Raw genomic sequence first — 65,041 nt, forward strand, 5'->3', positions numbered from 1 at the left:
AATTGTGTAGTTAGCACAAGACTCATATTTGTTACACATACAGTTTTCAATATACAGTAATGCTTTTTTTTTTCTCTCGTGTTCACTAAGTAGTTTCTGCTGTGCTGTTTTAAAAAATTCAGTGTGTGTGTGGGGGGTGTGTGTGTGTGCGTGTGTATGCATATGTGCACGCACACGCATATGTGCACGTGCGTGTCTGTGAAATTTGATTTGAGCCACTTTCTGTGCTTAGGTGAAATCCATTAACCAATTTTGGGGCAAGGCTAGCCCTTGCACAAATCAACAAGGCTAGCCCTGTAACAAAGAACATGGGTTTAGAAGTCAGACAAATTTATTTTCAAATGGGGCTCTCACTTCCTACCTATAAGAGCTTGGGCAAATTATTAACCTCTCTAAGCCTCAGATTTCTCTTGTGGAATATGGGGCAAGAACAACATCTGCCTTACGAGTTGTTGTGCGGATTCAATGAAATCAGCAGTGGTGGAACCAAGAGATGACTTGTCACTTCTTGGGACTTTAGAGCACCATTTTCACACACTTATAAACACCATCCCAAATAAACTCATAATTTAAGAAAACACAGTGGGTCCGCCATGCGACCACAGTTCAAGCCTCTGAGCCCTGTGGTCCACACAAGTTACATTCTAAAACCTGCCCCATGTAGAAATACTGCAGCCACTTCTGAAGAGTATGCATGTACGTTACTTAGCACAGTGTCTGGTACCTAGTAAGTAAACGTTAGCAACTGTTATTACTAGTATTGTTATGTACTAGTTTATCAAGAGAAATTAGTAAATTGCGGTTTTTCCTCCCCTGTGCACTAACAAATTCATAGAGGAGGGTAAAGGTCATACCTGCCCTTCTACAATGGTTCAAATTCACTGTTTTGTCCAGAAGTTCACTGAATTCCAATAGTGCATTTTAACTTTTAGTACTCGCTAACATCCGTTCATTCATAGACTTCTAATCTGCCTTATTCTAAAAAGGGTTTAAAACGGCTAACCTTTGATGTGCTTTTGCATATGTAGTCACTTGGCCTTCTCACTTATCTTTCTTCAGTTTTTCTTTTCTTTTTTTACTTTTTATATTTCTGATTATCCAAGTAAATATTCCATTGTAGAAAGCTTCCAAACTTTACACTTTTTTCCCATGTATAAAAATTTTCTGTGTATAAAAGCGTTTCTATGTATTAAAATGAACAGAATTGAAATCATATCATATATACAATATTGTCTTGCTATTTTCAACTCATGTCATTACACACTTTTTTTTTTTTTTGACTGTGTTGGGTCTTTGTTGCTGCTTGCAGGCTTTCTCTAGTTGCGGTGAGCGGGGGCTACTCATTGCAGTGGCTTCTCTTGTTGCGGAGCATGGGCTCTAGGCACTCCGGCTTCAGTAGTTGTGGCACACAGGCTTAGTTGCTCCGTGGCATGTGGGGTCTTCCCAGACCAGGGATGGAATCCGTGTCCCCTGCATTGGCAGGTGGATTCTTAACCACTGCGCCACCAGGGAAGTCCCTCTTTATACACTTTTAAACATTTTTAGTTTTCCGGCAAATGGATGTTCTATACATTTTTAATCACTTCCTTGTGTTAGATAAATAAATTGACTAAAATTGTTTTATTTTAACCTAGCATGTAGATAAGGGTGCAGATGATGGTAACAACTAAGGAGAAGAAAGAAAACATGAGCAGTATGCGGATATTTCCTGTGGCTGGTGCTGGGAAAGGTAGACAGCCATAACCAGGTCAATGGATGCCAACAAGAGTGAGTGTCTTCTGAAGTGTTCCAGAACAAGAGTATGCATCTCAGGGCTTTAAAAGATTGGGATAACGATGAACAGTATAATACCTAACATCTTCGAGGGTGAGTCAAAAATCATCTGCACTCCGGTTACATTAAAACTTCTGTTGGCAGCACTTTTTTTTTTTTATTTTTATTGGCTGCATTGGGTCTTCGTTGCTGCGCAGGGGCTTTCTCTAGCTGCGGCCAGCAGGGTCTACTCTTCCTTGCGGTGCTTGGGCTTCTCATTCCTGTGGCTTCTCTTGTTGCGGCATATGGGCTTCATTAGTTGTAGCATATGGGCTCAATAGTTGCAGCACATGGGCTCAATAGTTGCGGCTCATGGACTCTAGAGCACAGGCTCAGTAGTTGTGGTACACAGGCTTAGTTGCTCTGCAGCATGTGGGATCTTCCTGGGCCAGGGATCAAACCCGTGTCCCCTGCATTGGCAGGCGGAATCTTAACCACTGCGCCACCAGGGAAGCCCTGGCCACACTGTCTTATCAGCACTTTCTATTCAAGGCTACCATCTCCCCAGTCACTGCTGTGCAGGAGTGAACATGTTACATCAGTTCATTTGTAACTGCGCTGTGAGCAAAAATGGATGCCCCACTTGTGATTTGCAGGAAAGAAGAGCAGCATGCAGTGATTCATTTTTTGTGGTCTGAGGGTGTACCTGGTGCCATTATTTATCGAAGACTTTGTGCGCAGTATGGAGAAATAAATCCATAATGTAAGAAAATACAGTGGGTCGTGAAGACATGTTTTGTCACAAAGAAGTGTGTGTGAATGGATAGAGAACTTCAAGGAAGGTCACACAAGTGTTAGCCATCAAGAAGGAGCCGGATTCACTTCTGAAGAAGAAGTGAAGACAGCAGAACATTCGTGGCTCGCAGCTCAGCCTAAAACATTTTCTAATGAGGGGATGTGAAAGCTTGTTAACAGATGGACAAAGTGTATTGAAAAGAAAGGAGATTATGTTGAAAAATGATGTATTTGTCTTTTCTAAAAGTTAATTAAATTATACAGCCAGAGTGCAGATAATTTTTGACACCTGCATATGTAGCACTTTTCACTCTGTTTCAAAAAGGTGAACTCAACAACAAAGACAAACACAATTTTAAAATAAGCAAAGGACTTGAATAGTCACTTCTCTAAAGAAGATATACAAATGGCCAATAAGCCATTTTTTTAAATAAATATAGACATTTTTCATACATAGAAAAACATGCGTTTAAAGTTTGACAAGGGACTGGGAGATGTGTAACCCTGCAGGACCCTATCTATAAGGCCTTCCCAGACAGACCCCTTCCCCATATCCTCTGCTTTAGCTCTCCTCTGAAGCACCTAGATACCAGTATCTGATGCACATTTCCTGGGTTGTTTTACAGGTGCTAAAACTCCCACAAAGTGGAAGAAGTTAACTGCTTGATGACTATGAGCACGTAGCCCCCAGACCTAGTGGAGCCTGAAGATTGATAATGTTAACCCCTCTGACATCACCCTGTTACCTCCCCTTCAACCAATCAGAGAATTGTGCATGACCTGATCACGTACCTTGCAACTCCCCTCCCTCACCTGGCCTTTAAAAATGCCTCCCTGAAGCTTATTGAGGAGTTCAGGCTTTGTGAGCATTAGCTGCTCCCGACTCCTTGTGGCACCTTACAATAAATGCCACAATTTCCTTCACGGAGGAGAAGAAGAAGGGGGAGGGGGTGGGGAGGAGGGAGGACGAGGAAGAAGAAGAAGAGGAAGAAGAAGAAGAAAGTTTGGCAAGGGAACTCTACCCAATATTCTATAATAACCTAAGTGGGAAGAGAATCTGAAAAAGAATAGATATATGTATATGTATAACTGAATCACTTTGCTGTATACCCGGAACTAACACAACATTGCAAATCAACTATACTCCAATATAAAACAAAAATTTTTTTTAATTAAAAAAAATAAAAATAAAGTTTGGGAATTTTCTGTAATGAAATGTTTACATGAAAAAGTGCTCAATAGCACTAATTATTAGGGAAATGCAAGTCAAAACCATGAGACATACTTCACACCCATTAGGATGGTACTATAGTAATAAAACCACACATACAGAAAATAACAAGTGTTAAAAAGAATGTGAATAAATTGAAACCCTTGTGCACTGTTAGTGGGAATGTAAAATGGTGCAGCTACTATGGAAAACAGTCTGGTGGGTCCTCAAAAAATTATGATCCAGCAATTCCAATTCTGGTTGTACATCCAAAAGAATTGAAAACAGGGTCTCAAAGAGATACTGGTACATCCACGTTCATAGCAGCATCATTCACAATTGTCAAAAGGTGAAAGCAACCCAAGTGTCCATCAATAGATGAAAGGATAAACAAAACATGGTATATACATACAATGGAATATTACTCAGCCTTAAAAAGGAAGGACACTCTGACATGCTGCAATATGAATGAACCTTGAGGACATTATGCTAAGTGAAAAAAGCCAATCACAAAGAGACAAATACTCTATGATTCCACTTACATGATGTATCTAGAGAAGTTAAATTCATAGAGATAGAAAGTAGAATGGTGGTTGCCAGGGAGTGGGGGAGGGGAGAATGGGGAGGTGATTAATGGGTACAGAGTTTCAGTTTTGTAAATGAAAAGAGTTCTGGAGATTGGTTGAGCAACAATGTGAATGTACTTAACACTATTGAACAGTATACTTAAAAATGGTTAAGATGGTAAATTTTATGCTATGTGTATTTTACCACAATTTAAAATTTTTTAGTTATTTTTAAAAAGGACTTAGGAGGGCATAGTATCTCAAACACTGCAAAATGTGTTCTCATAAATGGGTCCTTAAAATGACCTAGTGAGGGAGAAGTTTGGATGTTATTCCCATTTGAGAATGGAGGAGATCGCCTTGCAGGGATGTCATGGAACTTACACAGCTTTTAGGGGTTGGAGGTGGCTCGGGTCTATTCTGGCACCCTTAGCAATAGGGTGTGATTTGATCTTTCCTGATGCTTATCCTCATGGGATCTTGGCCTGGTGGCCTGTGCCCTCTTCTCTGCTTTGGCATTTCCTATTTCAGCACAGGATGCCTTGCAGGACCCAGTAAGCATCCTCCATCACCCTGTCTCCTAACTTTGGAGACTCACTCAGGGACCCGAGGTTCTCATGGATGCCCTCTCAGGACTCCACACAAAACTCAGAGTTGGATTGTTAGCCTTTTCCAGCAAAATGGATGGAGTTTAAGTGTTACAGCTTGATGAGTCCTGAGAGCTTCCTTTGTTTCTCTTTGCACTTTAGCTATACTTCCCTTTCCCTGGGGCAGCAGAGGCCAAGGTCTAGGTTGTTTTGAGAGATGGTGAAAGAAGCTAACATGTTAAAGAAAGGGACACCCCCCCCCCCCACACACACACACATTTCATATCTCAACCCTCCACTATATCCATTGTTGGTACCTTTTCCAAACTTGTAATTATGGGACTTCTCCAAGCTTCTGACCTCTACCCTCTCGATTTCTTTCTTTTTTTCTTATAAATTTAATTATAATATATTTATTGGCTGCATTTGGGTCTTTGTTGCTGCACGTGGACTTTCTCTAGTTGTGGCAAGTGGGGGCTACTCTTCATTGTGATGTGTGGGCTTCTTATTGCGGTGGCTTCTCGTTGCGGAGTACGGGCTCTAGGCATGTGGTCTTCAGTAGTTGTGGCACGTGGGCTCAGTAGTTGTGGCACATGGGCTTAGTTGCTCTGCAGCATGTGGGATCGTCCCAGACCAGGGATCGAACCCGTGTCCCCTGCATTGGCAGGCAGATTCTTAACCACTGTGCCACCAGGGAAGTCCCTACCCTCTTGATTTCTGCTTATAAAACTCTGACCACTCATTTGTGGTTTAATTAATAAATTCATGGGATAGATAATAAGAGGCTATGCCAGACATTGAGGTGATAATAACATTAAGATGGTCTCCCGCCCTCCAGGAGTTTACAGTTTAGTGGGGAAAACCAACACGCTAATTAATTTATATCCACCCTAAATCTAATCCTCCCGTGTTCTCTTTCTCAGTGACTGGCACTAACAACTACCCGCTTCCAACTCCAGAACCCTCTCTCTTCGTTCACCAACCCCCCCAATACACTGAACCATTCATTCAACCATTTTGCTTCTGAAGTATTTCTCAAATGTATCCCTCCTCCCCATCCTAGTTGCAGTGAGCCTATTTCAGGACACCCTCATTCCTCCTCTGGACCAGGACCTCCCAGCTGACCTTTCAGCCACTGCTGCACCTGTGTAGAGTATTATCCTGTCAGTTCCCTCAGCTGCCATGATCTACAGCAGAGCATCCACAGTTCCTAACAGCACGATCAAGGGCTGCACCGATAAACTGACCCTGCCCATTTCCAGCCTTAGCTCCTGCTACCACAATCTTGTTTCTTCTATTCCAGCAACACCCCCTGCCATGGCTCCCCAACAGGCTCCCCTGCTGTCTCCTGCCTCTAGTCATTATTTAGAAGCCCCACCCCCAACATGCACAAATAAACTGGTAGCTTGTCTCTGCATTTCTATGGCAACCCATGCCCTTCTCTCATTGTGTGTAACAGACTGTCTCTCCCACCAGTCTGAGAGTTCCCTGAAGTCAAGGACCAAGCCTGTTCATCTCTGTGCCCTCAGTGCCTAGTACATAGTAAGAGAGTCACACGTGCCAGCACTGTTTCCAGCACTTCTCAAACATAAGTCATTTAATCCTCATGACACTATGAGGAAGGTATTATTATGGTGTCCATTTCATAGTTGAGGACAGTGAGAGTGAAGAGGAAAGTTAGAAACTTACACTCAGCTAAAAATAACTCCATGCTTGTTTTGCTTTTGTGAAATATGCTTGCTGGGCTGAGAAAAACAGAAAAACAGGATGATCAGCAATCGAATGTAACTTTAAGATGTTTTGCTAAAAAAATGGAATGTTCTGCACCTGCTCTTGGAAGCTTCTGTTTGGAAACTTCCATGCTCTGTAAATATGTGCACTATAAAAGTAAAGCTCACCCTGAGCTTGGGGCCCAGAACTTTGGAGCGTTAGCTCGTCTGGTGCCGCCGGCTTAATAAACCCAAGTTCTCCAACCCTCTGAGTGTGGTGCTTGGTTTCTTGATGGACCGATTTCTGTAACATTTGTGGAGGCCCCAGAGAGATTCCAACCACGCCAGCCCCTTGAGCCTCCGGACTGGTGGCTCTGCTGAGTTGGAGCGGAGGAGCTCCAAGATGAATGAGGAGGCACACCACCCAACGGTATTCCGGGTTCTCTTTCGGACTGGTTCTCCAACTCTCCAGAAGGCCGGGCCCCAACCAGACTCATTGGAGGGATGGAGCAACTCACCAGGAACAGCCACAGGATCAGGTAAGGCCCCGGAGCACTGAACTCAGTCAGGTCCAGTCTCCAGATGGAAGAGGAGCTTGATCACCTTCTATGGTCTTCAGTAAGAAGACCACCAGTTAGCGACCTTCCCAGAGAGGGGAGGCACCCACCAGTTAGGGACCTTCCCAGAGAGGGGGAGGCACCCACCAGTTAGGGACCTTCCCAGAGTGGGGAGGCACTGTGATAAACTCTGGTGTGAATGTGAGTGTGAGTGAGCACCCTGGTTCATCCTCTTTGTTCCAGGGTGATTGTATGGTTCCACAGCCTTCATGGCTATGGAGTCTGAGTGGGCCCTAACCTGTGGTTCCATGGTGACCTCACACGGCTCAGGGAGGTGTCTGTCTCTGGGGGACCCAGTCCCTCCCTGTGAGTCAGATTCAAGTCGGGACTCTATACCACCAGCTGAAGCTAAGAGGCACCTAAGTTCCCCACCATGATGTGGCCAGGCGGGCACCTGAATGGTCTCCCCTCCTGAGGGGGCACCCACCCTTGTTTGTTTTTGTGACACCGACACAGGGCGGGATAGACGGGGGTGGGGGGGAGACAATTGATTACTGATTTGATTTAGCAATTGTGTATCTCCAAATGGCCCTTTTGCCCTAGGGCCCTCCGCCAATATTATTTTCTTAAAATTTTATGGCTCACTCTCCCCTTCTGTCACTTGACTCTGAGCCGGCTTATTGAGAAATTATGTTTTCCCCAAGAGACTTGCCCCATTTGCCAGACAGATCTGTACCTCCCTCCCCCTTGGTCCCCCGGACTGGTCTGTGCAGAGCGGCATACTCTGACATGTTCTTGTCTACTTTCAGATTCTCATTATGAGGCTGCTTTCCTCTGTCACCTTTCCTTCATCATCCCCTGATTCCCCAAGGATTTCATGTTCTTCACTTAGGCAAGGAGTATGCATACTTGCTCCCTCTGCCTGCTCAGCGCCCATAAGAGGGTCAATCACTCCAGACCCCCTCCAGAGCCCCACCTGAAGTTATTCCTCCACAAAACTCCATTACAAAAAATAAACAAAGAAACAAACAAACAAAAAGCCTCCTTTCAGCCCTGTCTCCCTGAGACATTTAACGATCAGGGCCATCTTTAAGGAGGCACATACTCGTGCTGTCTGGGAATACTGGGCTTTCCAGGAGTACTGACATCAGCACTACCTGGGTTATGAGGCCCTAAGACAAGGCCCTTCCCGTGCGTGCCCCTCTCCTCCCTGGTCAAAGAGGTAGATTACACTTGTCAACATGGGGGAAAGTTTCTCTAAGCTGACTGTTTTGGAGTGTATGATGAAAAACTCTAAGAAAGATTTTTCCGGAGACTATGGGGTTAAGATGACCTTGGGAAAGCTCCGCACTCTGTGCGAGTTAGAATGGCCCACCTTCAGGGTGGGATGGCCTGCGGAGGCTACTCTAAACCTCCCTGCGGTTAGAGCTGTGTACCTAGTGGTGACAGGGACCCCTGGGCACCAAGATCAGTTTCCATACATAGATTCCTGGTTGCAAATCTCTGTTCAGCTGCCTCCTTGGGTTCGGTTCTGTGCAAATGGGCAGGACAGTGTAGAATCTTCATGGCCCAACTGGCTCCGAGGACAAGCAAAGAAAAGCCAGCAAAGGGTATCCACCAGGCAGACCCCAAAGAAAAGGCCCCTGTGCCTCTGCTCTATATGCCAGCTGCTCCACCAGTTCCCATTCAGTCTCCTCACCCTTTACCAGACAGCCCTCCACCATCTGTGTCTCCACCGCCTCCAAATCCAGAGCGCCCTCCAAGCCCGGCGACTTTGCTTGGCCAACCAACCAGTTCAAAAGCCCACAGCCCTGCAGATGCCCTTGCGAGAGGCCCAAGGCCCACTCCAGGTCAATGAGGACAGCTCTGTCCAGCCAGGATGCCTGCTCCTTTATTATCAGCCCTTCAGCACCACTGACATTCTCAACTGGAAACACCACACCCCGTCCTATTCGGAGAAGCCACAAGCAATGATTGACCTCCTTGAGTCCATTTTTTACACCCACCAACCTTCCTGGGACAACTGCCGCCATCTTCTCCTGACTCTCCTCAACACCGAGGAACGCTGCCGGACCCTGTCAGAGGCATAGAAATGGTTCCAAGGGCAGGCACCAGCTGGTACAGTAGATCCTGCAGCCTGTGCCCTGAGGGCTGCACTGGACGATCGACCCAACTGGGACTTCAACGCCCCAGATGGGAAGGACTCTCTTGATAAATACCGACAAGCCCTGCTGCAAGGACTGAGGGCAAGAGCCAGAAAACCAGCCAACATGTCCAAGACAACAGAAGTGCACCAAAAGGCAGATGAATCACCCATGGAGTTCTGTGAAAGACTGTGTGAGGCATTCCAGGTGTATACCCCTTTTGACCGTGAAGCACGGGAAAACCAACGCATGGTCAACGCGGTGTTCATGGCCCAGTCTCACGCTGACATCTGCCATAAGCTTCAGAAGCTTGAAGGCTTTGCTGGAATGAATGCCACCCAGCTGTTGGAAGTTGCAAACAAGGTGTTTGTGAACCACGACCAAGAAGCCCAAAAGGTGGCTGACAAGCGCATGAAGCAGAAGGTGCCCCTGCTGGCCGCTGCATTGGGGAACCCACGTCCGGTAAAGCAGACTGCTCCCCCACGGAAAGGGGAAGCCAAGAGGAGACCGCCACTATGTTGCGACCAGTGTGCTTATTGCAAAGAGACCGGACACTGGAAGAATGAACGTCCCCAACATAGAGGGACAGCTGAAGGGTCAAAGAAGTTCAGTCAACCCAGCAGAGGAAGGTACCAGCCTGAGCCAGCAGTCCAAGACCTTATCGGCCTGGCTGGAGTAGGATTGGGATAGGGAGGACCAGGCTCCCTGATCCTGGGCCCTGGGAGCCTACGGTCGCAGTGAAAGTAGGGGGCCAATCAATGACTTTTATGGTGGATACTGGAGCTGAACATTCTGTGGTAACCACACCTGTGGCTCCCCTCACAGGTTGAACAGCAACCATCATTGGGGCCACAGGGGACCGGACTGCCCACTCATTCTGCAAGGCCCGCTCATGTCAGCTAGGGGGCCACCTAGTGCTCATGAATTCCTGTGCTTACCAGAGTGCCCCATTCCTTTGCTGGGCAGAAACTTGCTGACAAGGCTCGGGGCACAGATCACCTTTGTCCCCGGGAAGCCCTCAAGCCTCACCCTGGGGAGCAAACCAGCTCTGATAATGGCTGTGACTGTGCCCAGGGAAGATGAATGCCGTCTCTATTCTTCAGAAAGAGAACAAATGAATCCAGCTAGCCTGCTAGAAGAGTTCCCTGCTGTCTGGGCAGAAAAGGGGCCCCCAGGTTTAGCCAAAACCCATGCACCCATCGTGGTGGACCTGAGGCCAGGGGCCACTCCTGTCAGGCAGAGGCAATATCCAATACTGCAAGAGGCACGTCTGGGAGTTCGGGGCCACATCCAGCGCCTGTGTGACGCCAGAATTCTGATCAAGTGTCAGTCTCCCTGGAACACTCCACTCCTACCAGTCAAGAAGCCTGGAGGGAAAGACTATCACCCTGTCCAGGACCTCCAAACCACCAACAATGCAGTGATCACCATCCATCCAGTGGTCCTGAATCCTGACACCCTCCTGAGCCTCTTACCCGCCCAAGCGAGCTGGTTCACCTGCCAGGATCTCAAGGACGCTTTCTTTTGCCTCCGGCTATCACCAGCCAGCCAGCCTTTGTTTGCCTTTGAATGGGAAGACCCACACACTGGAAGAAAGACACAGCTGACTTGGACTCGACTGCCACAAGGCTTCAAAAACTTGCCTACCTTGTTTGGTGAAGCACTGGCTGCAGATCTTGCTGCCTTCCCCAGAGAAGCCCTACTCCAGTACGTAGATGACCTGTTGCTAGCCAGTCCCACCCAAGAGGACTGCTGGAAAGGCACCAAAGCCCTATTGGCCCTACTCTCCACCACGGGGTACAAGGTGTCATGGAAAAAGGGGTAGATCTGCAGACAGGAGGTCAAGTGCCTTGGATGTGCCCTATTGAGAAGGCATCAGGTGCTCAGACATGAAAGGAAGCAAACCATTTGTTCAATATCTCTGCCAAGCACCAAGAAAGAAGTCTGTGAGTTCCTCGGGGCTGCCGGATTCTGCCGGACCTGGATACCAAGTTTCTCTGAAACTGCCAAGCTGTTGTATGAGGCCATGGCAGGGTCTGGTAAGGACCCCCTAGAGTGGGGGCCTAAACAAGAAAAAGCCTTCAAGGAGATAAAGAGACTCTTAACCAGCGCTCCAGCATTAGGGCTGCCAGATGTGACACGGGACTTTAACCTCTTCATGCATGAGAAAAATCATACTGCACTGGGGGTCCTCACACAAACAGTTGGGCCATGGCAGCGCCCGGTCGCATATCTGTCCAAATGACTGGATCCTGTGGCCTCAGGATGGTTGCCATGTCTCCGGGCATTAGCTGCTACAGTGGTCCTGGTCAGAGAAGCAGACAAGCTTACACTGGGACAGAATATAAATGTGAAAGTCCCCCAGGCTGTTACCACGCTGATGAACAGCCAGGGACATAAATGGCTGACCGACACCAGAATGACTCACTATCAAGGACTGCTCTGCAAAAACCCATGGGTCCGCCTCGAGACTGTGCAGACACTGAATCCTGCCACCTTCTTACTTACGGAGGAGGGAACTCCCGATCACGACTGTGAAGAGGTCCTGGATGAAATCTACTCATGCAGGCCAGACCTGACGGACACTCCCCTCCAGAACCCAGAACTGGAACTGTTCACTGACGGAAGCAGTTTCGTCCAGAAAGGACAACGCAAAGCAGGCCATGCAATAACAACAACAGATGAGATAATAAAGGCTGAGGCCTTGCCACAGGGGTGGTCGGCACAACGGGCTGAGCTGCGGGCACTCATCCAGGCGCTGAGGCACGCCAAAGGGAGGCGAGTCAACATCTACACAGACTCAAGATATGCCTTTGCTACTGTGCACGTTCATGGAGCCATCTATAAAGAGAGGGGACTACTAACAGCAGGGGGAAAAGGGATCAAAAACAGAGAAGAAATCCTTCAGCTGTTAGAGGTAATTTGGAAGCCTTCCCAGGTGGCAGTCATCCATTGCAAAGGCCACCAGAAAGGAACTGATCCAGTCAGCAAAGGAAATTGGTTGGCTGACCAGGCAGCCAAGGAGGCGGTGACACAACCGAGTCCCACATTGGGTCTGCAGCCGATTTCTAAGGTCCTCTTGGCACCAGAATTGCCCCATCCCCGAGGTATACCAAAGAAGAAGATCAATGGGCTTTAGGTGAGGGAGGAACTAAAGGAAAAGAGGGCTGATGGAAGCTTCCAGACCAAAGACTCTTCATCCCCAGTGCTACAGCAGTCCAGCTGGTGAAGCAACACCATGAGACAACTTAGGGAAAACTGCACTAGAAAGTCTACTGAGCTGCTACTATTTCATTCCTAAGCTCCCAACCCTGTGTGCCCAGATCAGTGCTAGGTGCGTGACTTGTGCACAAAACAATGCCAGCCAAAGACCAAGACGCAGCCCAGAGGTGCAGACAGTTGGGACATTGCCCTTTGAAGATTTAGAAGTGGACTTTACTGAAGTCAAGCCTTACCGAGGCTATAAGTATTTGCTTGTGATAGTCTGCACCTACTCGGGATGGGCTGAGGCCTACCCCATGCACACTGAACGGGCATGAGAGGTGGCCAAGGCCCTACTAAGAGACATAATCCCCAGATATGGGCCACCTCTCTCCATAGGGTCTGACAATGGGCCAGACTTTGTGTCTGCGATAGTTCAGATTTTGTCCAAGACACTGGGAGTCAAATGGAAGCTCCACACCGCTTACAGACCACAAAGCTCAGGGAAAGTTGAGCACTTGAATCGGACCCTCAAGACTACATTAGCTAAGCTCTGTCAGGAGACCCAATTAGCTTGGGTCGACATGCTACCCCTTTTCAGTTCCTCATCTCAATATGTTTAGAACCAGAACAGTTTTCTTCCAACAGCTTCTTTTTTTCGCCACACCTGACCTCCTCTCTCCTCTGTGGTCTCAGAGAAGCCTGGAGTCTTTGACTTTCACCTCTCTCCTCCTTAACCCCATTCACTCTCTCATCATGTCTAGTGTTTTGTTTTTTCCTTGGAAACATCTGTCAAGATTTTCTCCTGCCTCTCCATTTACAACTGCTGTCGTCCTAGTCTGGTCCTCACCCCTTCAGGCTAGATGACCACAGCAGCTTCCAGACTAGTTTCCCTGACTTCACTGCCTCACTTCATTGGGGCCTTGGAGTTTCCATGCATTTTTATTTAATCTTCACAACAATCCATGAGATAGATACTATAATTCACGTTTTATAGATGAGGAACCAAATAGTAGAACTCAGGTTCAAACAGGGCTTGTCTGGCTCCAAGGACTCTTCTATCTCCAAAAAGACTGGTACTTTAAGCAAGTCACTTAACCTCCAAGAGTCTCAGATTTCTCATGTGTAAAATACGGATAACAACAGTAACTACCTCACTGTGAGAGCAACCGAGATAACGCTTAGCACAGTGCCTGACACACAGGAAGTGCTCAATGATCACCAGCAGTTACAGTTCACAACCCGCACAGCATATCTAGCATATGAGTTTGAAAACCGTTCTGACCAAAACGCTGTCTGGAATTGCTTTCGAACCACTTAGCTAGGAAGACGTTGCTATACCTGACCCTCTCTTTGTCCCTCAAAAGTTTTCTCTCTTGGGAAACACCATATACTGCATGAAGAAATTACTTTACTGGTCACTTGAAGAATACACAGCAAAAGAAAACACACCCCAGTTTTGTAGAAAGTGCAGATTCTCTGGCACTGCCCCACCCAGCTTGTGTGAGCACAGGAAATCTTGAAACCTCTCTGAACTTCTTTCATCTACTAAATGGGAATGATAATACCTCCCCACTCCCCAGCCCAAGAATGCTGAGACAATGCACATACAGCCCTCAGCGCATTGCTGGATATAGTAAGACCTACATAAAGGAGTTGTGCGACATTATCATATGTCAGATAATGTACACGAGCATGCTTTATTGTAAGTCGAGGAAGAGATGGATTTCTAAATCCACGTTATCAAAAACCTAGTATCAAAAGTAGAAGAAAGGTGAAAGGATTGTGCAAAGCAGTTACTACCGCGTATCTAGGAAACCTGACCGCCTTTCCTGCAAGGGAACAAGCAACTCCTCCCCCTGAATCCTGAGGGGCGAGTCGCGAGACGACGCGCGCTCCCCCACAGCCCCCAGAGCCCCGCCTCCAGGGTCGTGTGACAAGACGCCCAGGCCCCGCCGATGAGGGGCGGGGCCGGATCTGGTCATGTGAGCACGGGTGCGGAAGTGGTGTGGCGGATGGCGTTCGTGATTGGCCGAGGCTGAGAAGCTCGGGGGCGGAGCTAGGCGGCCGGACGGGGCAGGAGGCAGCCGCGGGGGCCGGCGCCAGAGTCAGGGATTTGGTCTGCCGTGCTGACCAAGTGCTGGACCCGCGGCCGGCCGGTGCATCCCAGCCTGCGCACGCAGAAGCTCCGGGTCCCCCAGGCCGAGGCGCCGGCGGCCGCGCGGGGTGGGTGCGGTGGGTCGAGGGAGGTTCGGAGGGCGCGGGCGCCCTGTGCGCGGAGCAGGCGTGAGGCGGCGGGGGGCCGGGACGCCATGTCCATGGAGGACCCCTTCTTTGTGGTGAAAGGGTGAGTATCGCCGAGGGCTCCACTGGAGGAGGTGGCCGTGCTGCCTGCTCGTACCTCCCCGCTCTCCTCGCTGTAGGGGGATGGGAGACAAGTAGAGGCTGGCGAGGGGACAGTGGGGACGGCTTAGCCTTGAGGGCTATGATCAGGCATCCAGAGACACCTCCTCCCCGTTCTACCTGGACTTTGAAACCCGTGCCCCCAATAAAGCCCCCGGGGAAGGGGTCCCTTTTGACCTGTGCGCTGCCTTACAACTTGTTTGGGGGGAGGGGGCGGTTCAGCAGTTCTGCAGGTGGGAAGGGAGACAGGCGTCCCAGACCAAACTGGGGCTGTAGTGGAGCATTGGGCCGTGCTTCGAAGGGGGAAAAACAGCATCTGGGCAGGAAAAGGGAAATGGCCCTCCTGAGCTTTGTAGTTGGCGTGGACGGGGGTGAGCTCCCATTGTCCATTGAGTTCGGAACGCTGGCCCGCAGACTGGTGAGACCACAACATGCCCAGAGGCGTCTGAGCACGTTTGCAGGCCGGGAGGCGGGGGCGCGAGGCTCCGGAAGACAATTCAGTGGGGGAGTTTTTACTGAGTAATGGGAGGGGAGGAAGGCAGCTGGTCAAACTCAGTGATGATGTTGGAAGGAAAACAAAATGAAATCAGCCAAACCAAACTTTCCTTAGCTTTCTTTTAGCACCGGGATTTTCCCACAGTGCTAAAGGAAATGAGTGCTTTCTTTTTAACTCCCTGATTTCATCCAGGCTGTTTGACAGGTTTCCCCCATTTCTTCTGCCTTTCAGACTTGAACAGCCTTAACTTATTTTTCCCTATGAGCTGTTGTGACTCCATCTTTGATTGCTCAATTGTTTGAAGATAGAAACTTTAATTACTTTTCTTATATAGGCTTTGAAGCTATTAAACAAATTCAGGAAAGATCGATTCTTTTGTTCTGTTGTCAGCTTTTGTTTTACATGTCAAACATTAAAGATATGAGAACCACAAAGTTCCCAGAAGATCAATGCTAATAACCATAAAGTGTCCCTTTGCTTTCAACTAGTTGCTATTACCTTCCTATTTCTGTTGGGGTAAAAGCTGACCGGTTGCTTGAGTGTGGGGTTTTGTTTGTTTTAAGGGTTCTTCTAAGAAAATTTAAGTGGTACTTTAGGTGAAATACTCTATTATCAATGATACAGTAAAATGTATATATTTTAATGTTTCCTTAATACTTTCCTTCACCTGACTGATTTAGGTGGGAAAATGTTTAAATTATTAGTAAGATGTGGCCCTCTATCTGGCAAATGTGTTGCTTATTAGAAGGATTGATTTTTAGGAGTTAATTTTTAAATGTTAAAACCGTGTGTTTTTTCCCTTGAATGAACATTCTAAGTGCTTAGGTTGCAAAGGTTATCTCTGGCAGTGGAGGCCATAGATAATCAGAATTTTTTGTTTGATTTTTAATAGAACTTGTGAAAATGCTAGATTGCTCTGCCACCTTGACTTTTTTTTTTTGCTAGTATCCAATACAGTTTGCCAGTGCTTGCTCACTGTTTAGATATCACTGCTTTATTGGAACATTGGCGTGGTAGTCTTGGTTGACTTTTACATCGTTTTAGCTCATGTCCTTAAGATGTCAAAACCTTCTCCTAAGGAAAAGTAAAATTAGCGACATGAGTGTCTCCAGATTATGCAACGGAATATAGGGGAGCCATGTACCTGTTTATTAAAAGTTTCTAAAGTGCACTGTGCAATGTGGAAGTATTAAAGATGCCTAAATTGTGGCCTTTAGTCTAAGAGCTGATAGTGTAATCTGAGAAACAACTCACGCCAGAATTTAGTAGAAGTGACAGGTGGAAATGATTAAGTGCTGAAGTGAATCCTACAGATGATTAAGTCCCCCAGTAGTTAAGAGAAAGGCAACTCATTAGGAATGGTTATGATTGGAAAAGCTTTGAAGGTAGTAGTAGGTCTTGAATTAGGTTTTGAAGATGGCTAGCACTTAGATAATTCAGGCCTGTGTCTCTCTGGACTCATCAAGAAGAGTCTCTAATTGGTCTTCCTGCTTCCAGTCTCTTTCCTCTTGAATCTGCCTTGGTTTTGTTGGATGGATGAGTGCTCTCCAGAATGCAGTGTAAGGCACACATGCCATTTTACATTTCCTAATAGACACAGTAAGAAGTAAAAAACAGGTGAAGTTAATTTTAATGTCATTGTTAACCTAGTATAGTCAAAATATTTCAACATGTGATTAATATAAAGATTATTAATGAAGATTTTACCCTTTTGTGCTGTCTTCAAAATCTCATATGTATTTTACACTGACAGCACATCTCAATTTGGATGCTAAATTTTCATCAGAAATACTTCATTTGTATTTAGAGTTCATTAAACTTACAGTTGAAAAAAATATTCAATAGATTGACATACCCAAATTGTTCTAAATATACCTTAAAAATTTTCGCTAACTGAATTGCTTATCAGTTTTTAAATTTAAATTAATTAAAATTTAGTTCCACAGTCACACTAGCACAGTTAAGCAGTCACATGTGGCTTCCATATTGGGCAGCACAGGTGTAGCTTTTCTAGAATCCAAGCAGGAGTTCCCTACTTAACATCTTTTAGTGGCTGCCTGTTGCCTACAGAATAAAGTCTCAGCACTTCCTGACCCCGGTGATGTAGCCTTCCTCTACCCACCCCCCCACCCCTCACCCTGCTTGCCCTTAGCGCAGAGCTCCAGCTTCACCTGGCTCAGTACAGTGACTGTGACCGCAGGACTGGCTGCTCTTACTCCACAGGCATCCACTCTGCATGATGCACCCACTCAGCTTTCAGGATTCAGTGTTGGCATCTCCCCTGCCTCCAGGAAGTGCTTCTCCTGGCGCCTCTAACACATTATTGCACCTCTTCCTCTGGCTGTCTTTCATTATTTGACGGTGAGCTCTGAGGGTTGGAACTGTTTGTTTTTCGTGTATTTCTAGCCCAGCACCTTGAATATATAGCATAAATGTTGAATAAATTCTCTTTGGTGGTGGTGGTGGTTGAGTGGTGGTTCGTGGATGGAAACACTACGGGCAAAGGCCCTGAGATGGGCATTGTGTGTTTAGAAATCATCAAGGAGAATGTCCCAGGTGGAGTAGGAAGTTTATTTGGAGAAGTAATAATGATAGTTAACATTTAAAGGATGCAACTCCTTTGCCAGGCGTTGTGTGCTAAGTAAGCACTCTATAAGGATTTTTACTTTATAAGAACAGCTCTGTGGTGTGGGTATTAGCCCCACTTTACAGATGAGGAACTGAGGGAGCCCAGAGGGGTTGAGTTACTTCCCCAGGGTCACACAGGTAATAGGTAGTGGACCCAGGATTCAAAATTCAGCTCCCTAATTCTGCTCATACCGTTGACACTTCACAGTACAGGTAGAATAGGATCAAGGAGAATCTCATCTGGAGGCCATTGGAGGTTTTCCAAGCAGGGAAATGACATGAAATTAGGGTTTCAGGAATATTGATTTGGTAGTAGTGTTGGATGCATCATTGTGAAGAAAGATTAAAAAGGAGACCAATTAGAAAGTATTTTAATTTAAATATGTGGTGATTGGCATCTGAGTGTTTGAGGCTACTTTTGTGAGGTTTTGACACTGTCGATGTCGTTTTGTTCAGAGTAGAATCCCAGAACACGGGAGAAAACCACCACAATTGGGCAGCTGGGCTCTTTGGGCAGATGTGGCCCTACCTGGCACAGACATTCACAGTGGTATTTTCACTACCAGAACTCCTAGCTCTACTGAATCAACTCGGGTCTGCTCTTAAGTTGTAGTTTGTCTAGTTGACCCTCTGTTGTATGTTCTCACTGGGTGAGCTTGATTATTCCCATTGTGTCAGGTGGTCCCTATGTATCTGCGCATCCTGCACCCCAGTCACTCTGACCCAGCTCTCCCGAGTGTTTTTCTGTGTTTTCTGCTAATTGTTTGACATCCCCCGTGCTGTGAGGTGAGTATCCCCCCTTTTTTCTTTTCCTTCCCCCTACTTAAAAATGCCTTCCTCCTAGCCCTCCACTCCTGACTCTCCACTGTCCTTCAGTCCCATGTCCACTTGGTCATTGGGTCCTATCAGTGCATCCCCTGGCTATCTCTGGAATCTTCTCTTCCCCCTGGTTTTGGTTCCTCATCCTCTGCCCTAGTTGATGTCCTTGTCCTCTCCCACCTGGACTCTTGAAAGCAGCTTCTTCAGCAAGCTTCATTTGCACAGCTGCCACACGTGACCTCGGAGACAATCAGGTCACAGCGCTATTCGGAATCCTTCATTCTAAAGTACTTACCAAGTGTCTGTTTTCTCTGTGTCAGGGGCTAAGGGTACAGCGGTGAACACACGACATCCCTGTCCTTAAGAAGCTTATATTCTAGGGACAGACAGTAAAAAAATGAACAAATATATGGTATGTCAGGTGGTGATAAATTCTGTCAGAAAAGCAAAGCTGGGTGTAAAGGGAAAGGAAGTGGATATTCTGGGTGTAATTTTTCTTTTTATGTGAGGAGGTGAGGTTTGTTAAAAGAACTGAGCTTTGTTAATCAGTCTGACCCAAGGTTGAAATCTCACTTCTGTCAATTACTTGGTGTAAGTTTGGGCACCTTAATTGTCCTCTCTGAACCTGTTTCTTTATTTACAAAATTGGCTTAACAATGCCTGCATTATCAGTTATGAGGATTAAATGAGTTAATGCATGTAAGTTGCCTCAGCACAGTTTGAGGGCATATATCAAGTGCTCAGGAAACATTCTCTTTAATTGAAATTAATTGATTTTATTTTTGGATGCATTGGGTCTTCATTGTGGTGCGAGGGCTTCTCACTGCAGTGGCTTCTCTTGTTGCAGAGCACGGGCTCTAGTCTCATGAGCTTCAGTAGTTGTGGCTTGAGGGCTCTAGAGCAAAGGCTCAGAAATTGTGGTGCACGGGCTTAGTTGCTCCATGCATGTGGAATCTTCCTGGAGCAGGGATCAAACCTGTGTCCCCTGCATTGGCAGGGAGATTCTTAACCACTGTGCCACCAGGGAAGTCCCAACATTCTCTTTTAAATGTCTGTATGTCTCCATCCAAATGGGCTGCCTTTTTTTTTTTTTTGACTAACATTTAAGGTAATATATGATCATTTTAGAAAACCTAGGAAATAAAAAATATAAAGAAAAGGATTAAAAATTCATTGAAATGCCACCATCCAGAAATAATTAGTTAAAATTTTGGTGTTTTTTTGGTCTGTTTCCCTTAATAGTTTTATGTAATACTATCCATTAGTTTTTTGATCTCTTTTTTTTTTACATGTATATAATAAATGTATCGGTCACTGTCCTGAGAACCTGACAGGGATTGTCTTTTTAATCCTTATGAAGTAGGTATGTACTATTATTATTGTCATCTTTCAAATGAAAACAATGAAACTTGGGAGAAAAAAAAAAAACTTCCAAATTTATAAGCTTGTGATTGGAAAGGCCAGGATTTATATAAGTGGGTATTGTTGTTGTTGTTGTTAATCATGAAGAAATTGGGATCATACTGTCTTACAGGCTTTTCGTCTGTATTTCTTTATCTCCTTAAAATGCCTTTGATGGGGAAGCTTTTTAATGACTGCATTGTATTTTGTCATATAAATGTAATATAATTTATCGCCCAGGATGACGTTTATGATTTCTTAATTTTTCACTATTGCAGTTAATATAGTGGCAAGCCTGCTTGTCGCAGGTCTTCATTGCTGCTCCTGGTTACTCTCGTAGCCTGTATCCCTGCAGCAGGATTGGTCATTCGGAGGACATGCACGTTTTCACAGCTTCTGATGCATTTTACCAAACTGCCCTCCAGGATACACCCCTATCTCACTCTACTCCCCACCCCCCCACCCCCAAAAGCTTGATGAGCCCATTTCCCTAGATCCGTTGCCAGACTGTCTCATTTTAAGTGACTAATTTGCTAGGTGAAGTACACCATATTTGAATCCTGTTGTTTTCATCATTGTGTTCAGTAAAGTCTTACATAGTATTTGATGAGTTGAACCCATTTTGAGTTTTGGGTTCTGTAGTTTTTCCCCCTCTCTTGTTTGCAACTTCTCATTGGAATAAGCCACTAAGAAATTAAGTGGTTAAATATGAGAGTATTTTGGTACCAAGCAAGCAGCTTCTATAGGTAAAAGTCATGAATGTTGTGATTTTTTAATATTTTGCTGATTCAGAGGCTTTGTGTGCCTCAACAGGGATAGTTTTATTTCCAGGTTCTTGGCTGTGGATCAGTGTTGAATAAGGGCTTAAGTAAGCAGATGAGCAAGATAATATATGTTACATTGTATTATTCTCTAACCACCCCTTGTCTAGCCTTAAACACGAGATCATGAGCTCCTTGAAGTCAAGCAGTGTGTGTTTTATTCACAATATTGAGAAAACTATTGGTATAGTCACTGTGAAAAAAGTTATCCTTATTTACAGAGTAATTTTATCCAGTAAAATTGAATATGTCAGGTCTCATTTTCTAGTTTTTAAAAATCAACCAGAATTTTTTTTCTTTTTTTTTTTTTTCTTTTTTTCTTTTTTTGGCTGCACTGTGGCTTGTGGGATCTTAGTTCCCTGACCAGGGATTGAACCCCGGGCCCTTGGCAGTGAGAGTCCTAACCACTTGTACCACCAGAGAATTCCCCAATCAGATGTTTCATTGTAAAAACCACTTTGCAGACATTTGTTACATTGAATTAGGTATTTATTGAATGCCTAATACTCTATTTGGCTCCTGAAATTATAGTGTAGCTTGGAGAACACTACACAGATATATGAAACAGTGTAGGTGACAAGACAGTATGCATTGCACGTAAGATTTTGGAATAGAGCTGAGATGTTGTGGAGATTGAGAAAAAACTTGGAAAGACCTCTGGAGGAGTGTTGGTCAGGGACACTTTAGTGAAGCAAGTAGGGCCTCAATCTGGGCCTTGGAGGAAACGTCTGTTTTTCATTTGCAGAGGTGTAAGGACTCTTCCAGCTGGGGAAGCAGTGAGCTAAAGTCTAGAGCCAGGAATAAGGCCAGGGAGGATGGGAAGAAGACCTGCCAACTGAAACAGATTTTGTTTCAGTGAGAAATCAGGTTGAAGATTAAAGTGGGCCAGTTTGCGGAGGGAGGAGGAGGCGTGGAATACCCAGCTGAGGAGTTTAAATTTAATCTGTTTCCCATTGTAAATTGTTAATCAGGAGGCAGTTTCAACTAGCAGTTACTATGTACTTAACTGTGGTCAGACAGCTTCCGAGGGCTCAAACCCAGGTCTTCTGATTCCACAAAGAACATAGATTTTTTTGGAGGCTTTGCAAAGATGGGATTGAATAGGTCTTGGTACTGGAAGGCGCCTCATGCGCTGGGTCAGAAGAAGCAGAGGCCAGAAGCCAAGAAGTCTGAGCCGCCTGTTCTCTTATTTGTTTAATGAGTGCAGACTAGTTACCATGAAAGTTCTTTCTAAATCTAAAATCTAGTGACGCGGCTTAAGTAGAGGTTGTGCAAGATGCGAAGAGGAAGAGTCAAAGATGATGCTTGTCTAGACAAGTTTCAAATCTTGGGAAATGGTGTCACTATTGACTAAAATGAGGAAGTTAGAGAAGGAAGCAGGGTTTTGTTTTGGTTTTTTCTGCTTTATTTTGTTGTTTGAATACTTGTTTTTTGGTAGGGAGGATATGATTGGTTTGGTTTTAGGCAAATGGAAATCCTATAGGCAGCTAAAAATATAGGAATTAGTCCTGGGTGAGTGGTTAGGGTTGGAAATACAGCTGGGGAGTCATCAAGGGACCTTTTGAACCTGCTACTATTGATGAGCACCTAGAAGCTATAAAATAGTGCTGAGAAATACCGGGACCAGGTGGAGGAAGAGGAAAGAGAGAATTACTAGAAACTAGAAGAGCACGATGTCACTAAAACAAGGAAGTGAGAGTTTCAAGAAAATAGAAAGGCTGTGGTGTCAAGTACACTGGAAATGAGGATGGGTTCAAGTCACCCATGACTTTGACCCGCAGTGTCATTGGTGGCAGTACTGCTATTCCAGAGGAGTTGTGGAAGCAGCAGCAGGTTGAGGTCAAAATAGTATAACTATAGGTAACTAAGGAAAGACGTTTTCCCTCCGGGAGAATTATTGGGAAAGATATTATCACAGTGAAGTTGAATTTGGAAATGGCAGTAAGGTCAAGTGCAGGGTGTTTGTGTGTTTTCCCTTTAAATACAAACAGTGTGAGTGTGGAAGTCAAGCAGTAAAGAGAGCTGCTCACCTAGCCCAAGGAGTTGGAGGTGGAACAGGTTGATGGGATATGGGGTAGGAGGGTGATAGGGTTGCAGAGGCTTGCCCGCCTAGGTTTTGTCGGTTTCATTTGTAGGGTGGAAACCGTCTGCCTTCACTAGGCTCTCAGTGTGCTGATGAAACAGGGACCCCTCTGTACAGAGACATGCAGGATGGGTGCTGCCCCAGATATAGGTGTTGTGGCATATTATGTTTTCCCAAAGCTGGCTGTCCCAATATATATCCTGTCCTATTTGCTTTTCTTAACTTGTGAAGCTGGCATTCTTCTATCAAGCTGGGATCCTCGTTTCTTTTCTTTGAACCCAGGCAGAACTTTGTAACTGCCTCGATTGACAGAATGAGGCAGAAATTGACACTGCTTGACTCCTGAAGCCTGAGTCACAAAAGACAACCAATTCAGCTTCCACCTGTGTCTCTCTGACTTGGGACACGAATCCAGCTATACTGAAGCCACTCTGCTGGAGTACTCACGTGGCGAGGTTAGGCAGACACAGAGATACTACTGAGGAGCACCTGCTCGCGCTGCCCCAGCTGGTGAGTCTTTCAGCTGAGGCCCCAGGCATTGTGGAGCCAGGGACAAGCCAGCTCTTCTGTGTTTGCCACGAATTCCTGACCCACAGACTCCATGCACATAAGAAATGGTCATTTGGTGCCATTAAGTTTTGGGGTAATTGTCATACAACCATGGTAACTGGAATGGATGCCAGTTAAGAGCCTACCAGCATGGTCAGAGGAGAAAGGAGAAACCAAAAGGCTGCTGGAGGCTGCATTATGATCATCCTGCAGTTTCTTGGCACAACTGAATGACAGATTCGGGAAAACAAAAGCTCCCTAATAGCTGAAATGCTTCTTCCTCCCATTACCAACAAACGTAATGAGATCCAGATAAGAAATGATTTTATGGACATCTGGATGTATTGCCTGAAGCCCTAAGAGTTGGTTGGGATGGTGAGCCTTTCACCATGGTGAAACAGACTGAAATGTTATATGGGAGGGACTCAACTAGCAGTGACCAGGGGTTAGTGCTGGGCTGGCTTCAAAAACAAACTGGGGGGGACTTCCCTGGTGGCACCGTAGTTAAGAATCTGCCTGCCAGTGCAGGGGACGTGGCTTCGAGCCCTAGTCCAGGAAGAACCTGCATGCCACAGAACGACTAGGCCCGTGTGCCACAGCAACTGAGCCTGTGCTCTAGAGCCCATGAGCCACAACAGCTGAAGCCCACATACCTAGAGCTTGTGCTCCGCAGCAAGAGAAGCCACCGCAATGAGCAGCCCCCACTTGCCGCAACTAGAGTAAGCCTGTGCGCAGCAATGAAGACCCAACGCAGCCAATAAATAAATTAATTAATTAAAAAAAAACAAACTGGGGGACTTCCGTGGTGGTCCAGTGGTTAAGACTCCACGCTTCCAATGCAGGGTATGCAGGTTCAATCCCTGGGAACTAAGATCCCACGTGCCACATGGCGTAGCCAAAAAAAACCCAAAACTCAGTTGGTTAGTCCTGCCAGTGTCAACTCTTTACTTATAAAAGGATGGAAGAATCCAGTTTTGAAAGCTTGGATGAAAGCTTTATTTTGGCCTAAAAGATACAGTCTTCAACAATGTGGACTGTGTTTTCATTTCTGACAGTTGCTTACTGGGGAAGAAGCTCTGTGTTACAAATGGTCCCACAGGCATTGGCGTGGCTTGCAGTGAAGGACCTTCACTGTGGTTGTCATAGGGAGTTCATATCCCTGAATACGATGGGTCCCCTCATTTTGATGGGCCGTTTGGTGGACAGCAAGGGAAAAGAGGCTCATCCCTAGTATTTCCAACGCTGTGACTCTTGCTACCCATGAAATGTGTAAGACAAAACTGACTTTGGAAGCATCTGCAACAGATGTGGGGACAGGACATCTGCTTGACTGTTGTGGGAGATAGCTATCCCTCTCCTTCAAGGGATTGAAAGATTCCTCGGGGTCAGGAGCTAAACCTGTAATTCCTTGGAAAGCGATTAGCAAGTTTTTGGTGAAATGGTGTCCGACATGATCCCCAGAGCTGTCTGTGAGCAGATTATTTACCAAGAAAATTGCTAGGCTGAGGAGCTCCAAAAATTCAAGGTATACATGGCACCTCATAGAAAGTTCTGAATGTCAGACTTTAATCATTCCCATTACACACTTGGAAGAAAAACCAGAAAATAGCTAAACCAAACTCTATAGGAAAAAGGGGCACTATCTTGTGATTTTGACCTTTCTGGAGACCACAGATGAAAGTGCATCACTGTTGACTAAGGAGTCAGCAGGTGCAGCACACTCCTTGGGCTCACTCTGTGGCCAGCACTAACCGTGGAGCAGATGCTTCTGGGCACGCATGTGTGGGACGTGCCTAACTAGCCAGTTCATGCAGAAACAACTCCCTTACCTTTCCTGAGAAAGTAGGTGAAGAAAATGCAACCAGCTCTTCTGTATTGAAACCCTCACAAATATCAAACAGCTGACATGCTTATATACTCCTCAGTCCTCTTCATCCATTTACTTGGAATGACAGGTGATTCTAAACATTTAGTCCCAAATATTTACAAATAGTTCTGAATTGAGCAGGTTGTCTCACTAGGTAGGATTTTGTACGTTGCTACACGTGTCTTGTGTTTCTTGAAACTGTTCAGAAATCCTAAGTTCTTTTCGATATTCTGGTTACCATTAATATTTGGCTTAAAAATAAGTTTTGTTTGTGACACGTTTTTTTCTCCATTCATACCTTCTTTTTCAGGCTAATGCTAAGCTGAAATGGTATTAGAAGAAGAAAAACTGGGAGATGTTTTAAACTTTGAGGGACCGTGTTAGTTGCTATTAAGATAGGATTCCTTGACACACTGCAGGTTCTGGCTTTTCAAGATGTGAACCATTGCTGGCAGTTCCCACCTTTGTGATCCCTTAAGACATGTCTTAGAAATGTAAAATAAGACAGCTTTGACTTTCTTATATCTGTGCTACTACAGGAAAACTAAAAATGAAACCTCTTTTAAAAAGAGATTGAGAGTGGAATAAGCCAGGTCACTGGCCAGGCCTGTGGGGTTTTGAATGTTATCCTGGGGTTGCTTTGTAGCATTTTTCTAATTCCTCCCATTTCTTTCATTCCTTCTTTAGGACATGCTCAAGTTCTTGCATGCTTAAGGATTCCTTGCTTTCCCTCTCTGCTTCTAGCATTGAATCTGCCCACCTGCCCCTCCTCCCCTGCAAATCTGAGTATCAGTGTCTTTAGAGTTGTGGTTATGAAAGTGTGGCCCTTGGATCCCAAAGGGGTCTCAAAATCCTTTCATAGAAGAGCCCCTCAGCTTAAAATGCTTTTCATGACACTTCTCAAATATTATTTGCTTTTTTTTCATCATGTTGGCATTTGCACTGATGGTACAAAAGCTGTAACAGGTAAGCTGCTGGTGCCTTAGCCAAAGTCGAGGCAGTGGCACCAAACTGTACTAGTAGTAGTCATTGTATTCCTCCCTCACAGTGAAAAAGAAAAAAGAGAATTATATTCCCTTAAGAATGTTCTTCATGAAACAGTAAAAAAATTAATTTTATCAAATCTTGATTCCCAAGAACATTCCCACCCCCCCTTTTTTTTCCCCTTAACAAAGTTGGTATTGTACATGTGGGTTTCTAATCTGCTGTCTGTCTGTTATGTTGTTGTTGTTGTTTTGGCTGCACTGCGCGGCTTGCAGGATCTTAGTTCCCCAACCAGGAATCGATCCTGGGCTCCCAACAGTGGAAACTTGGAGTCCTAACCACTGGACCACCAGGGAATTCCCAACTTTTCCTCATTTTTTAAAAGTTATAATTTACCTACAGTAAAATTGACTCTTTTTAGTATATCCTGTGAAATTTGACAAATGCATATAGTCAGTAACCACCATCTCCACAAATAAGTTGCAGGACATGTCCATCACCCCTAAAAGTTTTTCTGTGTTCCCCTTACCCCATGCCTAGCGCCTGGCAACTACCGATCTGTTTTCTGTCCCTGTATTTCTGCCTTCTCCGGAATGTTACAGAAATGAAATCATACAGGGTGTGACCTGAGCCTAACGTCTCACACTTTGCATAATGCGTTTGAGATTTGTCCATATTGTTGCATGTATTTGTGTTTTTTTCCTTTTTATTGCTGAGTAGTATGTCCATTCCTTAGTTGAAGGACATTGGGTTGTTTTCCATTTTTGACTGTTATGACTAAAGCCACTATAAGAATTTGCAGGTGGTTGTGTGAACCTGTGTGTTTTTGTATCAAAACCTGTGTGTTTTGAACCTGTGGCATTGTTGGGTCATGGTAAGTTTGTGTATGTTTAATTTTAAGAAACAGCCACACTGTTTTCCAGAGTGGCTGTACAGTTTTGTGTTCCTGCCAGTAATGCGCAAGAGTTCCAGTTACTCCACCACCTGGTCAGCACTTGGCATTGTTGGTTGGTTGTGTGAAGCCTTTCTAAGTTTGTAGTGGTATCTCATTGTGGATTTACTTTGCATTTTTCTAATGACTAATGATATTGGGCATCTTTTCATGTGCTTAGTTATCATTTGTGTGTTGTCTTTGGTGAAGTGACTTTTCAGATCTTTTGCCCATTTTTAAACTGGGTTTTCTTATGTTTTGAGAGTTTTTAAAAACATATGTTGTATATACAAGTCATTAATCAGACATCTAATTCACAAATTTCTCCCAGTCTTAGTGCACATTTTAATACTTTGTGTGACAAAATGAAAGAGTGCAGGAAACACATTTGCTGTATTGTAAGCTAAGATGGCTGACTGCAGGGAAAGCACTTTTGTGATCCAATTGTGAGCTGAAAGAGTTTGTTTTTTCCTCCACAGAATCTCATTTTTTCTTCAAAGAATGACCCACAAACTAGCTATTGAGACTTGCAGTGTTCACAAATCTCAAAATTATCTAAAAGAAATTTTGAGATTTTTCTCAAAAATGAATGAGGTGAACCTGTCACTTCTTAGAAAATAACTGACAGTATTTTTGCGAATGATGAAATTAAAGCCTTTTTTAAAAAAATAGAATTTTGGAAAGCTTGTATCAACTACTGTCATCTTACAGAGTCCCAATAGTTTAGTTTTTCTGTTAGGATTGGTGGTGATATTATTATGTGATTTTGGTTATTATATAATGAAATGAGTCAGCATTTGGAAGATCTTTGATGCTCAGTAAACTAATACTTTACAAATGACCAGTATGCGATGCTGTAAAATCATACATGGGTAAGAGGTCCATTCGCAATACCAGATGGAGCAGTGGGTTGTAATGTATGAGAGTACACAACATCTTTGGTACAGTTTCACCTTCCACATTGCAGCTAACCTTTAAGAAACTGCCAGTTGTCGAGTTTTCGTATAGTGTCAAGAAAGAATATCCACAATTATCTGAAAAGACTGTTAAAATACTCCTCCCTTTTCCAACTGCCTATCCGTATGAGGTTGAATTTCCATCATATATTTCAACCAAAACGTCTGTCAACAGACCAAATGTAGAAGCAGATGTGAGAATCTACCTGTCTACTCTTAAACCAGATATTAAAGAGATTTGTAAAAATGTGAATCAGTGGCACTCTTCTCACTAAATACTTTTGTTTTAGAAACTTTTTTGCAAAAACATTAACATAGTAATTTCATTGTTATGTTTGATTAATTGATACATATTTTTAAATATCTGTTTGAATTTCTAATACAGTAAGTGGTAGTCAAGAGCCCACATCAATCTGAGTTCTTTGGGGTCTTCAGTAACTTTGAAAAGTACAAAAGAGCCCTGACACCAAAAATGTTTATGCTGCTTAAGAGGTTAACTCTGACATCCTAGTTGTCTACTGGTGTGGAGAAGGTGGTATGCCCTAGCCTGAGGCTTCAACTTCTCAAAAAGGGATTCAGATTTCCTTTACAGAACTGATAATTTTCATATTCTTTAGAGTGAGATATCATTTTAGATCCCTTTTTAACTCTGTCCTGTATTATCATAGAGGATATTCAACACTTAAAAATAAACTATGGGAAAACGTATACCTCTTTATCAAATCAGCCAGAAACCTCAGTAAAGAGTAAAAATAGTAGATTTACATCTCACTTACTTAGTGCTTCCTCTTTTTGTCTCAAATAGAGTTTCTCTTTAGCACTGAAAGCATAAGGCTGATATGAGAGAGGCACTGAAGGGACTTGTCTAACCCATGAACTGGCTATGAGCATAACCTTGGTAGAGTCGTTGCTGGCCCCATAGCTTTGTGATTTACTCAGCTCAGCCCAATGGCTGTATTCTCTATTCAGTATTCAGCTTTTTAGCTCTCATCAGTATTCACAGTCCAAAATATTGTAAGTCACTTTTCTTCATTTTGTTAGTGCTGTCTCCTCTGGTACTTGAAGTGTCAGAGGGTGTAGGATGCATGTGATTTCTGTTTTAAAGCCATAGACAGCAAACACACTGATTGAACACCCAGAAGAATTGGTTAAGAAATCATAGAAGGATCAAAACAGATCTCTTAGTTTAGGAGCATGAAGGTTATAATCTTTGTACACAGGAGCCCATGATTATAAAGTAACTCCTTTTTGGCTTTTATATGTGGTAATGTTAGATTATAATATTTAAACGCTGGATATTGACCCAAAGGTGAGGGGAAAAGTTTTTAAGACCTTGTAACTGTATCTAAAAGCAAAATAGTCCATAGCACTTAATGGTCTAGTCTCACTCCCTAAACATGAAGCACACTAATCTGCTCTACAGAGTTGCTTAATCCAGGAAAGTAGATATATTTAAAGCTAATAACGTTTGGAAATCTTATAATGAGATTTTGGATTTGAATATGTCTCAGATTAAAATACTTACCTTCTAAAAGACTAGCTGTGTAAGAGTAACCCTTCCTGCTACCCTTTTTTACCCCTTTCCACACCAGCCTCCCCAAGAAAAGGAAAGTGTTTTAGAACCTTTTCTTCTGAATATGAATTACTTCACACCAACTGGCAATATGTGTGATTGTTAACGGCCCTTTAGTTAATTTGTATTATAGCTTCTTAGACTATTAAGTATAGTCCGTTAGAAAAATTGAAGTTTGTCCTTTGCAAACAAACTCGATATTATAGCTGCTTAAGTAATGGCTGTTTTATTTTGAAATCAGCTGACAACATAATACTCAGACTATCATTTTAAAGTTTTGAACTTTGATATTTGTCCATGAAGAGCCTTCTTTAATGGCTTAAAAACCCTTTGGGGAATGGTGGTTGCTGAGGATGGTGTCTGATTGTAAAGGTTAGCCTAAGTCTTGCAGTAACTTGTTCGTGGCATGTGTTCATAGCACTCATTTCTCCCCTTTCCCTTCACTTGGTTACAGAGAGGTACAGAAAGCAGTCAACACTGCACAGGGATTGTTTCAGAGATGGACAGAGCTTCTCCAGGACCCATCCACAGCCACGAGGGAAGAAATCGACTGGACCACCAACGAGCTGAGAAACAACCTCCGCAGCATAGAGTGGGATCTAGAGGACCTTGACGAAACCATCAATATCCTTTTCTGCCGTTTCTGTGCCACGTGAGGCAAACAGACGAACAAGTTTCCATCCAGATGTCTCAAGTACATAGATTAGATATTACCCTTTGTCATCGATTGATGTTGCTCTTATTGGTACCATGATACACTTAAAATTGTTGGCCAGCAGGCTAAGGTAGAGTAGCCAGATTCTGCTCCCAGTGCATGACAGATCCTGCAGCATGGGGGCGGCATAGTGCAGTGGTTTTGAGCGTGGACCCTAGAGTCAGACTGAGTGTTCAAGTCCTGGCTCCACCAGTTACTGACTGTGACTTTGGGCACATTGCTGTTCAGTAGAACATTAGGAGAACAGTTGTACCTAACTCATAGGGTTGTTCAAAGTTTATTAGGTAAAGAGCATGTTATACATTGGTAATTAGAGATCAGAAAATCTTTCTCTGGACTCTTTTCTGTTCAATGCCAGTGAGCATTAGAGAGGCATCTTGTATCATGAAACTGCATTTATTAAAGCAGATCTATTATGCTAAGCATTCTGTTGCTGTTAAGTAAGTCCGCTGATCTGACTGATGAACAGAGAACTGTAAATGCTAGATTATATGGCCTTTTTTTCAACTGGAAAAATCCCATTTAATCAGAACTTCAGATTAAAGATAGGCCATTTGTATGTTCTGAGTTCTGTTTTGTTTTTTCTAAATGTCATAAAACATAAAGGCGACCAGCTTTTGTCAGGATCACTGTAGTCAGCACACCAGCTCATATACAGTTGATGTGCGAAGTGCATAATTTCTATTAATCATAATGACCCCGGGGCATCTTTTAAATTATTCAAAGACAAATGTGTTCTCTAAAAGTAGTGGAACAAGGTATGTGAGGGGGTGGGATCAAAAGCACAGTTACAGGAAAATGTCTTCCCTTGAGATAGGAGAGAAGAGAAAAAGATTGGGGGAGATAGAGAAGTTGTGAGATAAAGAGAACAAAAGTTTTAATAGATACTCGTCATTCAGCAAATAGTTATTGAGTGTGCTATGTGCTGGACGATTTGTTAGTTGCTGAGATTGGATTGATTAGCAAAACTGTACCAACCTTGTAGAATTTATGGTGAGGGGAGAGAGGTTTGGGGATGGCATTAGTCAAATAATAGCACAAGTGTATACTTGTAGATGATGAGAGATAAGTACAGAGAGCCGTGTGAGTGACACAGGGCAGCAGAACCAGGGGGTGAGGAGAGTGACACAGAAGAAGCCTTAATCTCGAAGAAGCAGAGTTAGCTTCTTGATAGAAGTGAAATGGTTTGGAATGGCAAATGAAAACAGCTTGCAAAAGCTGTTCTGGGAAAGGTCATCTGGAGTCAAAGAAGTGCTAGCAGGCATCTGGAAGAGCCCAGCTCAGCAGTCGTCAGACACCCATGGGTTTGTAGTGAACCCAGGCAGGTCATCTCTGCCTTGAGGCACAAGGATCCTCATCTAGCTATAGGCAGAGAAAGTTTGGGAATGATTAGTGTCAAGTTGACTGTGTTGAGAAGCGCTGGGCCAGATTTTATTGCTTGCCTGTGAGAGATTCTCTGGTTTAACACGATACTGGTTCTTAGGTTTTTGATGATGAAATTGCTCTACCTTGACTTTTTGACCCACGCATAGTCGAAGCAAATCCTAGAAAATTTAACCTCGATGCAACCGAATTGAGTATAAGAAAAGCCTTCATCACAAGTACTCGGCAAGTCGTCAGGGTAAGGAATGTGATCGTGTTGTGTTACTTGTGCAAGAAATAGCCAGACTTCTCTGAACTCTTTCCCTTAATTTAAACTAAGCGGTCAGCTCTGAAACCTCTTTTTTAATATGAATTAAATGTCAGTTTTCCACAAGTAATTTCTCTGATTGAAAAGAAATCTGCTCTTAGTATTGTCAGGCTTACTTCTCAGAGCCAAAATGAGAGAGTAGACTGCTGGCTTTGGGAAGGTTACTGTATCCTTGCTGCCCGTACCATTCCTTCCTCCAAATCAGTTATCTTTTTTCCTCTCTATTTTTTGGTATACTGTATTTCTAGACAGAAGGAACTGCTATTGTAGAAACCATTTGGCTTCCTGATTGATTGGTAATCACTTTACATTGTGAAGAGTACTCTTACTGGGTTTGGATGGCGGCCTCTTCCACCATCTGAATTGCTTCTGAAACTCTTGCAACCCAGTTACTGACATTTCCATATACAACTGCTTGACAGCCTTCCGGGAGTTATCCAGAGCAAGCAGGCACCTATCAGCATGTAAAAAAGTCAGTCCAAGTGAACAGATCTTTCATCGCAAATCATTTAGATAATAACCTATTGTTAAAAAACCTGAGAGAAAATAGTGTTTAAGTGAAATCTTGTATCGTTAGGATATGTTTGTATTTTGAAACTATATGGCTAAGCCAGTTGATTAGCATAACTAGATGTAAGAGAACCAGCTGTCTTTAACATATGTACTAGAAAGCAGCTTTCTTGAATAAAAAGACTTGGGATCATACCAGTGCTAACATATGGCTTTTTAAGAGTCATCTTAGGCAGGAACCTTGGTGTGCGTTTGCCAAAGACTCCATGTCATGTGATTCCCTTTTGAAATTATTTCAAATGGTAGGTTATCACTGAACTTTAAATATTCTTGTTCCTTGCTTTACTCATTAGCTGTCTTTCTGTATCCATGTCCCTATTTTGATTAGAAATAAACCCTCGTTTGAATGGGGCAGTAACCTTTTTAGACCCAGGTGCCCTATCTAGACAATGAACATTTGGATCACACACTCCAAGTCTCTAGCCAGTTCAGAGGCTATTCTGAAAAGGAAGTATTGTTGTTAGGTGATGTATTTTTTTGATAAGGTAAATAATTTCCCAATTACTTATTTTATAAATGTAGCGTGTGTTTTTAAAATTTTTTGTGATAGATTTTTCTGAAAATGACTTCTGTAGATGTTGGTATTTAAATGGTGCCTTGCAGTGAAATGTATATTCTTGACTTTAATCATTGTGTTTGTTCTTTCTGTAAGGTAGCACTTGTAAATTCTGCAGATTGAAATTCAGAGGTCAATATAGTAAAAGTTAAGTGAGTTGGTATAATTGAAAGTATAATTCAAAGTTCGTTTTCTAATATTTGAAAAGCTTTTTCAAGTACGTTCTTTGAAAGAAGTATTCTAAATCAAGTCCATACTTTACAGTTTTGCAGTCCTTTTCAGAGCTGATTTCTAAACTTTCCTCAACTGTGTGATCCAACTGAATGTTTTAGAGTTTTTAATAATTCTTCTCATTTATGACTCCTTTCTGGAAGCTGTTGCTATTTGCCAGTGGTGGGTTAATAGTACCTGAGTTTTTGCTTATCATATTTTAATAAATTCTAATCAAGGTTATGTGGGAGAGAAGGAAGTGGTAATTGATGCTAACTTGATTTAAAAAGAAAAGGTGTTGTGTTGATTTAGTATTATTGCACTTAGCTGAATAGTATTTGCATCCAGAACTCTCTGGGTTCCACTTGGCATTGATAGCGCAGGATCAGAGAGTTAATAGTTTTGGGAAGTGAAACACAAAACCAAGCTCAGATTAGGGATTTGTGCATCACAAGTTTCTGTAAGCTCTGTCACTGTTATCAGTGGGTTTTCCTTTAGTTGCTTAAAGGAATGCATTTGGCTCCCAGGTTGATGCCAGTTGTGCTTTCTCCTTCTTAGGGCAGTCAGTGATACATTGTACATTTTTTGTTGCTGTGCTAGCTGAAGAACTAAATCTTTCTCTTGTGTTTCTTCTCCATTGATGTCCACCATTTTTGCTTTTTAATGTCATTTTTGTTTATCATCTCAATATCCACTGTTTTTGCTTTTTAATAAATCATTTTTGTTTAAAGAGGCTTTTCCCAAGCATCTGTTGGGTTTGTGCAGTTTTTATTGTTTTGCTGTCAGTTTTTACTAAAGAAAGCAAAACATTCTTGTTTTTGTGTGTATAGCCTTGGTGTTTTTGAGGTAATCATTTTTACATTTGTGGAGTCACCTATACATCAGAGATTTCTCATGTGAAATGTGTGTGTTATGGAAGTCTATTGCAGAAGTGCCATTGGGTCAATTCAGTAGTGAAAGGTTTTGCAGTGAATGGCAGAACAGTGAGTGAGAGGTGAGGAGACCTGAGTTCTAGGCTCAGCTGAGGTCTTAATAAATTTTCAACGTAGCAAGTGATTTAGCTACTCTGGATATCAGTTTTCTTTATCAATTAAATGATCCTCACGTTCTCTCCAACTTTGTTTGAACTTTCAAAGGCAATCAGAACTATAGCACCACCTCCCCAAAATCCAGCCTCTTCAAACCCAGGAATTGTTTATAGTCGATTATAAGTCAAGATAGAAATGGCTTTGGTTAATCAAAAAGGGTGAGGCATACTCTGTGGGTACAGATGATGCTGGGATGTGAGACTACTGAGTGGCAAGCACTGCAGTTTGTAGTGCGCCATTCGCTCAGCTTGGAAGACGGCATAAAATGGGCACAGGAGCATAAACAACCAGGACATTCGTTGTTCTTTTGGCAGGTGAACCATTTTTATCAGTACTAACTGCTTTCTTGACTGCTTGTTCTAAACTTCTTGTATTAGAAAGATGATGAGGGAGTTTCCTGGCAGTCCACTGTTTAGGACTCTGCACTTTTACTGCCAAGGGTCCAGGTTCCATCCCTGGTTGGGGAGCTAAAATCCCTCTCAAGCTGTGCAGCATGGCCAAAACAACAACAGCAAAAAAAAAATTTTTTTTTTTTTAAATAAAAAAGAGTAATTATGTTTTGGGCATGTCAGGTTGTTACAAAATGCATCAAACTGTTTAGCAACGTAGCTTAAAATTCCAAATCCTACTAAGAAGGTAATCTGTGGTATGGTATCTGGCAACTTTTACACTACATAGAAAAAGTGCCATCCTAAAAGTGAAAGCCATGGTTCTTTACCTTCTGCCATGGCCCCATTGACCATCAGAGCTAACACACACCCACATACACATTTTATGAAACAGAAAATTTAAAAACTAGAACTTTTAAATGTGTATTTCATTAAAGTAATGCGTGCTCATTTTAAAGAAAATCAGAAAAAGTTTACAACAGGAAAAAATAGAAAAAGAAACCTAAACTCAAAATAAGACACATAAACACAAAACTTTGTTGTGTTTTTACATAGTTGTGATCATACTGTTATGCAACATAAGCATTTTTTATTTTAATTTTTAAAATTAAAAGTAATGCATACTTACTATTTTTAAAATGCAGATAATTTTGATCAAGAAAGGTGAAATGCCCCCTCTATTCTATAATTCCACTCCCTAAAAAAAAAAAATCACAGTTTTAAATATTTTTTTCTAGCCATTTTATAGACATTGAAGTACACTTTTAAAAGAAATGATATATTAGGCTGTAATTTTTTTTTATGAAAAAATATTGTGGACATAGTCTTATCTATCAATACAGACAAATCTAGACCAGTGTTCTCCAATAGAAATACTAAAATGCAAGCTATCTTTAATTTTCTAGTAGTCATTTAAAAAGTAAAAAGAAACAGGTGAACTTAATGTATTTTTTGACTTAGTATATACAGAAGATTATTATTTAAGTATATAATCAATATAAAGACAATAGATTTTAAAAATTAAAAAAAAATTTTTTTTTACTAAAACTTCTAAATCTGGCATATATTTTACACTTAAGCACATCTCAATTCAGAACTGAACTTTTCATTGGAGCTGCTTTATCTGTATTTAGAATTTATAATACAGTTGAAAAGTTTGATTTGCATACCCAAGTATTTTCCAGACATATGTAAAAGTTTTCCAGTAGCTGAATTTAAATCTAAATTAATTAAAATTTAATAAAATTAAAAGTTTAATTCCTCAGTTGCACTGACTCCATTTCATGTGCTCAATACGTAACTGTAATTGGCTAACAGCTATTGAATAGAGTAGATTAGATTATCCTTTTTAATGGTTGCATAGTTTATTAATCCCCACAATGACCCTATAAAGTATTATCTTATACAGAAGAAATAAGAACTTAGAAAGACTAATTTGCCCAACTTTGCATGGTTATTAAAAAGCATAACTAAGCTTGAACCCAGGTCTTTGACATGAACCTCTTCTCTAACCTGGTTTTATTATGATTTGTTTGATCATTGACCCTATTGGTAGATATTTAGGTGGTTGTTAATTTTTGGCAATTGCAAACCATACTTCAGGAATGATCTTTGTGAGCATATCCTAGGTATTTAAGTACTGAAAAGTTCAGTGAAAATGCACATTTTAAACATTGGCTACTGTTTTCAGAGTATCCTTAAAAAGACCTTATCAATGATGTTTCTAATAGCAGAGTGTAGATTCCATATTTCTTAATACCTACATCAACACTAAGTAGTCTTCATCTTTTTCATCTTTCCCAATCTAAGTGGGGAAAATATCCCTTAGCTTGTACTTCTTTGATTATTAATAGGTTAGTGCATCTTTTCACGTTTGATCATTTGTGTTTTTCTGTGAATTGTCTGTTCACGGAACTCTCTTCCTAAGTGTAATGTCTAATACATATTACATTGTATGTGTTTACGATAAGTTACTATTCTCTTGTTTGGATATGATGCTTATTTCTACTTTTCTTTCATATTATAAATAGCACTGCAGTGTACATCTTTGCATATCTGTCTTGGTATATATTTTATATTTCCTTAAAGTAAATCCTATTAAAATTACTGGATCAAGGCAGTGGATATTTGTTACAAATATCAAAGTTCTTAATACAAAATGCCAAATTTATTTTCAAAGAATTGGTCCAGTTTACCTTCCAGCCATTGTTCAAGAGCAGTAGTTTTTTTTAAAACATTTTTATTAAATTATAATAGTAAAGAAAAGTACACGCACCCCAAGTATTATACAGCTTGAAGAGTTTATAAACTAATCAGAATCATGGAAGCAGCACCCAGAAGCGTTCCAGAGCATTCCCAGCGCCCCCAGAAGCCCCCATGTGTGATTTACCCTCATCACTTCCCCCCTCACCGTCCTACCTTCTAACAGCAAAAACATTTCTATAATAATGTTCGGAGTTCAGGTGGAACTTCAAAGTCACTTTTTCCATACCTCTGTGCTGATATTTTTATTATGCAAGTAATGTTCATTATTTTTAAAAAGACTATTGTAAAATATAGTAAATGCATTTTTAAAAGCATGTATTATCCCATCAGTGAACAATTCAGATACTTGCTTTGTATTGTTATTAATATATATTAAATAAAGGGGATTGTACTGTTCATATTGTTTGATTGAATATCAGAATGCCATCTTAAACTCTAATTTAACTGATAATTAGAAAAGAAATCTGCAGTCCAGGAGATAATACCATAATGGTCTCCTTTGAAGGCTTCTAGAATTCGTGTGGATCAGAGCTGCTCAAACAACTTCTCACCTGGGAGACTTGTTAAACTGTACCTTAGAATCTGTCTTAGTAGGGCTGGGTGGGGCCCCGGGACCTGCATTTTTAACTACACCTCAGGTGACTGACTCAGGTAAATCTCAAACATTTAAGAAACATACCTTATATCACTAAGTTTCCCTTGTTTTAAATATACTAATATCTGTATTTTTGTGGTGAATACTTTTTTTACTAAGTAAATTTTTCTGTTTCTATTGGTGGCATGCATGTGTGTGTGTGTGTACATATGTATATATACCCTTTTTTTCTTTTGAGGTTTGTGAACAGATGAAATAGGTAAAGAATCCTAGAATTTATGGGTCAGCTGGACCCTAGGTAGAGCACCCTCAGATGCCCCACCTACTTGCCCAGTGGCACTTCCAAAGGCTCACGTACCCTTTCGTTGAAGGCCCCCAACATCAGGGCACGTGTTCCTAGAGGCACCCTTTTGCATCCTGGGCTACACTTTAATGTGTGGCAGTAAAATGATCTCTTTACTTCTGCTTTGCTTAATTGCCAACATTTTCCCCACAGACTAACCAAAGTGATCTTTTAAAACATGAACCAGAATATTCCACAGCCCTGCTCAAAATAGTTTAAGGGCTTTCCATCACCTTAGAGCAGGGGCCTTCAATCTGTGGCCCATGAGATCTAAAAGTGGTTTTACATTTTTTAAATGGTGGCTTAAAAAATGTGACAGAGGCTGAATATTTAATATCTACTCCTTAACAGAAAGAGTTTGCCAACCACTGCCTCAGAATAAAATTGAAGCAGCCTGCAGGCGCTGCATGTTTCAGGCAGCCTTGTCTTACATCCTCCCTCCAGCACCCAGTACATGGTGGCTGCATCAGCCACATGGGCCTTCCGTCTCCACAGCGACCACGCTGAGCCTTTCCTGCCTCCACGCTTTTGTGCTTGCTGTTTCCTCTGCCTGGAACTGTCTTCCTTGCTGCCTCTGTGGTGGGCTCTCCGTCAGCCCTCGGTCTCCAAGTGTCACGCCCAGCTTTCTAAAGCGGCGTTCGCCCACTGGATTTCGCTCTGCCTTCTCCAAGTGGTAGCCCCCTTGTTGAAGTGTGTGTGTGATGGCTGTTTGCCTCCCGTCCACCATGGTGTGAGCTCCGTCGGGCAAGGGCACTGCCATGTGCGGGCACACGCTGGGCATCACTGAGCGAGGGATTGGGTGGTTTGAAGGTTGCAGCAAGCTGGTTATCATTCAGACTTCCCATAGTAGGAATTAGGAAAGATATATCACTTTCTCGTCTACCATTCACTTGTCCTGGGTCTTGGAAGAAGTTTTTAAAAGCCTGATACCTCAACATTTGCATCTCTTAAATATAGCTTACTTGCCGACAGAAAATTATAAAGTATTTTGGGATCCTTTTTTTTTTTTTAAATAAAGCTTGTGTTACAATAATTGTACTCAACTGAAATCATTTTAAGGTATATTGGGTTGTAGTTAAATATGATGCAAATGGCTCATATTTAATAAAGTGTTTTGTTTCAGATTAAGTAATGGGTACATTCATTTTTCTATCCATACAAAATTATTTTTGATACCACTGGAAAATACTGGTGTTAGAAATAGTCTATACTTTGCATGAATCCACCTCAAATAAAATAAGTGACCTGTTTATCACTGTTTGAAAATAGTCTCCGGTGTAATGGTAAATATATTTTATCATAAAGTGTGTGGTTTTTTTACGTGTATTATACTTGAAAATGCTAGCCCTTGAACACAAGCTTTTGTGTGTGTACCTCAGGGCTGCCATGTACTGGCTGTGTGACCTTGAGAAGGTGTCTTAGTCTTTCCAGATATTAGTCTCCTCAACTGTAAAAGGAAAGTAATACCAGCTTCACAGGGTCATTGTGGAAAGTCAGCGATCATATGTGTACACGTGTAACCGTGTTTCCAGACTGTGGTAGGTACCCAGGGAATACTTCTTCTTTCCTCATATTTAAATTTAGTGTCCAGGTTACTTCTTTTTAAGGGCATGTCGTTCTTCTTATTCTCTTTATTTTTGAGACTGAAAATAGAAGTCAGAGAATTCTGTCTTTTTGTTAAAAAAATTAATAAATTATGTATATTTTGCTCGTGTGCAGACTGTTCACCATGATTTTGTTTAAGGATGTTCATTTGTTTTCTGGTCTTCTACTTATCTCATTAGGACATGAAGGATCAGATGTCAGCGTCATCTGTGCAGGCATTAGCTGAAAGGAAAAACAGACAGGTGAGTAAACATCAGCATATTCAGTATCAATCAAAGAAAAAACACATATTTGGAATTTAAAAATTCTGACATCCGTGTATCATGTATTCAAGCAGAAGACCTTGTGTGCTGAGCCCGTGGCGATGCTGGCAGGCAGCCTCCCCTCCCCTCGCACTGCCCCCTCTGAGTACCTGACAGCCCCGCCACAAGTGTGGAGCACATTGCACGTGCCAGGCGCTCTGTTAAGAGCTGTAATTGCTTACTTTCTTGTCTTTTTCTCTGCTGGTCCCCGGCTCCTTTGTGCGTGAGGATGGATTGTGTCATGGTCTTCCTTCTTTCTTTTTTTTTTTTTTTCTTTTTATTTCTAGCTGCTATTACGTTGCCTATGCATAGAACTCACTAGATATTTAATTGAAATTTTATGTAAAGCATTTGAGGAAATTTAAATGTGTTAATTTAATATATGTTAAATCTTTCACCATTTTAAGTATCTTTTTATGTGAAGTCCAGTTTTTATAAGTTATTACAAATAAATTATGAAACCCAGTTTCAGAAACCAAAGCCCAGACGTTGACACATCAAAAATAAAAGCTACAAGAGGCTCAGTCCTTGAATTTAGTAGACTGTTAAATCAGCTCGCCATTTTTAACTAACTAGGAATCAGTAGTTTATGATGGAAATCCTCACTTTAAACCTGTAGGTGTTTCTTAATCCACTTTATTTAGAAAACAAGTATTATAAAAGCTTGAAAAGGGGAGAGGACTCTCTAAATATCACCTAACTTAATTTTCCTGTTTCCTTTCCCTGCATCTCATTTTCCAAGTCATTGTTTTTTCTTCTCATTTGCCCCTCTTGCTCTTCTCAGTGCAGCTAGGAGAAAGCCACTAGCTAGCCATCCCATCTGGCACTAACTTAGAAGCAGCTAGCGAACAGCTGCAGGCTGGCTAAGTTTTGAAGTTCCCTTTTCATTTCCGCGTCAGCTTATAGAAGCTGAGTGACAGTACCTGAAGTATATAGTTGCAGCAGTGATTAGTAACACCTATCCTCTGTTACTCCTATTTGAATTTTTATTCTCTAGATAGTATTTTGAGCTAACATGCATAAAATGTGTGTTTATACACAGCCTTTCCAAGTATGGCTGGGAATTTTGTTTTAGGTGGTGAGATGTCTCGAGTCACAGGTTTTCAGGGGATAGCGGGGCAGAGTTCACCTCGATGCTTCATCCAGCACCAAGTGCTCTGTGCTTAGACTGAGGAAATCTAAACTGCTTTACAGTAAAGCCCAGACGACTCTTAGCAGTATGACACATGTCCACCCGAGAGTAGACCATGGATAAGCTAGAAAAAATAGCCCTGACTGTGACTTCAGGAGCTCCAGTTCTCTGTCCATAGCCTAATGATGCACTATAGCCTTTTTCTGACCTTGAAAAAATTGTCATTAGGCCCCAGTATCCTCCATAGAGTCCTTAGAGTCTTTGCATCAGAACGAGCAGGATCTTTTAAATCTTGACACCCTTGCAACCAGGTTGGGGTGGAGCCATCCCCCAAAAGCCTTGGGTCTGCTTTATACCAGAGTTAGTCACCATCCAGACTCTTGACTGAGGCCCTGGGCTGCTGAAAGCTCTCAGGCCTCCTGATTCTCCTCTCATAACTTCTCAGGACTTAAAATATGTCCTGAACTACCTTGAACCTAGCCTCAAGTGTGGCCATTTGACTGAATTCACATCTGAAAGTCGGGCGAGGCTAGTGTCAACATTGAGGGGCTATTGGAGGGCTTTTCAGACAGAGAACCAAGTAATCAGTTAGGCTTTTAACAGTTCCAGAGCTAAAAAGTACCTGGTAAGAAGATCTGGCAGCTTGGCAAGCAAGAAGAATCCTAGTTGCTAGCTTCTTCTGGTTCTTTGTGCAGGACTGATTTGAGCAGTACTTTGGCCAAGTCAGAAAGGCTCGTGGGGATCCCAGGCAGGGCCAGCTCACATTTCTGGCTGGCCTTTTCAAGGAAGGAAGACATTCCTAAATTTATCCTTTTCTGGCTACAAAATTCCTCAAATTCATACTGGGAAAGCTGGTGGAGAACTGACTTCAGGGCCAACACTTGCCTGGGTCATCAGGGTCGGGCGCCCACTGTGGGCATGCTACCTGGTGAAGCAGCCCCTAGTTCCATCTGGGAAACCAGTAGCCTTTTATTTAACCTGAAGGGCATTGGGATTTATCTGTGGGTTACGCTGAATAGACACTGATGGTTCTTGTGACTTCTGTGTATGAGGGGCTATGACTTACCTTCTTGTCATTTTAGGGGACTCTCTCCTTCCCCTTGAAAAAACCAAAACTTCCCTGGGTCATATTTAAATAAAAAGGACTCTAGATGTCTGGAATCAGACTAAAACCTACAACAGGTCTCTGGTGAACTTCCAGCGGTGCTAGAAAGATCTGGCCCACAGAGACCAAGTGCCTTTGGATCCACAAAGCAGTACACAGATGGGCATTGGTTGATTTTTTTTTTTTTTAATTAATTAATTATTTTGGCTGTGTTGGGTCTTCATTGCTGCATGCAGGCTTTCTCTCTAGTTGTGGTGAGCAGGGGCTACTCTTCGTTGCAGTGTGCAGGCTTCTCAGTGTGGTGGCTTCTCTTGTTGCAGAGCACAGGCTCTAGGCACGTGGGCTTAAGTAGTTGCAGCATGCGAGCTCAGTAGTTGTGGCACATGGGCTTAGTTGCTCCACAACATGTGGGATCTTCCCAGACCAGAGATCGAACCTGTGTCCCCTGCATTGGCAGGTGGATTCTTAACCACTGCGCCACCAGGGAAGTCCCTTGTTGATTTAAAGTTGACATTTATTTGCATTTTAATGAGACAAAGCCCGTTTGTGAGTCCTGTTGGGAGAGCTTGGAGATAGAGTACCCTTCCTGGCATTCCTTAAATTGTACCCAACACCACTTAAATTGTATACCACTACATAAAAGGCTGACCCCCAGGGAAGACAGCTTATGAGCAATGGGAGAACTCTTTACATCATGGTGATGGGGCATTTGTTCAGAGATAGTAATGGTTTGTTTCTCCTGCCCCGCTGCCCCCTGCCCCACTCTTGCAGGCCCTGCTAGGAGACAGTGGCGGACAGAACTGGAGCACTGGAATGACGGATAAATATGGGCGCCTCGACCGGGAGCTCCAGTTGGCCAACTCCCATTTTATCGAGGAGCAGCAGGCACAACAGCAGGTACCTGAGAACCACCAGCCGAGGACAGGGAGGTGGGAGGCTGGGCACCTCCCTCTCCGCTCCTCTCCAGCCAGGGGCTTCATTGCTCATGACAGGCAGGATGGACCAGAGCTCGCCTGCAGCTGCCTGAGTCTACCTGTGTGATGATTGCATATATAAGGGTGTTTAAAACTTCCTTCAGAGCATAACAGTTTCAAGAGAACCAAGCTTGATTAGATCTCTTAGGACAAGCAGACCAGACACCCAGAACTGACAGAGGAGGCCATTGATTTAAAAAACACAGCAGCCTCTTCCCCAGCCTCCGCTTGTATGCTCAGCTTTCTGTTCAACAGAGGCACTTTGAAAAAAGTTGAGTCCTTGTTTTTTCATTGAAATTATTGTTGGTTCCATTGTATATAAAAATCATTACTTTGGTGGAAGTTAAGGGGTAGAAGGAAAGTGACGTTGTTTATACTTGTATTGTTACTTTTGATATGTCGTTGTATTAATAAAAGGAAGCAATAAAGTATCTGTGGATTTGAGAATTGTCTATCCATCAGAACTATTGGTTCTTAAATACTGTTTTATGTATACATGTGGATTATGTATTCTTCTTTTTCTACTGGCACATCTGCTTAAGCATTTGTCTACTTAAATTGCTATTAACCACGCAAGCTTTTTTTTTTTAATAAAAAGTGAGGAGACTATAACACAATTAAAAGTAACTATGGCTCAGATGTTGTCTGCGAGGTAACTTGCTGCCACAGAGCCTCCTCTAGTTTGTCCTTGAGGAGGGAGCAAAGGACTCTGTGTGTGTAGCTTCCCCACATCTGGCGATCTGCCAGGCTTTCTCTTGTAGTTCAGCTGTGGCCGGCTGTTGTGGATTGAGACTTTGACCCTGGCAGCGGGCTTCCTCTTCTCAAGCATCCCCATGTGCCCGTGGTCAAGGCACAGGTGCTTTTGGCCATTGTCTGTCCCTTGTTGGACTTCAGCCAACCAGGGTAAATCTCTCTGGGTGGTTTCAAGCCCCGCTGACTGTTCACAAGTTGGGTCAGCAGGGGAGATCAGTCGCTTGACAACCCAGCCTTTGAGCAGCATGTTCTCCGAGGCGACGGTCTGGTCCTTTGATTTCTGGGCTTTGCTTCTGAATGTGAATTGTCCCGAGTTGGCAAAGAAGCTAGCAGCTGCTAGAGTGCTGGGCTTGGAACCAGGTAAGAAGGATTTTAATTGCTTATTTCCCATTTCTCTGGCACCAGCTGATCGTGGAACAGCAGGATGAGCAGTTGGAGCTGGTCTCTGGCAGCATCGGGGTGCTGAAGAACATGTCCCAGCGCATCGGAGGGGAGCTGGAGGAGCAGGCAGTGTGAGTACCGAGATGCCCCTCTCGCTGCAGAGAAATGGAGGGAAAAGCCGTCTTATGGGACCCCCTAAAGAGCCTGACACTTACAGGGCTGGTAAAACCAAAAGCTGGTTTGTTTATAGCTGCATCTTTATTCTGTTTTGCAGACTGGCCTCTCCAAAAGAATTGAATCTGTCAGATACAGTTTTCAACAGGGTTTAGGCAGTTATTAATATTTTTAAACACCTGCAAAAGCAAGTGCAAATTCCTCTGAACAGATACTTGAAGCATTGTTATGAATGGGAATGTGAAACTAATATGGCTGTGTAAGCCCTGTGGAGATTTTTGTCCCAAAGATGACAGGACATGGGCTAACCTAACAGCCCATGCCTCTCCCGCCACACTCAATGGAACTTATTGCTCTGTATCTCAAATTTTAATTTTATGGGGGGGAAAACTGTAAATTTAATTCCAACTAGTAAAAAAAATTCTTCCCCCACAAAATGAAAAAAACACAAGAAAATATAACTGGATTTGTTTTTCCTTAAGAACAGTCTCTTTTTGCACTCCTGAAGTATGACACCAAAAACAGCATTTTTAAATGCTACCACATAATACCTTTACCATTTCACAAATTTTTTTTCTAAAAAAAAATAATAGTTCCACTAGGATATTTCAGAAGCTCTCCTACCTGGATTTTGTGTTCGGCATTATGGATTCATTCATTACAAATTGAAACTGGGCATCTTGTTCTACTGGAAGGCCCCGGGGTATCCACAGAGGAGCCAAGGGAATAGACAGTGTCTCTGCCCATCAGAGTTTACCAGTGACTGGGTGGAACAGACGTTGCATAAACGGGGCAAGCCATTAAGTGGTGACAGAAGTGGAGGGCTGAACTGCAGACCTGACTCAGTGTAAAGTCCTTGAGAAGAGAAGAGAGGTTTAACTGGGACCAGAAGGATGAGTAGAAGGTAGCCAGCTGGGGTCAGATTGGGGGTGGTAGGAGAGGGGTGAGGGGCAGGGTCTACTGGAAGGAAGAAAGCCCCTGTGACGATTTTGAGGTGGAAAAGTACATGGAACAGAGAGGTTCAGTACGTCTGGAGCATGGGGATTGAGAGGGAAGTTGCAGAAGTCCAGTCAGGGAGGCAGAAACAGATCAGGGAAGGCCCTAGAAGTCATGTTAAGGAGTCAGGACTTTTTATTCAAAGGGCGATGGGATAGACAACCCCAGTGAAGGTCGTGTCAGTAATGCCACGGTCAGGTTCATGTTTTGGGGGACGCCCATCTGTCTGTGGTTTAGATGATGAACCACAGTGGAAAAGACGGGAAGCAGGGAGACCAGATCGGAAGCTGGCAGAACAGAAATCTAGGCATGCAGTTTAATTTGTCTAAAATGCATTCTTACTCTAAAATTTATTGTGGGGATGGGAAGGGACTAATTACTTGAGCAGTTTCCCTGGTTGGGTAGATGGTAGAGCCTGGCAGACTTCCAGTTAAAGATGGCGAACTGAACGCAACCTCTTACCTCTGCTCCTTCTCTAAGGTCCACTAGGACAAAGGGATTTTTTTTTTTTTTTTAATGGCATAAAATCGGTGGGAACATAGAGCTTGGAGTAAGAAACAATGCCCTTAACAATTTTAGATCCTGGAAAATAGAAAGGTGAATGGTTACTGAGTCAACAGACCTGAGAAGGCTGACTCTTCGGCCAGCAGGGGGGCGAGCCAAGGAGCCGTGCGATTCGTGCCCCAGACCCCCACGCTGGGAGTAGCGTTTACTCGCTCGTGACAGCGTAAACCCTGAGTGTTGACCTCATCAAACCGCGACACAATTATATTGGAAGGAAGGAAGCAGGAAGAGAAGTGGGAAGGATGCGGAGGTGGAGAATGGAATGGGAGGAGGGCTAAGCCCTCGCCTTTCATTGTGCAGAGTCAGCAGGATGGGGATACTGAGGTGCCAGTGTGTAGCTTCAAAAACCGGAGAAAACAAGAGAATCGTGCAAGGAGCTTGAAAGCGGTGGCCCTCAGGAACGGGAGACAACGGTGGTTTTTGGTAAGAGGCCTTGTAGGACTCTTTAGCTCTACAAACAGTGTATGTGTATAACTCTAACAAAAATAATAAGTAAATTAAAAGGAAAAAACATAGGTCTTGGACTTAGACCTGTGCTGTCCAGTACAATAGCCACCAGCCACATGTAGCCACTGAGTACATGAAATGCAGCCAGTCTGAATTGAGAAGGGCCCTACATGTAAATGAACACCAGATTCTGAAGACTTAGTATGAAAAAAATGTGAAGTTACATGTTAAAATAACTTTTTAGGTATATTGGGCTAATAAAACAGATTATTAAAATTACCCCCCCCCCTTTTTAATGTGACTACTGAAAAATATTCAGTAGCATATGTGACTCACAATGTATTTCTTTTGGACAGCGCTCAGGTAGAGCTGGGCTAGAAACTTGGTTAGTGGATGGTTAGTGGGTGTCCTTGGGCTGGAGGTTGGATGACTTACCTGTTTTTGTCTTCAGTAAGAAAGGTCCTGCCCAGCACACAGAGGTAACTCTTGTTTATCAGCGTTTGGCCCTGCAGCTGACAGGGCCAAGATGCTACCAGGATCTAAAATGAGCTAAAAATGTTTTCATTTGAAAATTCAGGTAAGGGACAAAGGCTTGTTTATTAGTTGTCACCATGGAGTTTATTTAATGATTGATTTAGCAGTTGGTTGCCGGAATCCTGCAGGGCTGTCAGGTGCCTCGTGTGGGCACAGACCAAGACCAGTCGTTCTACCTGCCCTGATGCTGCCAGAGGAAGAAAGCCCTGTGAATAAGTCCTCCGGTACTAATCTGTGTGTCACATTCTAGCCTCAGGATAATCACATATTAATCCGAAGTTGAAAAGTCTGGAATGCTTAGTAATTTATGAAATAAACACTGTTGGTATAAGTATCTTGGTGTTTTCTTTCCCAGCTGCACCTTGGACAGCAAGCAGTGTGAACCTCAGGGACCTGGTTCTCTGTGTGTAGTTGAGGCACACATGCCATCAAGGACTCAATCCTGAGGCCGCCCAGCTTTACCATAAAGCACAGGGTGCCTTAAAGGAGATGATCATTTGATCAAAATGCGTTTCTTAATTCATGTTGCTGTAAAGCGCGTTGTGTATTACATGGTTCTCACAGGAACCCTGGCAGGGAAGCTGCGCTGATAGGATTGCCCTATTTTACAGATAAGGAAACAGGGTCCCTTGTCCAGGGTAGCAAGTTGCAAAGCCTGGTTGTGACTTCCCACAGCCTTCTTTCTGCTACACTGCACTGCTGCTGCGTTTGTATTATCGTATGGTCAGGTCCCTGTTGGCCTTGTCTGCAATTCTGAAATCTAGAAGTTCTAAAAAATTAAAAATTAGAAAAAATTTTGCTGCAAGCTCACGATACAGAAAAATCTGACCTGAACTCACTACAGCTGTGTCGCCTCGTAGTTTTCTTTGCAGAAATATTTACTTTTGTGTTTGATTATGGGGACTGACCCAGACCCTGCTGGGGATGGTGGCTAACAGACAATGTATGTAAGTTACTACTGTAAGTTTCCAAAATTCTGAAATCAAAACCATATCTTGTCCCTTGGGGCTTCCTGGGTGGTGCAGTGGTTGAGAATCCGCCTGCCAACGCAGGGAACACGGGTTCGATCCCTGCTCCAGGAAGATCCCACATGCTGCGGAGCAACTAAGCCTGTGCGCCACAACTATTGAGCCTGCGCTTTAGAGCCCGTGAGCCACAGCTGTTGAGCCCATGTGCTGCAACTACTGAAGCTCACGCGCCTAGAGCCCGTGCTCTGCAACAAGAGAAGCCACAGCAATGAGGAGCCCGCCCACTGCAACGAAGAGTAGCCCCCACTCACCGCAACTAAAAAGAAAGCCCCGCGCACAGCAAAAAAGACCCAACACGGCCAATAAAATAAATGAATGAATAAAAATTTATTTAAAAAAACAAAACAAAACCATATCTTGTCGCGAGGATAGAAGATTGGGGGCTTGAATCCCGCCATTGCCTGTTTGATGTTTGCTAGCACTGAGGCCCGTACTCACCAGCTCCCTCCTGCGTCTGCTTGTCTTTCTAGGATGTTGGATGACTTCTCTCACGAGTTGGAGAGCACTCAGTCTCGGCTGGACAATGTGATGAAGAAACTTGCAAAAGTATCTCACATGACCAGTGGTATGTATGTGCTTTTAAGCTCCAGAATTCTTACTTAATTCTAGAGAGACAGTCTAGGGGGGGTCTCTCACGGGCGCGCCCATTCAGATCCCTTTCCTCTGGCACATTTTTGTCCTGTTTTGGGATCAGAGAATGGAAGACTAGCATGCACAGGCCTTGTCTTCTGCTTGTGGCCTTTACCTAGGAAGAGTCTCTGTGGTCCCCATCATGCGAGGTTGGTGCTGTCGGGTGATATTTCTTCCAGTGGAGTAACTTTCTTTGCAGTTACAAAATCCTTCATTTTCCTTTTTTTCCTATTTCCTTGCCAAAATAGGGAATTTATTTTAAAACAGTAATTAAGAGCCAGTTACTGTTTCTCCTGGACTGACTTTTAATTGAAAGAAAAACCTCTACCATTTCAGAATAAAATGGCCTTGCAGATCCCATTTAAACCATTTTTATTTAAATCTGTAGTGAACTATTCCAGCAAATTTGTACCAGGCGGGGGATGAAGAAGTAACATTTTTCAAATTAGTTACTGTGTAGGAAGATGTGTTCCAATGACTTTTTTTTTTTTTTTTTTTGGTTACTACAAATCATCTTTCCTAGTATATGAGAAATATTATCTTTTTAACTCAAAGAAAATCCAGTATCTTTTTTTTTTTTTTCTCTTTATTTGGTGGGAGTCTCTGGGTGAAGGGAGGAACTGAGACATTCTTCAAGGTCACATAAGTGTTCTTGAACCAGAGCACCCCCTCCCTCATCAGAACATCCCCTGTTTCTTGACACCTTATTCTTCTGTTGGTTTCCTCTTGTCACATACATGTTACAGAGTCTAATAGTCTAATCTTGCCTTTTGAGGCAAGATTTAAGTATATATGTATATTTGCTTTTCAGCAGTTTAACTCAGTCAAGTTACATAATACTTGTCTTGGGCTCAGTTTCTTGTATGTAAGAAAATAAGTTGATGCCTACCTCTCAAGGTCATTGTGAGGATTAAGTGAAATAATAATTAGTGTAGAAGTGCTTCGTGGTGTCTCTCATGTATTAGTACACCGTAAATGTTTGTTTGAAAAAAGGAAAGGGTAAGATAGGGAGAAGACGGCCCTGGGGGCAAAGGACCTGTTATATTTAAGACAAAGGGAAGCTCCTAGCCAGGCTGGTTTCCTTCATTCTCTCCAGGGGCAGGTATCTTCCTGCTGCCAGCAGGCTCTCCACTGCCTGCAGCAGGCACCAGCTTAGTTCATCTTCCACACACCTCGGGGGAGCTTTGCAAAGTCCTCTTCCTGCTTCTCTCTGTTGTCTCCTCCTCCACACCACCTCTCTTCTTTAAAAATAAAAAATAAAAGGCAGCTTTTTACTGAAGTATTATATAACCATTTCAACCAGATCTCTCACTAGTGTATATATTAGTCGCAAAGTCAAGTAGCTACTTCAGCACCAGTTTTGTTTGGAGAAGAGCAGTAGAACAAAGATGCACTGTGTCCTTGTCCCCAGCATTCTGGGTATGAATAATTTAGAAAAGTACTTGCATTGTGATAAGCGGTTCAGTGTGTAAAAATAGCACTGAGGCCTGCTTATGCCTTCTACTTTCTCCCAAAAGAAAAGCTTGGGGAGTGAAAGTAAGAACTTTAGTTATGTTTGTCTAAGAAAGAGAGCCAGGAAACAGAGCGTTTAGCCTGAAAGGCCTTTGGGTTTGGACAGCTTGCCTGTGGTGTTCATTTTAATCCCTGTTTGCTCCCCAAAGAGAGATTGCTCGAGGCCTCCTACTTGGCCATGTTGACTTCAATTTGACAGTGAGGCAGTTTGTGTTTGTCTCTGCTTCTCCGCCATAAATTTTGGGCAAGTTCACTGCTTTTCAGTCAAGCCCGTACATAAAGAGTATCAAGACACACTGAAGTTTGATTAGGCTGTAACTGAACCCCATGCTCCACTGTCCTGCAGAGGTGAGGACTCCCTGTGGCTGGCTGCTTCCTGGGCAGAAATCAGCCAAGATGCCATACATACATTTTTGAATGACCCAAGAGAGACACTAATCTTGTCATTCTCCTACTCAGAGGAAGAATATTCTTTTAAGTGGATACCAAGCTTTTCCCCCCCTCACTTTCCAGAATTCTGTGGTTCATCTTTTCTTCTTAGGGGAGGAGACTGTATTGGGTTGGGGCAAAAACGTGTGGAGTCCCTCTTGTTCCCCCTGACTCTTTAAGGCAGGTCCTGAGCTTGCAGAAAAGCTGGTTGGGACTATTCACTTGAGGTCACAAAAGCCCTTGTGGTTAGTAGCTGCCCCTTCTGAGGAGAAGGCTGCTAGGGTAACAGCACCCTGGCGTTGCCCAGTTCATGCTTCCTAGGAGCAACTTACCACTTCAAAGGAAAGTGGATTTAAAAGAGCATTCCTGGGTTGTGCTAGCTGGTGTGATGGCTGTCCTCCTTGATGAAAACCCCTGCTTAGTGCAGTTGCAGGAGAGAAGGTGATTGGAGGTACGAGGAGGGTTGGGTAGAGTTTGATGGGAAGCTGATTCAGTATTGGAAATCCAGGTCTGAGATGGCAGGGTGTCTTGTGTTCGGCAGTCAGGAAGCATTTACCTTGACTGTATCATCCTAGAAGAATATAGACCAGTCATTTTCTTTTCATTTTAATGAGAGGGCTTTAAAATTATTGTAAACGTTTTTAAATAGATGAAAGAACGCTAGGTACTTGAATTTTCTGGACCATTGAAGTGATACACAGATTAGTACTATTATCTGAAGTAGGCCAACTCTGCCTCCCCTTGCCCTTTGGACTAGTCCTGTTTCAGGAAAAGAACAGATGGACTTGAGGCCTTGACCCTAATCCCCAGTTACTTAGTGAGTTTCTAACATGTGTGATGGAGAGCAAGGTGAGCCACTGAGGAGGTACTTGCTTTACTTACTGTTGTTTGGTAGCCGTTCTGTTTGCTGTCATGACATTTAAGTCATTTAAGTACATGTTTTGTGGACTTAGGATTGCCTTGTGGAAAGTTCCGCAGTCTATTTTCCCCGATTCAGACCTTTTTATAATGTGATTCTCAATCGCTCTGGTGTGCTTAAAATCTGCAGGCTTTCAAATAAACTTTTGATGAATCGGTAATGTACCTTTATATTTCTACTTAAATGGAACTGCTACTTCTAGCAGTTGAGCTACATTGTTACAGGCTTTATCTCAGCCTGACCCTTTGTGCAAAATGGCGGGGCTCCTCTGTGGGGAGATGGCTTGCTCTTTGTACATCTGCCCAAGTGAAGGCAGCGTCCTGCGCCCTGAGTGTGGGCCCACAGAGTGTGCAAGGGCGTTCGTGTTGTGTAGCTCTCACAGCAGCCCTGAGTGAGGGGGTGCAGTCAGGATTGTGGGCAGGAGCCTGTGTGGGCCCTTCTCCTGTCCCTCCCTTGGGGCCTCCTTGCTCAGGGCTGTTTGAATGGGCTCTGGCCTCTTTGTTTCCTGCACATGTTCTAAATCATGAGTAGGGCAGAAGGCTTCAGAAAAGACATTCCACTTTCATTTACAGATGAGCTGTGTCAGTTACTTTAACACAGTTACTGGTTAAGTGATCTTTCTCGCCTGTGATCACTGCAGCTTGCTTTTTCAGCTGTTTCCCGAAGTGACCAGCAGTAGCTTTCATCTCCTTTCTGTCCTCCCATTGTGCTCATTGAGAAAAAGAATATGATTATTGTTCAGTTAAACGATTTGACTTTGGTGGGAAATTTAAAGTGGACGAGCTTTGATCTGTAATACCAATGCCAACACCTTTTCCAGGGATGCGGTAACTGCCTGCAGAAAGCTGCGATCCATAGATCTTAATTAGAGACTTGAGAAACAAAGCCGGTATTTGTTACAAGGCTGGCTTTCAGGGGACGGGCAGGGTTGTGAATCCACGTGCGGTGCAGGCCAGGAGCAGTGGTAAGAGTACCAGGCCCCCAGGCAGGTTCGGGGCCTCTGCCCGTTCTGTCTGCGTCCAGGTGTTGCCTGAAGTTTCCTGTAACTGCATCTTGGGGGATGTAGAGCCCTGGGAGAGCTGACCTCCTGTCCTGTCTTCTAGATCGGCGCCAGTGGTGTGCCATCGCTGTCCTCTTTGTGGTCCTGCTGGTCGTGCTGATCCTCTTCTTAGTGCTGTGACGGCGGGGCCTTCGGGTCGCTTCCTCCTGCACATGAACCTGAGGGGAGAGGGACAAGCAGCGCGTGGTGCGCCGGCTCTCGCGTCACTGTCCTAGAAGCACAGCCTGCGCAGACTTTTCTCTGTGACCCCGCCATCGAGGCAGCTCCTCCAGCCCGACGCAGGGAGGGCCGGTGGGAGGAGGAAGTCGACGACTGCATACTCCTGGTGCCCCCAGCCCTGTTCCGAGGACAGCTGGCCCTGCTTTGCCCCCCTGGACCTCGTTCTCCCCGGAGGGCCTTCGAGGAATCCAGAAAAATTTGCAGACTCTTTGCAGACATGGCTCGTGTTGGCTGCTGCTCATTCCGTCCGTCTTTGGCAGCTCTTTTCTCCCGCTCAGGCCCATCCCCCATCAGACGGCACAGGCTGGCCGCTTCGGAAGCACCCCCTGCGGGTGCGGGCTCCTGGGTAGGATTCGCGTCCTGTCGCAGCTGCGTCCCTTCGCCCCTGAAAGCTGGTGGTTCGTGGGGACAGAGGGCTCAGAAGTACTTTGCAACAGAAGATGCAGTGATTGGTTTTTCAGGGATAAGCGCTAGGGTGAAAGTGCTTCTCTGGGCACAGTTTTTTTGTGGTAGAAATAACCAATGGAAAAGAATGAAAATCACTGAACTTTGGGGGTGCTGGCAACTTATGGCTTGAATTAAGGGAGGACAGGGCAGCAGAACACAGCTGTGGCGGGTGGGTGAGGTGGCCCAAGCTCAGGCCCTTGCCGGGTGCATGCAGCTGTCCTACAGCCTCCTCCCTAGAGGTGCAACTTGCACTTCCAGAGTGACCCTTCCATGAGCAGCTCGGCGGCTCACGTGAGTGGACTGAGATCCCACGGTCGTGTTGTTGGCAGTTATTTTCTTCCTGCAGCACTCTGCCCTGGGGGCTGGGGGTGGTCAGTACATTGGTTACATTTACTCAGAAACTATAATGTCAAAAAAGGCTAGTTCTGGATCAGATTTTTCTTACCCTGTGAGTGATTGCAAGCATGGGTAGGTGATCTTGGTTCCTTTTTCCCTAAGAGGATTCGATTTTATCATCCATTCAAATAACTGAGCCACTCCAAATTTAAATGACAGATGCTTTAATTGGGTTTTCGTAGCTGAAACTGCTGAGACATTATACACGTCAAGCTTCTGATGACTTTTTAAATGCCTCCAGTGTACACATGTATATAGGATATTTTTATAACCTCCCTGATGAAATCTTAATTTTGAAGTAGCAGCTGAACCCAGAGCCAGCGCTTGGCAGTGGAGGCTGCGGGTCTCTCCTCACCATCCTCTTCTGCGCGTGGAAAGCACAGCAACATCTGGGTAGAGTTCTAGCTTTGACCTGCGTCTCCATCTTTTGGGGTCCATTTCTCCGCATGCTTTTTTTTTCTTGTTTTGTTTGTATCTTGTTTTTTTGTTTGTGTTGGGCTTTTGTTTTCCGTTTGTGTGTGTGATTTGCAAAGATATACTTGCCCAGCTAACCTCTGAATTGCACTTTTTAATAAATATTTGTAACAATTTTTTAAAGAAGGGTATTTTCTCATGTTTAGGATCACAGTAGGTAAGGAAATCTGCCTGTTGATGAAAGCTGAAAGCAGGTTTATGAAACTTAAAGGGTGATTGACATCCACGTTTACACTTAACTCTATTTGATATGTTATTTTCAAATTAGAAAAAAGTGATTATTACAAAGGGCTTCATATGTAGGGTACTAGATTATTTGTTTTACAAAGTTTTGAGACTTGACCGTCTTCTGTAAACTGAGGACAGGGATGGTCCTTAGATTTGCATTAAAATATACATCTTGGTTAAACATCCATGTGGCCCTTGTCTCAGTACTGTAATCCCCACTTCCCACGTTACACGAAGCAACCAGCTTCTTGATGAATTATGGGATTGCCCGGTTTAAATGCTGTGCCATTCTGCAGGTGTTACCAGATTGACTGTGCCCCTTGAAACTGACATGTGTCAGCAGGGCCTGTTGGGACCATGCTGGTCATTAGCCAATAAGATTCTCCCCAGGCTTCAGGGACTGAGTTTTGTGACGCTGAGGCTTAATTACTAAATGTTTGGGAATATTTAGAGTCCACAGGCTTGCTGATTTAAGGTGTTTGCTAAATAGTGGCTATTGTAGAGCAGACTAGGCTAAAGCTGAAAAGGAAGCTATTTAGAAAGAAAAATTACCTAAAATCTTGGCACTACAGCATTCTCGCGGTAGGGCCACTGCTCTTTCCAGCCTTGGAGGAGCTGTTCTCTGATAGGTTGCCTCTTAATGTGTTTGTCAGAGCCACTCGGCCCCAGGCATAACTTCCAGCCCAGATGGCCTGATCTTGGGGTCCGAACCTGTTGTACCAGGACTAAGCAGTCACCTACAGACCAGCGTTCATTTGAAGGCCCCCCAGTCAGACTCCAGACTGTGGCAGAGAGAGCATGCCAGGGGCTTAGGTTTATTTTTAAGGATAAATGTTTCCTCATCAGTGAGCTTAATGCTTATGGACGGGTTCCTTTCAAGTGGTCCGCTGACCCTGAGTGGTAGAATGTGGGGGTGGAGTAGATGCCCACAACACCCCTGCAAGGCTTAGAGGCACTTCCTGTAGCTGGGGGTCTTGTTCCCTCCTTCAGCCTCTGTACCTCATCCTGTACTCCTCATTGCTAAAAAACTGGCAGGATGCGATGGATAACAGAAAGGGCTCGATCTCTCCTTATTGGAAGAAAATATTACTAATCAACTGGTTTGGGGGGGGTGGGTAGTACGGGGGAATGAACTATTGAGAGAATTTGCCAGCGTGGGAATCCAGCTGGAAAACCAAAATACCTTTCGTGTTTAGTCCTGATTTTTGATCTTGTCTTTGTGTGAACTGTGAAAAACCACAGTGCGCTCTGTGTGCCGCTACTGTGTGGCAGTTGGAAGTTGCAGCATGTGTGTTACATGAGGATCGTCACGCCGGAGCCGGGGGAGAAGCTTGGTAACTTGCCCATTATTCTCTGCTTTTAGCCAGAGTTAAACAGACTGATGGGTCTGGTAGCCAGCAACTTGGCAACTTCCACTCCTTCTCACCTCGTGAGATTAAGGGCTGCGAAGAGAAATGTAGCCTTAACTCCAGCAGAAATCTGTCTCTGTTAAGTGTTTTACCTTCTGTAAGTAAAGGTGGCGGAGCCAAGATTTTTCTTTTGGTAATTTCCCTGTCAAGTGAGACCATTACCACCTTTCTAGAGAATTCATAGCATTTGAAGATCTGAAACCAACTGATAAATATGAGTTGCTTTTCCACTCTGGAATTTGGGCCATTTGGCATTACCTTGTATACAAGACAAATTTGTAAACAAAACAAAATTCGGACTGTCTGGAAAGCTAAAGTTCTAACATACAGAGCACACTATACCATCAGTGCTTCCTCTTTGTCTTCCTCTCTCTGGCATTTCTTCCCCTCCCAGGTTTTTTAAGAATTAGTATTATCTTGTCTTAAAGACTGTTCTTTGCCCGTCAAGAGCAGAGGGAAGGTGAAGCCAAGGGGTCCACAGCCCCCGAGTCGGGCGGCACCGTCCTAACCACGGTCAGGGCATGAGAACGGGGCCCAGGGTAGGGCACTACAAGCCACCAGGTGCAGTGCCTCCTCCTCCTCCCAGGCCTCTGTTTCTGTGCAAGGGGCAGCTTCGCCTCTGGGCTGCCCTGGCAGGAGAACGCAGACTTTCTGTCCTGTCCAGCTGCCTGTACTCAGCTCCCAGCCTTCACAGAATATGCTTGTGCTGAAAACAAGGAGCGCCTGTTCTTGCACGGCCTGTGTCTGTACATGTGGGTGCCATCCCCCCATGTCTGCCTGATAACCTCACAGGGAGACTGCTGTCAAGTCCAGAAACCCAGGAGAGTTCTGAGTGGAGAGGACAGCTCTTCAAAGACTAGAATGGCACTGATGTGAACTTGGAGACTGAAACTGGGTGCCGGATCCCCCAGGCTGGGGCCAAAGCTCCAAGCTAGCGGACTTCTGGGGTGTTAGCATCCCTAGCAGTAGACTCAGCAGGACTCAGGGTCAGGACTCAGCTCAGTGCTCCTGTTTTAGAGTTGAAACACTCTCAGCTCCCACCGCAGACATGGGAGTCACTGAGTGGGCTGTAGTCCAGACTTGGCACCGGGGCGCCCACGCTCTCTGAGACGGGCTGGCCTCACTGATACGACGCGGGCTGGTAGTGAGGTGTCACGCTCCCCTCAGCCCAGCCACTCGATGTCTGTCTTTTGGACAAACACTGAAGTTCTAAAAGTTCCAGGGGTGCTCTGCTCATGTTGCTGTGATTTCCATGCGTTGAAAGTTCCTTGTTCTACATTATAGTCTCTTTACTAGGACAGACATTTTGGGAGGTGAGGAAGAAAGAACATGGTTTCCCTCTGACATAAGCTAACATGGTGGTGCTCTTTTCCTTTGGATGTGACTTTTGTCCAGAAATGCCCTTCCCCGAGGCCAAGCAGATAGGAACTGTGCTCAGACAGCGGTTGTCCAATCACCTGCCCTGCTGCTTGGGTTTCACATGAACATTTCACAGTCCTGTGGCAGGACTGTGACCCTTTGTGAGAAAGTATATTTTACTTTTTTTTTTTTTTTTTTTTTTAAAGGTTATGAGTTATCAAACCTGGAAGCCACTTGATTATCCAGGGGGTGTTAGAAGCAAGACCACCCGGCTTTGTTGTCTAGTGACCAGAGCCCTCAGGCCTGTTGCCTGGCAGCAGCTGTTCCCAGTGCCCTACTCCAGCCCAGCTTTCTGTCAGCCCCGGGGTGGGACCAAGTTCAGCCGTGGTTCTTTCCTGCTCTGCAGAAAGTAGGATTTGGTCTGCTACTGACCCTGCTACTGAATGGGAATTGTGACCCTGCAGTTAGTTGCTTCTGGGAGAGGCAGCCGTCGTAATCCTCAGGAAGATAAGTGTGTCTGCCCTGTTGTTGGCTGTGTAGGGAGGCCAGGCAGGTGTCGCACTAATAAGTGGTGAGCACCATGTGATGATGTCCTGACTGACCCAGGCTAGGAGAACACCCAGGGTGAGGGGGTGGCCTGGAAACCAGGCAAGGGCCAAAGAAAGCAAGCTGTAAATAAATGGTGATGGATTCAGTTTTTGTAAGTGGAAATATGCTTTCACTGGCTTATTTGTAATCAAAAATTAGTGTAATTAAAAAGAGTATATAATACGTGGCAGTGCTCAGCAGGACTGAACCAGTGGTTTTTTACTTTCAAGGATAAATAACTGTACAGCATTTTATTTTTAATTAACTAGAAGGTACAAACAAAAGAAGTGAGATCAAGGATTAGAAATGCAAACGCCATGGTGATTTCCAGATGGTGCTTTCTCCCCCCAGCACCCCCCTTCCCCACAAGAAGAGTGCCAGAGCCCTGGTGCCAGCAGTTTACAGCCTCGCTGTAGGTAGGTCTTGCTTCCTCTACACCGTGGGTCTCTTAAGTGTGGTGTGGGACCAGCGGCGGCAGCATCGCCTGGTAACTGGCTAGAAATGCAGGTTCTCAGGCCCCACCCCAGACCCGTTGACTCAGACTGGGGTGGGGCCAGTGGGCTGTTTACCAAGCCTTCCAGGGGATTCTGATGCCCACTCAAGTTTGAGAACCACTGCTCCTGCATTGTGGAATTTAGGCTACAGTAAACCACGCCTGAAAAATAAAACAGCTTCATGGCCTTGATTGTAATCCTGACATTAAACAAAATTTGATGACACTATAAACTTGAAAACTTAAAAAAAAATACTTGTTTAAAAAAGCCTCCACTGGGCATCCTTAAAAGTGATATTTTTACACCCTGAAGTTTATCAGTCATGTTTCTTACTTCTACTCTTGAAATCATGTTACAACTGTATAAAGACTACTGTTCAGTATTAAAGAGAAATGGAGAGACCATGAACTTTGTCCTGGTTTGTGATTTGGTTGGCTTTTATTTTTAGTTCTTTTCATACCGAAACCCGGCTCCTACCCCTCCTTCCACCTCCACTAATAAACATGGATGCATGCCTACGTCCGGGGTGGGAAAAGTTTGTGGTTGATGGAAGATGGGAATTCTAAATTGTTTCCTCTGGTTGAGCAAGTTCTATGAATCTTAAGCCCCCAAACTGCCCTGCTATTCATTCACAATATCATACGGCACAGTTTCTGTTGGGACGAGGCACCTGGGGGAGCAGAGAGACCAGAACACAAAGGAGTCGAGTCCCTTATTTCCCCCTCGCCGACGTGTTGGCAAACAAGAACATTGCCCATCCCAGCCAGTAGTCGTGGGACAAGGTGCCCAGGCTACGTGAGCTCCTTAAGGGCAGGGATCATCATTCCCTTTGCCATCGTCAGCTGCACTCACGTTGATGGGGCACCTTCTGTATGCCAGGTACTGTTCTCAATGGCTGTGTGAATCAGAGACGTTTCCTCATCTATTATTACCTCCAATCTGCACATGAGGAAACTGGGAGACAAGTAGTTTCTCGAGGTCCATCCATAGCTGGTGAGAGCAGAGCTGTGTACTGTGCCCCCACTGCCAAGCACAGAAATTGACCCAGCAGTGCTTCCCGAGTCCTCAGTCCTCCTACTGATAGCTAAAGGGGCAGAGGAGAATCAGCATATTAAGCAGCCTCGCTAGAGGAGTGAGTGCTTATTTTGAGAGTTACGGTATTTCAGGAGGAGGAAATGGTTGCACGTATCTCCTGATAAAAGTAATCACTCACCGCATCCCAGGGGGCATCGTGGACCGTGTGGCGTGAACAAGGGGAGAAGCACATCCGCACAGTTGAGGGTTCCCGCTCCCCCGGCACCTTGACCCCACTCGCAGCTCTGCAGTGCGGCAAGAGTGCTGTTGTTCCCAAGGTCCCACTGCCTGCAGGTCTTACACAGAACTCATGTTGAACGTGTTAAAAGATGAGGCCCGAGGCAAAAATGGAACTCACGGGAAGGGAAGACCCATCTGTGCCACCGCGGTGTTTTCACTGTCCAAGAGGATACATTTCAAGTCAGTGTGCCCCCATCCTTGGAACATCCAGGGTGTCCATTGTCTGGGAAGAGGGCCCCCCTCCAAGGTGCTGACGACCAGAACACAGCAGTGGCTCCTGTTTGGTGCAGGCAGAGCCTGAGCACAAACGTCCCCACCAGTACCTCTCAGGGAGGGAGTGATGGGCCCCAGAAGCCGCCTTGGACTTGGAGGTGTACTCCCAAAGCCAGCCTCTCTGACCTCCGCCACTTCCTGCCTCCAGATCTTCGTCCTCCCTCATGCACACCGTTAGATACTTTGTCTCCGTTCACAAAAGCCCACACGATTGGCTGGCCTTTGGGACGGGGTCATCAACTCTTCAAGGAGCAAATTTCTCCGATTCACACAGCCATTTAGGCTTCAGGGGTGGCAAGCAGATGTTTCTTGCCCCAAGCCATTGTTCTAACTAGAGGAATGGTAAAGCTGAGGAGAGGAAGACAGGTCAAGTAACCGGCGGTAGAAGTTAGCAGCGGAGGAAAGCATTGAACTAGAAGTACGGAAGTTAATGATGGACACCAGCCACCTTGGACTTGACTAGAACTCGAACCCCATAAGCCTACTGTAGAGTTCGAGGAATCTGGTCAGGGACCTCAGGCAGGTCAGCCTTGCTGAGAAAATGTTCTGGAGCTTTTGTTTATTTGGCTGGAAATGTGCAAAAAAATAAGTGAGCCAAACTCATTACATAAACTCAGAAGAGCTGGGAGACAGCCTGAGGAGCACAGGATGAGCAAGTTGTGGCATCCAAAGGCCGCTGGGCGCTCCTGTGGCTGCCAGCATTCCTTGTTCCTGAGATAACACCCAGCTGAAGGGAGGCTGGGGTTGGCTCTTCTGGGAAGCCTTTCTGCTCACCAGGTGCTCCCATTGCAGCCCCTGGCACATGGGTTTGCCTCTTTGCACAGCTGTAACTGCCTCCACCCTGGGGATATGGGCATCCCAAGGGCAGCGCAGGCCTCTCCCCAGTGCCCGGCATCTGGCCAGATCCCTAAGGGCAGCTCCACACTGTGAGTCGAGGCCTGAGTCCAGATTGCAGAAGGACGAGACAAAGGCAGGCCCAGCAGGCATCCCGGCATCCACAGGAGAGCCCGGATACCCTCCAGGCCTGGCAGGACAGCTGTTAAGGCCTGGCTTGGTGGGCAAAGTGTCAGAGCCAATCTCAGCAGCCCCTTTCTCGGGGCCCAGCACTCCGACCTGGCCAAACCCCCAGCCTGAGAGAGCTGGGCAGAGTTGCCTGCCAAGGAAGACTGTTGCCATTTCTAAGCAGGTGCTCTGGCTCTACAGGAAAAGGGAAAACTTCAGAGAGGATGATGGGGAGGGAGGGAAGAAAGGAGAGCAGGTGACAGCCTGGCCTTTTCTATAGCTCCGGAGCCAGGCTAGGGATTTGGGGTGGGAAATGGGTTGGGCAGATGAGCCAGAGAAGTCCAGTTGTTGCCAGGTAAGTTTGGTGGAGGATAAATAAGCAGTTCTGTGGGAAAAGAACCACAGTGAAGAGCCCTTGGTTACCAGATTCTATGGGAGTTAAGGGGAGGGGGCCACAGTCAGTATGCAGCTATTGAAACCAAGCAGGACCCTGTGGGGCTTCTGGGCACAGAAGCCTTTCTGTCCCGTTTCTTGTTTGTAGGGAATAGACTCCAGCCTCCATGACCTTCCCTAAATTCCAAAGGGCAGATTGAATAGTTGCTAATTAGGGAAGGAAGGGGATGCAGAGACAAGGGAGGAGCAGCCAAGAAACAATAGTGCAGCCTTGGGGCAGGGTCCTGGCTCCACCTCAAGGGACACACATAATATCTTTGAGCTCTTTACAAAACTAAAACCCCCAACAAATGGAAGATGTTAGCATTTTTCATTCCGGAGAAGACCACCCTGAGGCCAGACTGAAGGAATCAGAGAAGCTCACAAAGGAGTGCAGGCCCTGCACACACCCTAATCTTATCAGCAACCCCACCCTTGAACCACTGCTCTAAAACTCACCAAGTCCTGCTGGGTTGGGCGACACAGTTTTCAAGGCACTGGTCTGCTGTGTCCCCCTTTGCCTGGCAAAGCAATAAAGCTATTCTTTTCTCTGTCTCTCAGATTTGATTCAGCACTGGTGCACAAGTTTTTGGCATCTGCATCATGGAATACTTCCCAGGGCAGGCACCTCTAACATTTTTGAAGGCTGTCTGGAGTCTAGAGTCCGTGGGTGGATGAGGGGAAGATTGCTCCAACAAGGGCACACAAATAAGCTAAATGAATGGGTGGATGAGTGAATGCGTGGAGTTGGGGTGTGGTGGAACAGAGAAACCAACTCAAGCTCAAACCAGTAAATGCCCACATGGGAATCTCGCTGCAGGAGGCCAGCTTGGAGGACTAGGAAGTCCCGTCCAGTCACTACATTCCACCCCTCACCCCCTCCCAGGGGACACAGGCCTCCTCTAGATGACAGAGATGTGGGAGCAAGGATGCCTCTTCCCCCCAGGGGCCAGGCACCTTCACAACGGTCCCCAGGCCAGGTTTCAGCAGCTTCCAAGTTGCCAGGCGCTGGGCCCTGAGGGCAGAATGAAGGGGCCAGCCTCCCAGCCTCAGCCCCAGGGCCTGTTCTATACCACCCTCAAGAGTGCCAGCTCAATTTCCCTGAAGGAAAATTGAAGCCAAGCCCCCAACACCCATCGTGGTGAAGGCCACTGCGGGGCCGGGCTGGTCGCGGGCATTCGGGCCAGTGCAGGGGTGCTTGAGGGCCTTCGAAGGAGGTGAGCCCCACAGGGTCCCAGGAAGGTGGACGGACGCAGGCTGGGAGTTGCAGAGGCCCGGGTTCAGATCCTGCCTCCTCTAATTACTTGCTGTGTGACCTTGGATAAGTAATTTAACCCCTGAGTCTCAGACTCCTAGTTTGTAACGTGGAGATAAATAGTCCCTTCCTCCTAGAGTTGCCGTAAGGATTCAGGATTGTGACCCTAATGTTCCCAGCAGAGCTCTGGAATGTTTGGGGGGCAGGCAGAGCCGGGTGGGAGATGGCGCAGGGATTGCACGTCCCTGAATTCCCAAGTTCACCACCTCGGTTTCCAAAAGTCAAGCGGTGCCTGCGGTCCGTCCACGCGAGAGCCCTGGGGCACGGCGCGCCCCGGGTCCCCATTGCTGCGCCCCGCCACGCGTGCCGGCCCCCGAGTCGCCCCGCCGCCCCTCCCACCTGCTGCAGCTCGTCCCCCCGCGGCCTCCTCTGAGCCGGGCGCGGACTCCGTGCAGCTCTCCAGGCTGCCCCCTGCCCCCCCCCCCCCCGCCCCAATCGTGCTTTCCCGGAGGCTAAAACGATGGTCGTCTTCCTCCCGGCCTCGAGCGCCGAGCCAAGCGTCTCGGGTGTGCGGGGTGGGGGGGCGTGTAAAACCCCCTAGGACCCAGCCCCGTCAAACTCCAGCCTCCAGCCCTCCTGCGGCTCTAAGCGCCCCCGCGCCCGGCTGGGCGTCCCCGAGGGGGCAGCGCCCGGGCCCATCGCCGGCCCCGCGGAGGCGAGGACCCGGCGGGCGCGCAGACGGAGGCAGGCGGCCTGGAGCGCAGCCCTGCCCCAGGTTCCGGCCGGCGCGGCGGGGGCCTCCGGGTCCGCGGAGGGGCGGGGAGCGCGCGGCCGGCGCAGCGCCCTGCCCCGCCGACCCCAGGAACAAAGCAGCCTCGCGGGGAGGGCGCGGTGGGCGCCGGCTGGTTGCCCGCGCACAGTGCCCCCTCCCCCACCCCCGGTCGCTGGCCCGCGACAGACCTCGGTCCCCACGCCGGGGACACCCAGCCGCGCCCTGCCGGGCAGACGCGCTCTCGCCTCCCCTCTGACCCTCCGCCACCGAGAAGGGGCGCCTCTGAAAAGTCAAAACCGGCGTCAGGTGTAGCGCGGGGCTGCCCCGCGAGAGCCATGCCCGCGGCTTCTGCGGGGGCTTCGGGGCTTGCCATGCCACCCCATCCGGCTCCCGTCATCCTAAGGATATTGACACGCCTGAGGCCAGAGTTGGTGCCACTTTCCGTTCCGTGTCGTCGCAGTGTCAGGTGCTTACCTGAATGAAGCGAGGTCTGGACACACAGCGTGCCTTTACACTGCCATCGGAGGGACAGAGAGCAGACTCGGCGGCGAGCCATACCTTTGCACATGCTGCTTATTCTCCCTTACCTTCCTGTGAGTTCCTCCTCGTTTTACAAAACCCTCCCCCTGCGTAAGCCTGCGTCCCCCCCGCTAATCACTGATCACTCTCAGGCTCTCTATCCCGTGCTAACCAGGTGCCTCTTCTCGCTGCACCGCCAGGCCAGGTGGTAATGTTTGAGTCTCCCCCTAGCCTCTGGCCTGATAAGGTAGAGCCCATCTTTCTCACCTCTCTGAGCTCCTACCGGGCAGGTGGCCTGGCTGGTAGTTAGCACAGTAAGGTTCTAAGAGGGTTCTGATGGTCCTGTGGGAGGCGCCGATGACACAAGCTTTCTAGGTCAGCAGTTCCCCAGGCAGGGCAGATGGGGAAGGTCAGACAGGAGACCGGACAAACCAAAGCCCCCTCCCACCACACAAGTGGGGGCCCAGCATCGCTTTACCCCAGGAAGGAGCGCCTTCTGCCTCCTTGGAATTAGAGCAAAGCGGGTCTACTTCACCCACAGCCCAGAATGCCTCCCTCCTTCCCCATTCCATGAAGCCTTTTCTGGCATGGAGGGGAGGGGGCTGCGTTAAGAAGAGTGGGCCCCAAATCCGGAGTGCCAGGTCTGAACGGCCTGTCGCTGCTGCTGAGCTTGGGTCTCCATCTGCGTAAGTGAAGACAATAAACGGGACATTCCTGGCAGGGCTATTTTAAGGACAAAATAAGATGTGTCTAGAGCCTGCCCTGGCACCTGGGATGCAGCGGATGCAGCTGCTCAGTGCTCCTTAGAAAACTTTCCCTGCCCAGTCCCAGCCCGAGCACCCCACCCCCACTTCCCTTTCTG

The 65,041-nt window shown here is 45.1% G+C and overlaps 1 protein-coding gene across 3 annotated transcripts; it reads left to right on the top strand.

Moving 5' to 3' along the window:
• Window positions 1-14,592: 14,592 nt before the first annotated feature.
• On the top strand, window positions 14,593-54,947 carry STX6 (syntaxin 6). 3 transcript variants are annotated; one of them, XM_057726882.1, is made up of 8 exons: window positions 14,593-14,868; window positions 30,487-30,656; window positions 32,274-32,368; window positions 40,238-40,300; window positions 43,369-43,494; window positions 44,730-44,836; window positions 48,919-49,013; window positions 53,042-54,947. In XM_057726882.1, the coding sequence occupies exons 1-8, from the start codon at window positions 14,834-14,836 to the stop codon at window positions 53,116-53,118; spliced, it is 768 nt and encodes a 255-aa protein (XP_057582865.1). In that variant the 5' UTR covers window positions 14,593-14,833; the 3' UTR covers window positions 53,119-54,947. The 3 variants fall into 3 exon arrangements, with proteins under 3 accessions (XP_057582865.1, XP_057582867.1, XP_057582866.1); XM_057726884.1 differs by lacking the exons at window positions 48,919-49,013; window positions 53,042-54,947 and adding exons at window positions 46,740-46,862; window positions 47,525-48,911; XM_057726883.1 differs by lacking the exons at window positions 48,919-49,013; window positions 53,042-54,947 and adding an exon at window positions 46,740-48,911.
• The last annotated feature ends 10,094 nt before the right edge of the window (window positions 54,948-65,041 follow it).

The sequence above is a fragment of the Hippopotamus amphibius genome, chromosome 3 (genome assembly GCF_030028045.1).
Source record: "Hippopotamus amphibius kiboko isolate mHipAmp2 chromosome 3, mHipAmp2.hap2, whole genome shotgun sequence".
NCBI classification, from domain to species: domain Eukaryota; kingdom Metazoa; phylum Chordata; class Mammalia; order Artiodactyla; family Hippopotamidae; genus Hippopotamus; species Hippopotamus amphibius.

Coding starts and splice junctions, on each gene's coding strand:
- STX6 (XM_057726882.1), top strand. CDS start 14,834: ATGTCCATGGAGGACCCCTTCTTTGTGGTGAAAGG. Junction 43,495..44,729: donor AGCAGCAGGCACAACAGCAG/GTACCTGAGAAC, acceptor CTCTGGCACCAG/CTGATCGTGGAACAGCAGGA. Junction 49,014..53,041: donor AGTATCTCACATGACCAGTG/GTATGTATGTGC, acceptor CCTGTCTTCTAG/ATCGGCGCCAGTGGTGTGCC.